This window comes from Hippopotamus amphibius, chromosome 3 (assembly GCF_030028045.1).
Source record: "Hippopotamus amphibius kiboko isolate mHipAmp2 chromosome 3, mHipAmp2.hap2, whole genome shotgun sequence".
Classification (NCBI taxonomy): Eukaryota; Metazoa; Chordata; class Mammalia; order Artiodactyla; family Hippopotamidae; genus Hippopotamus; species Hippopotamus amphibius.
Window position 1 is genome coordinate 156074282 of NC_080188.1, and position 72089 is coordinate 156146370.

General features: G+C 37.8%; 1 protein-coding gene across 1 annotated transcript; it reads left to right on the forward strand.

Annotated features, from left to right (window-relative positions):
• The first annotated feature begins 24617 nt into the window (after positions 1 to 24617).
• Positions 24618 to 32516, forward strand: LOC130849703 (C4b-binding protein alpha chain-like). Its single transcript, XM_057728831.1, has 4 exons — positions 24618 to 24776; positions 29733 to 29903; positions 30677 to 30852; positions 31408 to 32516. Exons 1-4 carry the CDS (start codon positions 24692 to 24694, stop codon positions 31561 to 31563), a joined length of 588 nt encoding a protein of 195 aa, XP_057584814.1. The 5' UTR covers positions 24618 to 24691; the 3' UTR covers positions 31564 to 32516.
• The last annotated feature ends 39573 nt before the right edge of the window (positions 32517 to 72089 follow it).

Consider the following 72089-nt stretch of genomic DNA (forward strand, 5'->3'; position numbering starts at 1 on the left):
TTATAGCTCTTTGATTCTATTGAGTATCTCTGACCACTACACACTGAAGGTAGAACTAACCTCTGTCATATACTGCACTGACCATTTCATTTGTGGGCTTTGTTCACAGTGAGTATTCAAAAATCATTTCATAAAATGATGTTTAAATTCCGTGAGCTATGATTTAGTACAAAAGATCAAATTTTAAAACTCTCTGATGAATGGAATTTCTTCTATGGTGCCAAAGACCAAAAACAAGTGATCTATTCATTTTCTGGGTTTATCAGAAGAGCCCAGGGACATAAAAAAGGCCAAGAATAGCCAAGATAGTCTTGAAACAGAACAAAGCTGGAGAACTAACATTACTAGATTTCAAGAAAGATAGATTATAAAGGTTTACTAATTAAGACAGTGGGTATTGGTGAAAATAGAATCAAGCTGACTATATCCAGAAAAAATATATATAAATACATATATATGTATAAAATTTATATTTACAGTAATATATTTATCTTAATAGTGAAAAATTTGACTCTTCAGTGTGGTGGGAAATACAGTAATGTCTTTTCAATGCATATTTCCTATGTTAATTGTACAGCTACATGGAAAAATTGTATCTTGACCCCTACCTTACATTTACCAAAAAGAAATCCAAAGTGGATTATAGATCTACATGTGAAGGTAAAAAAATAAATAACACATGTGAAAGAATATCTTCATGATCTTGAAGTAGGCAAATAACTTTATACACAACATAAAAAGCATTATGAAAAAAGTTGTAAATTGTCTAATATTAAAACAAGAATTTCTGTTTATTTAAAGATGCCATTAAGTTTCTCTAAAGAAGATGTACAAATTGCCAGTAGGCACATAAAAAGATACTCAGCATCATTACTCTTAGAGAAACAGAAATCAGAACTGCAATGGCATACCACTTCCCACCCACTGAGATGAGTATAAATTTTTGGTAGAAAATAGCAAGTGTTGGGAGGATGTGGAGAAATTGGAACACTCCTACATTGCTGATAGGAATGTTTCAGCCATATACTCAAGAGAATTCAAATAATATCTTCCTACAAACACATGCACATGAATGTGCATAACAACATTATTCATAATAACCCCAAAGTGAAAACAACTCAGCTGATGAATAAGCAAAATGTGGTCCATCCATAAATGGCATACTATTCACCCATAAAGAGGAATGAAGTACTGATTCATGCTGCAGTGTGAATGAACCTTGACAACACTGTGCTAAGGAAAAGAAGCCAGACACAAAAGATTACATCCTGAATGATTTAATTTATATGAAATGTCAACTCTATAGAGACAAAAAGTAGACTAACATTTGCCAGGGGGTAGGGGAGAGAGGGAATGAAGAGTGACTGCTAAAGGGTAGAGGGTTTCTTTTCCGGGTATGAAAATGTTCTTGAATTAGATAGTGATGGTGGCTGTACAACTTCATGAATTGTAGACTTTAAAGTGATAAATTTTGTGGTATGTCAATTACATCTCAAAAAAAGCTACTGAATTGAGCTGAATTGTGTCCCCCTCAAACTCATATGTTCAAATCTGAGGTACTCTAGTACTTCAAAATATAACTGTATTTGGAGATAAGATCTTTTTTCTCTTTTCTTCAGATCATTATTGGTGCATAATTGCTTTACAATGTTGTGCCAGTTTCCACTGTACAACAAAGTGAATCAGCTGTATTTATACATATATCCCCATATCCCCTCCCTCTTCAGCCTCCTTCCCACCCTCCCTATCCATCCCCTCCAGATCATCACTAAGCATTGAGTTGATTTCCCTGTGCTATGCAGCAGCTTCCCACTAGCTGTCAATTTTACATTTGGTAGTGTATATATGTCAATGCTACTCTCTTACTTCATCCCAGCTTCCCCTTCCTCTCTGTGTCCTCAAGTCCATTCTCTATGTCTGCGTCTTTACTCTTGCCCTCTCACTAGGTTCATCAGTACCTTTTTCTTAGATTCCATATGTATGCATTAGCATATGGTATTTGTTTTTCTCTTTCTGATGTACTTCACTCTGTATGACAGACTCTAGGTCCATCTACCTCACTACAAATAACTCAATTTCATTCCTTTTTATGGCTGAGAAAATTCCCTTGTATGTATGTGCCATGTCTTCCTTATCCATTCATCTGTTGATGGGCATTTAGGTGGCTTCCATGTCCTGGCTATTGTAAATAGTACTGCAATGAACATTGTGGTACATGTATCTTTTTTTTTTTTTTTTTTAAGATTTATTATTTATTTATTTTTGGTTGCATTGCGTCTTCATTGCTGCATGTGAGCTTTCTCTACTTGTGACGAGTGGGGCCTACTCTCCATTGCAGTACATGGGCTTCTCAGTGCGGTGGCTTCTCTTTTTGCGGAGCGTGGGCCCTAGGCATGCAGGCTTCAATAGTTGCGGCGCATGGGCTGAGTAGTTGTGGATCACGAGCTCTAGGGCACAGGCTCAGTAGATGTGGTGCAAGGGCTTATTTGCTCCACAGCATGTGGGATCTTCCTGGACCAGGGATAAAACATGTGTCCCCTGCACTGGCAGGCGGATTCCCAACAACTGTGCCACAAGGGAAGCCCCATATGCATCTTTTCAAATTATGATTTTCTCAGGGTATATGCCCAGTAGTGGGATTACTGAGTCATATAGTAGTTCTATTTTTAGTTTTTTAAGCAACCTCCATACTGCTTTCCATACTGGCTATATCAATTTACATTCCCACCAACAGTGCAAGATGGTTCCCTCTTCTCCATACCCTCTCCGGCATTTACTGCTTGCAGATTTTTTGATGATGGCCATTCTGACCGGTGTGAGGTGATACCTCATTGTGGTTTTGATTTGCATTTCTCCAGTGATTAGTGATATTGAGCATCTTTTCATGTGTTTGTTGGCCATCTGGATGTCCTCTTTGGAGAAATGTCTATTTAGGTCATCCGTCCATTTTTGGATTGGGTTGTCTATTTTTTTGATATTGAGCTCTGTGAACTGCTTGTATATTTTGGAAATTAATCCTTTGTCAGTTGCTTCATTTGCAAATATTTTCTCCCATTCTGAAGGTTGTCTTTTTGTCTTGTTTATGGTTTCTTTTGCTGTGCAAAAGCTTTTAAATTTCATTGTCTCATTTGTTTATTTTCATTTTTATTTACATTACTCTAGGAGGTGGGTCAAAAAGAATCTTGCTGGGACTTCCCTGGTGGCGCAGTGGTTAAGAATCTGCCTGCCAATGCAGGGGACACGGGTTCGAGCCCTGGTCCAGGAAGATCCCACATGCCTTGGAGCAACTAAGCCTGTGTGCCACAACTACTGAGCTTGTGCTCTAGAGCCCGTGAGCCACAGCTATTGAGCCCACATGCCACAACTACTGAAGCCCACATACCTAGAGCCTGTGCTCCATAACAAGAGAAGCCACCACAATGAGAAGCCCATGCACCACAATGAAGAGCAGCCCCCCACTCACCACAACTAGAGAAAGCCTATGAGCAGTAATGAAGACCCAACACAGCCAATTAATTAATTAATTAATTAATTATTTTAAAAAGGGGTCTTGCTGTGATTTGTGTCATGGAGTGTTCTGCCTATGTTTTCCTCTAAGAGTTTTACAGTGTCTGGCCTTACATTTAGCTCTTTAATCCACTTTGAGTTTAGTTTTGTGTACAGTGTTAGTTAATTTCATTCTTTTACATGTAGCTGTCCAGTTTTCCCAGCACGAGTTATTGAAGAGGCTCTCTTCTCTCCATTGTATATTCTTGCCTCCTTTGTCAAAGATAAGGTGACCACAGATGCATGGGTTTATCTCTGGGCTTTCTTTCCTGTTCCATTGATCTGTATTGCTGTTTTTGTGCCAATACCATACTGTCTTGATTATTGTAGCTTTGTAGGATAATCTGAAGTCAAGGAGCCTGATTCCTCCACCTCCATTTTTCTTTCTCAAGATTCCTTTGGCTATTTAGGGTCTTTTGTGTTTCCATACAAATAGTAAATTTTTTTGTTCTAATTCTGTTAAAAATGCCATTGGTAATTTGACAGGGATCACATTGAATCTATATATTGGGAAGTATAGTCATTTTCACCATATTGGTTCTTCCAACCCAAGATCATGGTATATCTCTCCATCTGTTTATATTGTCTTTGATTTCTTTCACTGGTGTCTTATAGTTTTCTGCATAGAGGTCTTTTGCCTCCTTAGGTAGGTTTATTCCTAGGTATTTTATTCTTTTTTGTTGCAATGGTAAATAGGGGTGTTTCCTTAATTTCTGTGAGAAACAAAATCCACTTGTCTGATTACCGAAGAAAGGACATGGAAGCCCAGAGTACAGTGAGACAAGACTTTAATAATGATCTTGCAAGAACGGGTGTCTGGTGGACCGACAGGCACACCCCAGGATGGCAAGGATTTTTCCCCTAGTTTGCAAATCCCTCCCCTGGTTCCTCATTGGCTGAGTACTACAGGGTTCACACACTTTCCCAAATGTCACCTACCAATGAGGTTACAATATATACTTTGTTACTATTTGATTGGAGAGCTTAGACTTGCCTCATGATGACGTGACTGTTATCATGCCTCCCTTTGTTCTGTTACTTTTGGTGTGAACTTTTGCCCATTACTTTCTGGTATGAGACTTTGATCACATCCAGAAACTTTACTCCATTCTTTGGAAATGAATCATCAGACATGTTATCTCTCACAATTTCTGTTTCTGATTTTTCATTGTTAGTGTATAGGAACGCAAGTGATTTCTGTGCATTAATTTTGTATATGGCTTCTTTACTAAATTCATCAATTAGCTCTAGTAGTTTTCTGGTGGCATCTTTAGGATTTTCTATGTATAGTATCATGTCATCTGCAAACAGTGACAGTTTTACTTCTTCTTTTCCAATTTGGATTCCTTTTTCTTCTCTGATTTCCATGGCTAAAACTTCCAAAACTATGTTGAATAATAGTGGTGAGAGTGAGCACCTTTGTCTTGTTCCTGATCTTAGAAGAAACGCTTTCAGTTTTTCTCCATTGAGACTGATGTTGGCTGTGGTTTGGCATATATGGCCTTTATTATGTTGAGGTAATTTCCTTCTATGCCCACTTTCTGGAGAGTTTTTATCATAAAGCATTGTTGAATTTTGTTGAAAACTTTTTCTGCATCTATTGAGATTATCATATGGTTTTTATCCTTTAATTTATTAATATGGTGTATGACATTGATTGATTTGCATATATTGAAGAAACCTTGCATTCCTGGGATAAAACCCACTTGATCATGGTGTATGATCATTTAATGTGCTGTTGGATTCTGTTTCCTAGTATTTTGTTGAGGATTTTTGCATCTATGGTCATCAGTGTTATTGGCCTGTAGTTTTCTTTTCTTGTGACATGTTTTTCTGGTTTTGGTATCAGGGTGATGGTGGCCTTATAGAATGAGTTTGGGAGTGTTTCTCCCTCTGCTATATTTTGGAAGAGTTTGAGAAGGATAGGTGTTAGCTTTTCTCTAAATGTTTGATAAAATTCACCTGTGAAGCCATCTGACCCTGGGCTTTTGTTTGTTGGAAGATTTTTAATCACAGTTTCAATTTCAGTGCTACTGATTGGTCTGTTCATATTTTCTATTTCTTCCTAGTTCAGTCTTGGACAGTTGTACTCTTCTAAGAATTTGTCCATTTCTTCCAGGTTGTCCATTTTATTGACATATAGTTGCTTGTAGTAGTCTCTCTTGATCCTTTGTATTTCTGAAGTGTCAGTTGTTACTTCTTTTTCATTTCTAATTCTGTCAATGTGAGTCTTGTCCCTTTTTCTCCTGATGAGTCTAGCTAATGGCTTATCAATTTTGTTTATCTTCTCAAAGAACCAGCTTTTAGTTTTATTGATCTTTGATATTATTTCCTTCATTTCTTTTTCATTCATTTCTGATCTGATCTTTATGATTTCTTTCCTTCTGGTAACTTTGTGTTTTTTTTTTTTTTGTTGTTGTTGTTGATGGTGGTGGTGGTGGTTGTCGCCTTCTTTTCTTCTTCTTCTTCTTCTTCTTCTTCTTCTTCTTCTTCTTCTTCTTCTTCTTCTTCTTCTTCTTCTTCTTCTTCTTCTTCTTCTTCTTCTGCTTCTTCTCCTTCTTCTTCTTCTCCTTCTCCTCCTCCTCCTCCTCCTCCACCTCCTCCTCCTCCTCCTTCTCCTTCTCCTTCTCCTTCTCCTTCTCCTTCTCCTCCTTCTCCTTCTTCTTCTTCTCCTTCTCCTCCTCCTCCTCCTCCTCCACCTCCTCCTCCTCCTCCTTCTCCTTCTCCTTCTCCTTCTCCTCCTTCTCCTTCTTCTTCTTCTTCTTTCTCTAATTGCTTTAGGTGTAAAGTTAGGTTGTTTATTTGAGATTTTTCCTGCTTCTTGAGATAGAATTGTATTGCTATAAACTTCCCTCTTAGAAGTACTTTTGCTGCATCCCATAGGTTTTGGGTTGTCATGTTTCATTGTCATTTTTTTCTGGGTATTTTTTGCTTTCCTCTTTGATTTCTTCAGTGATCTCTTGGTTGTTTAGTAGCATATTGTTTAGCCTTCATGTGTTTGTATTTTTTACAGATTTTCTTTTCTTCTTTTCTTTTCTTTTCTTTTCTTTCTTTCTTTCTTTCTTTCTTTCTTTCTTTCTTTCTTTTCTGTAATTGATATCTAGTCTCATAGTGTTGTGGTCAGAAAAGATGCTTGATACAATTTCAATTTTCTTAAATTTACTGAGGCTTGATTTATGACTCAAAATGTGATCTATCCTGGAGTGTTCTGTGTGCACTTGAGAAGAAAGCTTATTCTGTAATTTTGGGGTGGAATGTCCTATAAATATCAATTAAGTCCATCTGGTATAATGTGTCATTTAAAGCTTGTGATTTCTTACTTATTTTCTGTTTGGATGATCTGTCCATTGATGTAAGTGGGGTATTAAAGTCCCCTACCATTATTGTGCTACTGTCAATTTCCCCTTTTATTCCTGTTAGCATTTGTCTTATGTATTGAGGTGCTCCTATGTTAGGTGCGTAGATACTTACAATTGTTATATTTTCTTCTTGGATTGATCCCTTGATCATTATGTAGTGTCCTTCCTTATCTCTTGTAATATTCTTTATTTTAAAGTCTGTCTGATATAAGTATTGCTACTCCAGTTTTTTTTTTTTTTTTTTTTTGACTTCCATTTGCATGGAATATCTTTTTCCATCCCCTCACTTTCAGTCTGTATGTGTCCCTAGGTCTGAAGTGGGTTTCATGTAGACAGCATATATATGGGTCCTATTTTTGTATCTGTTCTGCCAGTCTGTGTCTTTTGATTAGAGCATTTAATCCATTTACATTTAAGGTAATTATTGACATGTACGTTTCTATTACCATTTTCTTAATTGTGTTTCCTACCTAGAGATGTTCCTTTAGCATTTGTTGTAAAGCGGGTTTGATGGTGCTGAATTCTTTTAACTTGTCCCTATCTGTAAAATCTTTTTATTTCTCTGTTGAATCTAAATGACATCCTTGCTGTGTAGGGTAATCTTGGTTGCAGGCTTTCCCCTTTCATCACTTTAAATATATCCTGCCACTCCCTTCTGGCCTGCCGAATTTCTGCTCAAAGATCAGTTGTTAACCTTCTTGGGGTTCCTTTGCATGTTATTTGTTGCTTTTCTCTTGTTGCTTTTAATATTTTTTTCTTTGTGTTTAATGTTTGTTAGTTTGATTAATATGTGTCTTGAAATTTTTCTCCTTGGGTTTATCCTGTATGGGACTCTGTACTTCCTGGACTTGATTGACTATTTCCTTTCCCATGTTGGGGAAGTTTTCCACTATAGCCTCTTCAAATATTTTTCAGACTCTTTCTTTTTTTCTCCTTCTTCTGTTGGTGTGCTTAATGTTGTCCCCAAGGTCTCTGAGACTTTTCTCCATTCTTCTCATTCTTTTTTCTTTATTCTGTAGGCAGGCGAGCAAGATAAAAACCCACAAAACCAAATAAATGAAGGAGAAATAGGCAAATTGCCTGAAAAAGTATTCAGAGTAATGACAGTAAAGATGATCCAAAATTTTGGAAACAGAATAGAGAAAATATAAGAAACATTTAACAAGGACCTAAAAGAACTAAAGAGCAAACAAATAGTAATGAACAACACAATAACTGAAGTCAAAAATACTCTAGATGGAATCAATAGCAGAATAGCTGAGGCAGAAGAACAATAAGTGAGCTGGGATTTAAGATCTTTTAAAAGGTGATTAAGTTAAAATTAGGTCTTTAGGATGAAAACTCTAATTCAAAAAGATACATGCACCCTAATGTTTTTAGCAGTACTATTTACAATAGCCAACAGATGGAAACAACCCAAATGCACATCAACAGATGACTGGTTTAAGAAGATGTGGTATATAAATATATATACAATGGAATATTACTTGGCAATAAAAGTGGATAAAATGTTGCCATTTGCAGTAACATGGATAGACCTACAGAATATCATACTAAGTAAAATAAGTCAGAAAGAGAAAGACAAATATTATATTATACCACTTATATATGGACTGTAAAATATAAAAAATAATCTTATATGCAAAACAGAAACAGACTCACAGACATAGAAAACAAATATGGTTACCAAAGGGAAAATGGAGTAGGGAAGAGATAAATTAAGGGTATGTGATTAACAGATACACATTACTATACAGAAAATAGATAATCAAGAAGGATTTACCATATAACATGAGGAACAATACTCAATAACTTGTAATAACCTATAACGGAAAAAAATCAGAAAAAATATAACTGAATCACTTTGCTGTACACCTGAAACTAACACAATATTGTAAATATACTATACTTCAATTTAGAAAATGAGGTCATTAGGGTGGGCCTTAATTCAATGTGACTAGGGTCCTTACAAGAAGAGGAGATCTGGACACACAGAGATATGTCTGATAGAGGGATGACCATGTTAAGACACAGCAAGAAGGAGGCTATCTGGAGGCCAAGGAGACACCTGGAACAGATTCCCCCTCGCAGGCCTCATAAGAAACCAAACCTGCTAACATTTTGATCTCAGACTTCCAGTCTCCAGGACTGTGAGAAAATAAATCTCTGTTGTTTAAGCCACTCAATCTCTGTATTTTGTTGTGGCAGCACTAGCACAATAATACAGACACAGTTAAGGGAATGAAAAGGCAGGCCTCAGTCTGGGAAGTGATATTTGCAATATCTATGTCCAACTGAGGGCTTATATCCAAAATATATAAAACACTCTTACAATCCAAATAAGAAAAATATAATCAGCCCAGGAAAAGAATGGACAAAAGACCTGAAAGAGCCTTCACAGAAGGGGATATCCAGCTGGCCAATGACATATTAAAAGATGATCAACTTCATTAATCATCAGGGTAATTAAAATTAAAACCACAGGATGGCAGTGGGGCATGAAGACTGATATAAAAAATATATATAGTTCAGTAAAAAAAATAAAGAACAGAAAAGAAAAGAAAGAAAGCCACAGTGCAATTTCACTACATACCAAGAATCCAAGCGTTAGCAAAAATGTATTGCAGCCATATCTCTGAAAAACTGCTGGTGAAAGTGTAAATTTGTCCAACTGCCTTGAAAATTTCTTTGGCATTAACTCCCAAAGCTGAACACTTGCCTGCTTTCATCCCTAGACATTAACCCTCAGAAATGCATACATCTGTTCAACAATGGACATATATTAGGATGTTTGTAGCGGCCCTATCTTTAATAGCCCCAAGCTGGAAACTACCAAAATGCTTATGTGTAGTAGAGGGGAATAAATTAATTTTGATATATCACATGATGAAATATACCACAACAAAGGAATGAATAATTATATGGATGAATTTCAAAACATAAAATATTTAGTGAAAGATGCCAGACAGAATAGTAGATACTGCTTCATTTCATTTATATAATACACAAAAACAAGCAAAAGAAATCCACCATGTTCAAAGTCAGAATTAGCAATTCCCCTTGGAAGGGGGCATGGGCAGGCCTATGAAGGTTCTGATAATGTTTTGTTTCCTCATCTGGATGGTGTGACATGGGTGTGATTCAATGTATGAAAAGTCAACTAGTTCTATACTTAACTGTACTTTTTGGGTATAATATATTTTAATATAAATTAAATTAAAAATTGGAGGAGAGAGAAAAGATGGCGGCGAAGTAGAGAGATGTGGAGTGCATCCCTCTCCACAGATGCATTGGGAATGCACGGAAGGACACAGTAATTCCCACAGAGAACCAGCTGAACAACAGCAGACGGCCTCGGACACCAGAAAGGGCTGCGGGGAGCTCGACATAGCCGGTAGGGAGGCATCTACGAGGGCTCAAAGAGGGTGAAGCGGCGGAGCTGTGGCAGACGGGAGGGAGTGAGAAACAAACGGAGGGTCTGCAGCGCAGCTCAGCGTTCCCGGACCAAGACATCGATCTGCGGCTGAACGGAGGGTCCAGGAGCGGGAGCGTGGGAACTGGAGAGCTGGTTCAGGGTGAGAAACATTGTTGCCGGTAGGGTGACGGACTGAGAGGACAGGAGGGAGGAGGTCCACGGAGAGGAGTGCCCGTCCCTGAGAGCTGCCCGGCCATGATGGCAGCTGGAAGCTGCAGGCTCACGGGTGGCGGGGAGGAGCCGCGCGCGTAGCCTCTCCCTCTCTTTCGTCGCCTCTGCAACAGGCAGTGGAGAGATGCCCTGCGGGCCACCTAAGGTGCTCAGGGATAACAGGCACCCTCAGGCACTCAGGCGGGGCTAGATTAAAACCCCTTGCAATGCCAGCAGCAGGGAGGCTGCCGAGAGAAAAAAAAAACAACAACAACAGCATCAAAAAGAAAAAAACCCCTGGAGAGGCCCAACTCTAAGACTTTCTGTTTACCCCTGAGCCACCAGCACCCTCTGCAACAGGCACCTCCAAGCCTGACTGAAACAACAGTGCGCCACTGCTCACTCACTCCCAGGAAAAGGAGCCACTATTGTACCCTCTCCCTCCCCACACACCGATGCTTACAGACGAACAATAAAGGAACCTTTGCTGGTCACAGAATAATGCAAAAAAAACCCAAGGCAAGGAGAAGGACACTTACAGCTGAGACGCTAAGGAAACAGAAATAGTAGTATCAGTACCTATTGAACTGGTCCATTCTGGGATCAGTTCTGGATTTTTTTTTTTTTTCTTTCTCTCTCTCTCTTTTTTTTTTTTTTTTTTTTTTTTATTTATTAAATATGATCTTAGCCCTAAGGGATCTACAAGTTTTATAACATAATTTTTTAATGATATTTTTTATTCTTTTTTTTTTTTTGCCTTTTTATATACTTCTATATCCAGCTAAGTTTTTGGTAGTACAGACAAAATATCTCTCATACTTTCCTTTCATCCCCATCTTTTATACATTTCTATTCCTTTCTTTTTATTTGCATATTTCCAACCACATTACGCTCTTCTGTTCCCCTTTCTTCCAGCCTTTTTAAGTTTATTTTATCTTAACATACTTATAAGCAACACTATCGGTCTGCTCAGACTCCTTGCTCTATTCTCCAGATGACGCACTGCCTTGGTATGTAATATTAGGCTTTTTCTTTATCTTAGTTCTTAGTACAGTTGTCTAATTACATTCTGAGAATCTCCATTCTCTCTGGTGGTACTCTGGCTCTTTTCTATATTTGATCCTAGCTTACAAAATCTCCCTGGATTGATGTTTGTATGTGTAGGGTGTTATTTGTTGTTTGTTTGCTTTTGCTTTTGTCTCTGATTTGTTCTGTTTCAGTTGTCAATTTCTGCTGGGTTTCTCTTTGAATATCTGATAGCACACTGGGGTTCTGTCAGGTCTTTCTAGAGCCTTATGTCCTAACGGATTCAGTAATTGTGTGTCTTATACATGTATGTGTTTTCTAGACTTAATATTCGTTTAATCCAATACTTGGACATTAGTCTGAGGCTTGGACAGTCTTCTATAAACACCTCTATTGCCAGGACAAGCAACCCCAAAAGTTTGGACAACCATGAGGAAACAAAGAAACACCATGCAGGCAAAGGAGCAGGAAAAAAAACCACAAGACCAAATAAATGAAGAGGAAATAGGAAAAATGCCTGAAAAAGAATTTAAAGTAATGATAGCAAAAATGATACAAAATCTCGATAACAAAATAGAGAAAGTACAAGAAACAGTTCATAAGAACTCACAAAAACAAACAGCAATGGATAACAAAATAACTGAAATTAAAAATACTCTAGATGCTCTAACCAGCAGAATGACTGAGGCAGAAGAACGAATAAGTGAGTTGGAAGATAGAATGGGGGAAATAACTGCCACAGAGCAGGAAAAAGAAAAAAGAATAAAAAGATTAGAAAACAGTCTCAGAGACCTCAGTGATAACCTTAAACGTACCAACATTCGAATTATAGGCATCCCAGAAGAAGAAGAAAACAAGAAAGGGTCTGAGAAAATATTTGAAGAGGTTATAGTGGAAAACTTCCCCAACATGGGAAAGGAAATAATTCACCAAGTTCAAGAAGCACAGAGAGTCCCATACAGAATAAACCCAAGGAGAAATACACCAAGACACATATTAATCAAACTAATGACAATTAAACACAAAGAAAAAATATTAAAAGCAGCAACAGAAAAGCAACAAACAACATATAAAGGAAAACCCATCAGGATAACAGCTGACCTTTCTACAGAAACTCTGCAGGCCAGAGGGAATGGCAGGATATCCTGAAAGTCCTGAAAGAGAGAAACCTACAGCCAAGAATACTCTACCCAGCAAGAATCTCATTCAGATTTGAGGGAGAAATCAAAAGCTTTACAGACAAGCAAAAGTTAAGAGAATTCAGCACCACCAAACCAGCCTTACAACAAGTGCTAAAGGAACTTCTCTAAGTAGGAAACACAAGAAAAGGAAAACACCTACAAATACAAACCCAAAACAATTAAGAAAATGGTCATTGGAACACACATGTCAATAATCACTTTAAATGTAAATGGATTAAGTGCTCCAACCAAAAGACACAGACTAGCTGAATGGATACAAAAACAAGACCCTTCTATAAGCTGCCTACAAGAAACCCACTTCAGACCAAGGGATACATATAGATTGAAAGTCAAGGGATGGAAAAAGATATTCCATGCAAATGGAAGTCAAAAGAAAGCTGGAGTAGCAATCCTCATATCAGACAAATTAGACTTGAAAGTAAAGACTATTACAAGAGACAGGGAAGGACACTACCTAATGATCAAGGGATCCATTCAAGAAGAACATATCACAATGGTAGATATCTATGCCCCCAATATAGGAGCACCTCAATACATAAGGCAAATGCTAATAGCTATAAAAGGGGACATCAACAGGAACACAATAATAGTGGGAGACTTGAACACCCCACTTACATCAATGGACAGATCATCCAAACAGAAAATAAATAAAGACACTCAAGCTTTAAATGACACATTAGACCATCTCAACTTAATTGATATTTATAGGACATTCCATCCAAAAACGACAGACTACACTTTCTTCTCAAGTGCACATGGAACATTTTCCAGGATAGATCACATCTTGGGTCACAAATCAAACCTCAGCAAATTCAAGAAAATTGAAATCATATCAAGCATCTTCTCAGACCACAACGCCATGAGACTAGATATCAATTACAGGAAAAAAACTGCCAAAAATACAAACACATGGAGGCTAAACAATTCACTCTTAAACAACCAAGGAATCACTAAAGAAATCAAAGAGGAAATCAAAAAATATCTAGAAACAAATGACAACGAAAACACAACAACCCAAAACCTATGGGATGCAGCAAAGGCAGTTCTAAGAGGGAAGTTTATAGCAATACAGTCCTACCTTAAGAAACAAGAAAATGGTCGAATAAACAACCTAACTTTACACCTAAAAGAACTAGAGAAAGAAGAACAAAGAAACCCCAAAGTGAGTAGAAGGAAAGAAATCATAAAGATCAGAGCAGAAATAAATGAAAAAGAAAGGAAAGAAACCATAAGAAAAATAAATAAAACTAAAAGCTGGTTCTTTGAGAAGATGAACAAAATTGATAAACCATTAGCCAGACTCATCAAGAAAAAAAGGGAGAAGATGCAAATCAACAGAATTAGAAATGAAAAAGGAGAAGTAACAACGGACACCTCATAAAAACAAAACATCATGAGAGACTACTACAAGCAACTATATGCCAACAAATTGGATAACCTGGAAGAAATGGATACATTCTTAGAAAAATACAATCTTCCAAGACTGAACCAGGAAGAAATAGAAACCATGAACAGACCAATCACAAGTACGGAAATTGAGGCAGTGATTAAAAATCTCCCAACACACAAAAGCCCAGGAGCAGATGGGTTCACTGGTGAATTCTATCAAACATTTCGAGAAGAGTTAACACCTATCCTTCTCAAACTCTTCCAAAATATTGCAGAAAGTGGAGCACTCCCAAACTCATTCTACGAGGCCACCATCACCCTGATACCAAAACCAGGCAAAGATGTCACAAGAAAAGAAAACTACAGACCAATATCACTGATGAATACAGATGCAATAATCCTCAACAAAATACTAGCTAACAGACTCCAACAGCACATTAAAAAAATCATACACCATGATCAAGTGGGGTTTATCCCTAGGATGCAAGGATTCTTCAATATATGCAAATCAATCAATGAGATACATCATATCAACAAATTGAAGGATAAAAACCATATGATCATTTCAATAGATGCAGAAAAAGCTTTTGACAAAGTTCAACATCCATTTATGATAAAAGCTCTCCAGAAAATGGGCATAGAAGGAAATTACCTCAACATAATAAAAGCCATATATGAAAAACCAAAAGCCAACATCGTTCTCAATGGGGAAAAACTGGAAGAATTCCCTCTAAGAACAGGAACAAGACAAGGGTGTACACTCTCACCACTATTATTCAACATAGTTTTGGAAGTTTTAGCCACAGCAATCAGAGAAGAAAAAGAAATAAAAGGAATCCAAATTGGAAAAGAAGAAGTAAAATTGTCACTCTTTGCAGATGACATGATATTATATATAGAAAACCCTAAAGACTCTACCAGAAAACTGCTAGCACTCATTGATGAGTTTAGTAAAGTAGCAGGATACAAAATTAATGCACAGAAATCTCTTGCATTCCTATACACTAACAACGGAAGAGCAGAAAGAGAAATTAAGGAAACTCTCCCATTCACCATTGCAACCAAAAGAATAAAATACCTAGGAATAAACCTGCCTAAGGAGGCAAAAGATCTGTATGCAGAAAACTTTAAGACATTGATGAAAGAAGTCAAAGACGACACAAACAGATGGAGAGACATACCATGTTCCTGGATTGGAAGAATCAACATCGTGAAAATGACTGTACTACCCAAAGCAATTTACAGATTCAATGCAATCCCGATCAAATTACCAATGTCATTTTTCACAGAACTAGAGCAAGAAATCTTACGATTTGTATGGAAACGCAAAAGACCCCGAATAGCCAAAGCAATCTTGAGAAGGAAAAATGGAGCTGGTGGAATCAGGCTTCCTGACTTCAAAGTATACTACAAGGCCATAGTGATCAAGACAGTATGGTACTGGCACAAAAATAGAAAGGATGATCAATGGAATAGAATAGAGAACTTAGAAGTAAGCCCAAACACATATGGGCACCTTATCTTTGACAAAGGAGGCACGAGTATACAATGGAAAAAAGACAGCCTCTTCAATAAGTGGTGCTGGGAAAATTGGACAGCAACATGTAAAAGAATGAAATTAGAACACTTCCTAACACCATACACAAAAATAAACTCCAAATGGATTAAAGACCTACATGTAAGGCCAGACACTATAAAACTCCTATAGGAAAACATAGGCAGAACACTCTATGACATCCATCAAAGCAAGATCCTTTTTGACCCACCTCCTAGAATCATGGAAATAAAATCAAGAATAAACGAATGGGACCTCATGAAACTTAAAAGCTTTTGCACAGCAAAAGAAACCATAAACAAGACTAAAAGGCAACCCTCAGAATGGGAAAAAATTATTGCCTATGAAACAACGGACAAAGGATTAACCTCCAAAATATACAAGCAGCTCATGCAGCTTCATACCAAAAAAGCAAATAACCCAATCCACAAATGGTTGGAAGACCTAAATAGACATTTCTCCAAAGAAGACATACAGATGGCCAACAAACACATGAAAAGATGCTCAACATCACTCATCATCAGAGAAATGCAAATCAAAGCCACAATGAGGTATTACCTCACACCAATCAGAATGGCCATCATCACAAAATCTGGAAACCAGAAATGTTGGAGAGGGTGTGGAGAAAAGAGAACTCTCCTGCACTGTTGGTGGGACTGTAAGTTGGTATAGCCACTATGAAAAACAATTTGGAGGTTCCTTCAAAAACTACAAATAGAACTACCATATGATCCAGTCATCCCACTCCTGGGCATATACCCAAAGAAAACCATAATCCCAAAAGAAACTTGTACCATAATGTTTATTGCAGCACTCTTTACAATAGCCAGGACATGGAAGCAACCTAAATGCCCATCAACAAATGAATGGGTAAAGAAGATGTGGCATATATATACAATGGAATATTACTCAGCTATAAAAAGGGATGAGATGGAGCTATATGTCATGAGGTGGATAGACCTAGAGTCTGTCATACAGAGTGAAGTAAGTCAGAAAGAGAAGGACAAATATTGTATGCTAACTCACATATACGGAATCTAAAAATGGTACTGATGAACTCAGTGACAAGAATAAGGATGCAGATACAGAGAATGGACTGGAGAACTCGAGGTATGGGGGGGGTGGGGGGTGAAGGGGAAACTGAGAAGAAGCGAGAGAGTAGCACAGACATATATATACTACCAACTGTAAAATAGTCAGTGGGAAGTTGTTGTATAACAAAGGGAGTCCAACTTGAGGATGGAAGATGCCTTAGAGGACTGGGGCAGGGAGGGTGGGGGGGACTCGGGGTGGGGAGTCAAGGAAGGGAGGGAATACGGGGATATGTGTATAAAAACAGATGATTGAACCTGGTGTACCCCCCCCAAAAAAAAAATTGGAAAAAGTGTCAATCTTCCATACCCTAGTGATTCGGGGGGAAGAGGATAATGGCAAGCTTTCCCATTTACTTAGAATGTTCTTATCAGTAATGCAGTCAGATACAGGAGATATTGCCATTTTTCTCACTGTAGAATTCATCTTTCCAATGTCTTTCTTGGCTGCCAGTTTTGGCTGTTTTACAGCTACACCTGACACCCCCAAGGTGGCTATGGCACCAGTTTTGTGGGATATGCTGAATAAGTCCCAGTAGCTGCATGTTTCATCGGTGTTGTTTTGGCTCCCTTTACTAGCTCACTGATTTTTACCAGGGCAGGAAATAATAACCAGGGTATCAGAGTTCATTTTTGTTGTTCTCCAGATTACTAGATCAGATTCTTAGGAGTTAAGGGCATAGTAATTATGCCTCACTAGTTAGTTCTACCTTCCACTATACATGTCAAGATTTTAGGTATCTCAAACTGTAGAAGGTCAATAACCTGGGCTTCACAATATCATACCTCTCCCCTTCATTGTCCCAACTTCTTCCTCACAGAGATTTAAAGATAATGTGTATGGACACTTGGCATCAACTCTGCTCTTATCATTAATCTACTCAGCGATAGTCCTTACAGTATTGACAAATGTCAAGAGGAAACTCAGGTTGATGAGATCAGTTGCTTGGATAAATCAAATCATTTGCTTGTATAAAATACACAGAAATACAGAAGGATGTCATCAAGATCTGGACATAGAGTGGAGAAGTCAGTCACATGTTCCAGGTTAGGCAGAGGTCACGTTTCCAAACTTCAAAATCATCAGAGTGGATGCACTGTTGAGATGATTTCATCTGAGTGAGTAGGAGCCTCATCAGAACATCTGGAAATTCAAATGTTCCCTTCTGAGCATTGCCTTATGACATTGAAGCAGTTCTCCACACTAGCTGCTTTTGATAAATGCTGAGCCCACTCATCTGGGCCAGGTGTACCTCATCAATATAGAAAATGACTACAGGTATAAAAACTCAGTCTCCCTGGCTAACACAGCCCACCCTCAATACATTCCTAAACTGGAACAAGGGTTAGTTATCGAGACATCTCTTGGAACAAAACTAATGGGCCATTAGGGCCTATCTTATAATTACTCTGTGCACCTGAGTCATTATGTATTTTTTTTCTTTGAATAGTACCATTCTCTCCAAGACTGAAGATCACTGGTTTCTTTACCTCTTCCCTTTCCCTTGTACTCTACATCTAATCAGTCAGGAAATTTGGTTGCTTCTTCCTTTGAAATGTTTTTGAGAGAATGGAAAAATATTCAAGTTAAGATTATGGGAATTTTTCTATAATATGGGCTAATTTTTATTTATTTACTCCAATTTCAACAATTATTTGACCTAAAATAGACCTTTGATCCTTTGCTTTTTTGTTTACCATTATTCTACATCTCTCTTTTGAAAGTCTTTTCAAACAAGTTGTGTTCAAGAAAGAGTAAAGAAAGAAGATTGAGGGTGTATAAAAAGAAATGATTATAGAGAGCAACAATGGAATCTAAATATATCTCAAATTCTGTCATTTCTAATAACATCTACCACTATCACCCTGGACTGAGACATCATCACTTATAGTCCAGATTACTCTTGTTCCTCCTGGTAGCCATGGAGAGCTTTTGGGGTTGTTCCTCTGCTCAAAATCCTTGATTAGTTTCCCTTCACAGACTAAGTCCCATCAGGGCCTAGAAAGCCCTAGATGATCTAATGTTCTGTGCTCCTTCTTCAGCACTTTAAAGTGGCTGGTATATCGTCCTCTGGCTTCTGTTATTTCTGGCAAGAAGTTAGCAATTATGGAAAGTATTCTATGTAAATGATGTTTTTCTCTAGATGCTTTCAAAAAATATTTTTATTTTTGGTTTGCAGTTGTTTGAATAGAATGTGCCCAGATATGGTTTTCCTCATCTTTATCCTGCTTGAGTTTCAGTGAACATCTTGAATCTGTAACTATACGTCTTCCCACCAATTTGAGAAATTTCTGATCATTATTTTTTCAAGTAATTTGCCCCATTTTTCTTTTCTTTCTTTATGAGAGTCTAATTACATGTATATTAGGTCTTGTTATTCCATAAGCCCTTGAAATTCTACTTTTTTACATATCAATGTTTTTTCTCTCTCTTCTTAAGACTGGATAATTTCTTTTAATGTATACTTAAGTTCAGTGAGTATTTCCTCTGTCATTTCCATTCTGTTATTAAATTCCTCCAGTAACATTTTTTTTTTAATTTTAAAGATTGTATTTTTGAGCTCTAGAATTTCTTTTGGTGGTTTCATATAATTTCTGTTTTTCTACTGAGATTCCTCATGTTTCCATTCATTAATAAGCTTATATTCCTTTACATCATTGAGCATAGTTAAAGTAGCTATTTAAAAATCTTTGTTTGCTAATTCCAATGTTTGGATAGTCTTGGAGGACAGTCTATTGACTTTTTTCTGCTTAAGAATGGTTCAGGTTTTCTGGTTTCTTCATATGTCAAGCAATTTTGGATTGTATCCTGGACATTGTGAATGGATTCTGTTATATTTCCTCCAAAAGAGGGGTTCTGTTTGTTTGTTTAAGCAGGCAATTAACTTAGTTGGACTCAAATTGAAAATTCTGTCTTGGATAGCAGTTCAAATCTTAGTTCAGTTCTTTTATCCTTAGCTGGGCTGTTTTCAGTCACTAATAAGTGATTCAGAGATCAGCCAGAGACTGGGGCAGGGTTTACAAGTAGTATAGTCTCCCCTTCTCTCTAGCACCTTAATTTTTAGCACTTCATTTTCCAGTGGCTCTTCTTGCCCCAAACTCTGTTTCTTCAGTCCAGAAAGTCTGATGGTTTTCTATTAAAATGTTAACCATCCCCACTCCATGCCAAATACAATCTTCTCTCAAATTAACAGCCTTAACAAGTGGAAAATTGCCCTATGCTGTTCTCTTCTTCTAACAGTTATTGCTCTCTAGAATGTGTCCAGTTTGATTCACTCTCTAGTCCCTTTAGGTAGGTACCCCCCCACATCCATATCTTGTCCAGAGTTCATAATAGTTATCTGTGAGAGAGTAGGACCATAGACGCTTACACAGCTATACTGAAAACAGAAATCTCTATACTCTTACACATATTCAGTCTTTTAAGTTTTCAGGACATATTGTTCTCTCTTTCAGGAAAATTTTCCCCTGGATATTTACATGGTTTACTACCATACTTAATTCAAGTCTTCACACTGGTGTCAATTATTTGGAAAGAATTTCCTTGGACATATTGTTTGATATATGCTGCCCATCCCACCTCACACATTACTGTCTACCACTTTATCCTGCGTTATTTTATTTTCACAGTACTTCTTTCTGACTTTATGTTATACACTAATTTTTTTGTTTATATTTATCTTTCTTACTAAATGATAAGCTCTATGAGTACTGGAATTTTTGTCTGCCTTGAGTAGAGCTGCACCCTTAGCACGCAGAAGAGTTCTTAACTCATTGTAGGGGTTCAATAAATATTTGCTGAATTAACAGCTCATGCTAGACAGTTAAAAATAAATCTACACACAAATGTGCTCAACTAATTTTTGATGAAAGCAAAAGCAAATCATGGAGATTTGGAGAATGATGGAGAAAAGGTAGACTTTTTGACAGGTATTACTAGAGCAACTGGACATATATTGGCAAAAAATGAACCTTGATCTAAACCTAAAACCTTTTATTAAAATGAACTCAAAAAGAATCCTGGACTTAAATGTGAAACATAAAATCAAAAAAAATTATGAAAAAGCACAGGAGAAATGTTATGGAATCTAAGACTTAAATGTAATGTGTAAAATTATAACACTTTTAGAAAAAAAGTAGGAGAAAATCTTGGGATATAAGGCTAGGCAGAAATTTTAGGCTTGACACCAAAAGTCATAAGAGGAAATTCATAAAAGGAATATTGATAAATCAGACCTCATTAAAATAGAAAACTTTTTATCTGCAAAATACCATGTGAAGGGGATGAGAGACAAGCTATAGTCTGGGAGAAAATCTTTCTAAGTCATATCTCTGACTAAAAACTAATATCTAGAATAAAGAACTCTCAAAACTCAACAGTAAAAAACAATCCAATTAGTAAATGGTCAGAAATCATGAACAAACATTTCACTGAAGAGCATATATAAATGGCAAATAAGCACATGAAAAGATTTTCAATATTATTAGCTATTAGGGAAATGCAAATTTAGAACACAAGCTATCACTACACTCCTATTAGAATAGCTAAAATAAAAAATGGTGACAACATCAAATGCTGGCAAGGATGTGGAGACCCTCATTAGGTGAATAGTTGAACACTGTGGTACATCCATACCACAGAATACTACTCAGCAGTTAAAAGGAACAGACTGTTAACACACACAAAAACTTGAATGGATGTCAAAGGAATTATACTGAATGAAAAAAAACAACAACCTAATATCCAAAGATTGCATACTGTGTCATTCTATTTATATAACACTTTTAAAATGCCAAAATTTTAGTAATGGAAACCAGATTAGTGGTTTCCAAGGGTGAGGGAGGAGGAGATAGCCATGAAGGATGTGGGTGTGGTTATAAAAATTCCTTGTAATGATGGAATTTTTCTGTATTTTGACTGTGGCAGTGGCTACATAAACCTATTTATGGGATAAAACTGTGTAGAACCAAGTACATTCACACGAGTATAAAAATTTCAATGAGTGGGTTGTATCAACATCAATATCATTCACATAGCAGCTCTTATGTCCTTTCTTGATTTGAGGAGAGAGCTAGTGCTTCTGTTTTCTAAATCTTAAACCCATTTCCTTACCTTCACCATGTCTACCTATTTATCTAGCTTACTTTGACAATTATTTAAATTGTTTAAAAAACACTAGGTTATAGTGGAAAGCACATATCTGGCTCAGATCTTGGTTCAGCCACTTATTGTTTGTAAATTTTTTGGCAAGAGTTAACATTTTTCAAGAAGGGGATAAAAAATTATAGGATCATTGTAAGATTAAATAGAATTGTTTATGGAAAGTGCTTAGAACATAATAGATGCTAAATGGATAGAAGGGATAATTCAAAATTGTCTTCTAGTGAAGGTTTTCAATTGCTTTTTTTCTAACTAATTATTCAGTAGTATCTTGGATTCTTTTTCTAAATTAAAGCAAATTCATGGTAGATTTATTTGCTTTCCTTCTTTTCTGGGAAGGTTGAAATTTGGTTGTTCTATGATCAATATTACACCATAAGTTACTCAGTTATCTCTGCTGACAGTCAGCACTTTGGATTTTGAACTCTTACAACATTCTGCAACTGAACTTGGTAGGAAGGTCGTTTTCAGGCATTTCCCAAAACTCATTGTCTTGTTTTAATAAACATCAGCATATTTTCAGTTATTACTTCCTATTAAATATAAAAATTATGCATGTAAGCATTTATCTTTTGCTGCTTTTGTGAGAAATATAACAAGACTGGATGTATCTTTTGGCTGATAGAATACATTCTGAATATTCTTAACTCTTTATTTATTTATTTATTTATTTTTTTTTGGGGGGTACATCAGGTTCAATCATCTGTTTTTATACACATATCCCCGTATTCCCTCCCTTCCTTGACTGAATATTCTTAACTCTTATGGAACCTTCCTCTCTTCATATTTAACCACTTCCAACCACTTCAAAGTCTGATGCATGCTTTTTCAGTGCTTCAGGCACCACTCTTCCCTCTTCTAACAGGTTAGAATGGCACCAAAGGGTGACTCACTAGGTGTCTTAAGTAAATCAAGAATAACAAGGAAAGTCCCACTCAAATATTGTCTAAGCAATTTTTTAAGCCCATTTATATTCCTGAGTCTTTTCATGCTTCTCTCTTCACACTAGGCTTTAGAACTTCAGGATGGAAATAACTTTCTCCATCAGTTTTTGTTTTGTTTGTTTTTTAATTTCATCCTGTTTCAGACCAAACTTATAACCAAAGTCAAAACTTTTCCTAATAGTTAGTGCTTCTCAGGAATGACTTCCTCTCACACAAATTTCCAGATTCCACTGGACTTAATGCTCAGCTTGACCTAACTCAAGTTTTGCTTTGCATTGCTGAGACCATCCACTCTTAACCAAAGTGCTTAAAAAAATCCCTTGTTTATCATTTTACTTAGAAATTAATTATTTACATTTCAAGATAGCAATTTCCCACTCCTGATATTAAGTAGGACCCTGTGGGGATCCTGGGCACAAAGCCTTTCTGTGTCCCCCATTTGCAGGAAATAGCCTTCATTCGGCCTCCATGACTTTCCCTGAGTTCCAATGGACAGATTCAAGCAGTTGTTAATTAGGGAAGGGAGGGGATGCACAAGACCTGGGAGAAACAGTCAAGAGAAACAATAGTTCAGGCTTGGGGCAAGGTCCAGGTTTCCCATCAAAGGATACACACGACAATATCTTTGAAGAGATTGGGAGAAGTTAACAATTAACGATGGTATCTGCCCACAAGACAGATCACTTGGAACTTAAAGGTTAATAATGCTGACTCCTACTTACCTTACCACCAACCCATCAGAAGAATGGCCACAAGCTGATCACGGCCTCTTTGAACTATTGCTATTAAATTTCTCACTATCCTCTCTAAGTTTGGACATATAATCTTTTGAGGAGGGAGCCTGCCATGTCCCCCTTTGCCTGGCAAAGTAATAAATCTATCCTTTTCTACTTCACCCAAAATTCTGTCTCCGAGATTTGATTCAGCACTGGTGTACAGAGAAGCTGAGTTTTTAGCTTCACACCTAGCCTGAAAAGAAAAGATTAGGGCTACACTTCTAAATACTCTCAGAGTTTCAAAAGTCTACTTGCTCCTGGCATTGGGTCTTGATGATAGCATTGTCAACTACAAATTGGCACTTGACATCTACCTTTACAAAGATTAAATCAGGTAACACTGCAGCTGCTGACTTTCAACACCCCCTGAAAGTTCAGTGTGGAGAGCAGAAATGAGGCACTCTGTGCTTTGGGAAAAACTGGCAGAACAGGTTTTCAGACAGTTAGATATTTTCAGGAGTTGATTTTATGAGCCCAATTCTTGTATCTCCTCATATGTAGAAATCACTGAATTCCTTCATGGTGACATCTGCTCCTCTTGGCTAGTAACTCTCACGAGACCCTCTGCAAAAATATGTGCTTGATTACAAGTACTCCCCCTTCACCAAAATCGCCTATTTACTGACCTTCCCCCCACCTCTTTGGAGCAGTTTCTCAGAGCTTTCTGAAATGCTGTCCCCTGGGTTATAGTCCTGATTTTGCCCCCAATAAAATTTAACTCACAGCTCTCATGTTGTGCTTTTTTTTTTTTAAAGTCAGCAGCACCAAGGTTTCTAGTGCCCTTAGTCTCAGTTAATTCTGGGAGTCCTAATTCTGCCCTCTTCTGCTTAGTTTCCTCCTAACTGAGAGTTCAGCACAGATCTCTATTTTACCCCAGGGTTTTGCTGACTGTTGTGCAGCTGAACTCCACTTTGGAGAGTGTTGCTGCTAGTTCACTCTTTCCCCTCCAGACATTTTCAGGTGAAATCTGAGATCTTTGAGCTTCTGTTGGTGCAGGACTGGTTTTCAACACTCACCATGAGGACTGTGTCAGGGAGCAAGTCTCCAGTTCTGTACCTGCTTGGGATTCTGACCTTACTCCTCTGCCCCACCAGCCTACATGGTGAGTAAAGTAGTTGTTGTTTCTCAGGGCCCCAGGAAAGCAGTTAGAGAAGTGCTCAATTAATGGAGAGAAGGTAGTTTAAACCAATCAATTGCAAATGTATTCTTTCCATATTAGGAATTTTGAAAGTATGATCAAATTGAAGTAATTTATACTACTTTGTGGGAGGTATAATAATTTGTTTTATTAATGTTAATTTCAAATAACAAATTGCCTTAACTTCCATTTTATTAATGGAATGATTGGATTTGAATATATTTTCAAAACATTTAAATAATTTTGGGTTTATACTATTATTATTACTAGAGAAAATAAACCCAACAGTTTTGCATGAATTCCTGGGGGTCTGCTCTAGTAAACAGATAATGAATTGTGGGGATGAAATGTACAGAATGGGGAATATAGTCAACAATATTGTAATAACCTTGTATGGTGACAGATGGTAGCTAGATTTATCGTGGTGAGCATTTTGTAATGTAAATATGTTGTGCACCTGGAACTAATATGATGTTGAGGTCAATTATGCTTCAATTAAAAAAAAATGAATTGCAAGTAACTTCACTTTCTTATATACAAATATGAACTCCCAAATGCTTATAATTTCTTAATTTTTAAATTAGTTTATTATCCTCAGTGATATTTTTATTTTTAATCATCATATTTTTACTATCTATTAAGCAAAAGTGAAATTGTAGCTGTTATCACTAATTCTGAGAAAGTTAACTAGAGTTTAAAGTCATAGGTTATATGTAAAAAAGCTCTCTGTAAATGATATTTTAGAAATGTAAAGTTTCATTTTTTGCAGTTGGGTAATGTTCATAAATTAATCAGCATTGAGAAGATTTGATGATGCCTGTAAGACTCCATGGGGAAATGGGACTAGAGCATTTTATTATGTTTTATATAAATGACTATTCATGCATTAAAGGTGATTTTTTATTAGAAAATATTTCTTTTTTTCCTATGGATAATTTAAAACATATACAAAATTCCGTATGCTTATTACCCAGCTTCAGCAATTATCAACTCATGGCCATTCTTGTTTTATCCATATTCACATCCATTTTGCCCACTTTAAGCTATTTGGAAGGAAATCCTTTTACTTCTGAATATTTTAGTATATATCTCTAAAAGCATTCTTTTTAAGAAACAACCTCAAGCCGTTATCATATGTAAAATTAAATAATAGTTCTATAGTATCAAGTATCTAGTTAGTGTTCAACTTTTCCTGATTGCTTTATTTATAAATGTTTTTGTAACTGTTTATTTGTTCAAATCAGAATCCAAATGAGGTCTACACATCACAATTGGTTGGTACATCTCTTAAGTCTCTTTCAATGTGTAGGTCCCTTCCTTTTTTTGTATGATTTTTTTATCTGAGTTAATTTCTAAGGAGGATATGGAGGTATCTTTAGTTTGAAGGCTTCTTCTGCAAAAAGATGAAAATAATTGAGAGAAGGCTGGAAATTAGGCAAAAGAATCAATATAGGATTATAAACTTCTTCAAGTGTTTGGCTGGGAATTGGACCTGATGATTTCTTTTTACTTATTTAGTAAGTAATCACATCTCCTTTCGTGTGTGTGTGTGTGTGTGTGTGTGTGTGTGTGTGTGATGTATTTATTCTACCAATTTTCCATGTTCATCTTTGAATTTCTTTTTCCATTTTGACTAAATCAATGAAGAAAGGCCACATATCATTGGTCAAGAAGTCTTGTGAGCTATTCAATTATTTTTTGGATAAACTCCTTCCTTTTCATTCCCTTAATAATTCCTCGATTGTTTATGGAATTATGTCTTTTACTCAGTCTGTTGTTTAAAACCGGTCATACTCTGATTCCAACTTTATAGCCTATCTCTCATACTTCTCCCTCATATGATTCTCAGGTCAAATTAGCCTACTAGTCAACCATAAATATTTCCATGTGTTTTGCTCCCTCTCACCCTTGCTAACATAATTCTCCCTCAAAATAAAATGCTTCCCACCAATGCAGCTACCTATCCAACTCCAATTCCTGTCCCTAGGAGGCATTTTCCTGGCACACTTAATCCATAGTATTCTTTCTCTCTCTTCCTATATTACATATTTTCTGCTTTCTTTTGACATTTGCCATACTCTGCCTGGTATTTTGACTTAGCTATTTATATGTTATGTATTAGTATCCTAATGAGATGCAAATATGCTCCTTAATATTCTCCATGGAGTTTAGTGCAACAACTTTATGTCTATTGTGTTAATAAAAATTGATTTCATATGAGGATCAGTAAAGGCCATACTTGAGCTCTAGACTTTCTGCATAAGTAACAACATCACCTTCACACAAATATGTATTTTGGAGCTACCCTTTTCAGAGGAACATGCTAAGTGTCTGTGGCATGTAGAGGTATGAAATGTACTCCTTGCTCTCAGGATGCAAAAGTTGGAATAAAGATATGTCCATCTACCTATCTGTCAACACAGATACAGACCTGTCCATCTATTTATCGATCTGTTGACACAGATACACACACACACACACACACCCCACCAATATAACTGACAAATCAGTGAGACAGAAAATAGAATGTCATTAAGAGCACAGATTTTGGAGGCAGACCTGAAGTACTTCATTCATTGAATGGCCTTGTGTGATTTATTTGCTGAGGCTTTCTACTTATACTTTATTGATTAGGTTAGTCTGTTTCTTCATCTGTACATGGGGGTGATAATGACACTTAAGTAAGGTTTTATTTTTTAATTAAATGGAATATTTTAAGTGAAGTGCTTAACACAGTACACAGATAGATACTCCTGTTATTACTAACAAGAGTTATATAGTTCAGAGAAAGCAAAGATTGTTGTGTGCCAGGGGTAGTCAGGGACATTCACAGATGTAATAGTGTGATTTATAAGAAAAAAATATTTTTTGGTCATTCAGAAAATATGTATTTGGTCTTTGTCCATGCTTCCTGGCTCACAGCTCCTAAAACCCTGATAATATCCTAAGTAATGAGGACAACAAAGGTGTCTTTTGTTATATTAATGAGCTAACTTTGGGACACCACCTAAAGATGGGGGCTGGTTGCCAGTCATATGATTAGAGGGTTGGAACTTTCAGTCCCACTCCCCTACCTCCAGTGAGGATGCAGGGGCTGGAGGTTGATCAATTGCTAATGGCCAATGATTTAAGTAATCATGCCTATGTAACAAAGCTTCCATAAAAACCCAAAAAGATGAGACTCAGAGAGCTTCTGGGTTGGTGCAGGGAGAGTGGTGCACCTGGAGAGGGCATGGAAGTTTTGTGCCCCTCCCACGCACCTTGCCCTCCGCATCGCTTCCATTTGGCTGTTCCTGAGTTATATCCTTTTACAATGAATCTAATAAGTAAAATATTTCTCTGATTTCTGTAAGCTGCTCTAGCAAATTAATTGAACCCAAGGAGGGGATTGTGGGAAATTCTGATTTATAGCCTGTTGGTTAGAAATTCAGGTAACACCCTAGACTTGAGACTGTCTTCTGAAGTCCAAGGAGGAGGTTGTTGGAAACCCAAATCTATAGCCCGTCAGTCAGAAGCACAGATAATACCTGGGCTTGTGACTGGCATCTGAAGTGGGTATCAGAGGAAAGAGTCTGGTAGGACTGAACCCTTAACTTGTGGGATCTGACACTATCTCTGGGTAGTGTCAGAACTGAGTTAAATTGTAAGACACCAGCTGATGTCTGAACAGTTGCTTGTTGGAGGCATGGGGACCCCCCCCCCCATTTAAATTGGGTCCAAGAACATCCCAAAGAACAAAGACAGAGGGAATTGAATTACATGGGGGGGAGGATCAAGGGAATGGTCAGGAGAAAAGACTGCATAAGTAAAGATACAGACTTGTGGACACAGGGCAGGATGGGAGAATGCTCACTGAGCATGAGTTTTCAATAAGAAAAGCCAGGAAAAAGTTTCAATGAGAAAACCCCAGGGTTACCATATGGCTTTAATCTTTTATTTATAGAAGATACAAAATTATGAAAGCTTTTCCAGTCCTAATAAGACATCTTCCCTGAAATCTCTTTCCCTAAAATTTTCTGTATTTACCAATGTATTACAATTTTTAATTAAATTCTCCAACAAGGTCTTACGAAATTTGACATAATGTCTTTAATATGGACTAATTCTTATTTCATCATCCAAGTAATTAAAAAATGTTTTCTAAGATTCTCTTCTATAAAAGATCCAAAAATGCAGAGTCCTCTTGGAATTGGTGGGTAAGGTGGTGGTTGGGGATTCTGGGTTTGCACAGTCCTTAGAAGGTTTCACAGAACAATGTCTTTTGATCACAAATGTTTCTTTAGTAACTTCAGTTAAAAAAAAAAAAAAAAAAGAGTCCTTTGTTGCTGACTCAAAGTTTTATCACTGGAGGTCCTCCATTGTCCCCAAGCAGCCCATTCTCCCAGCTGAGGCAGCATATTACCAAAAGCTTGGTCTGCGTGGAGCTGAACTGCAATGACTCAGCCCTTCTCTTATTGTATGACCTTGGGCAAGCTACTTTGCCCCTGTGTGTTTCCTCATGTATAAAACATGGATAATAATAATGCCTACCTCATAAGTTTGTTTGGGAGAATTGAATGAGTTAATATCTATTAAATGCTTCGAGTATTGCCTGGCACATTATAGTAAATGCTTATACACAGATTTGTTAAATATTGTTAAATATTTAAATTTATTGGAAAAAATTAGTTCTATACAAGGTAAGGAGTCAGTTCTCTTTCCCCCAGATACCCATATACATACCCACTTTCCATAATTTCCAGCCCCATGGTAATAGAGGTGCACACTCCTACTTTGCGAATTATTCCAATTTATCTTATGGGCAATAAAATTGACTGGGAAGGATAAAAGTCTTCCAATTGATCACCTTAGTTGAATGCTGTTTTGTTTAATGAGTCGAAAAAAACCTCTCTCTTTTCTCTCTCTCTTTCACCATTGAAGGTTGCAGTTCACCACCCAGAATTAAACATGGACACTTTAGATATACTAATACAGGACTATCATTAACTGATGTGGTCGAGTATGAATGTCAGGAGGGATATATCCTTGTGGGAGAGGCTAAAATCACCTGCACGTTTTTCAAATGGTCAGCACCGGCTCCTCAGTGTAAAGGTAATCCCAGTCCCCTGGGGGCAGAGTAGCACTGAGTGGATAGAACCACTGTGGAGAGGTTCAAAAGTGACTCTGAGAGGAAGCATCCTCCCAGCCAGAGGAAAATTTATCATGTGCATGTGCTTGAGCCTGAGTGAGGTCCACTGTGGTTTAATTCCAAATATCCAAGAAATATCTCCCTCAGATTCTAATACAGGCCAGAACATTTTATGAGACAGTTGACCGATGAGGTTGACCTCCTATTGGGAAAGCAGAATAAGAAAAATGTTCCTGAAGGTTATTTACATCATTTCACTCATAATAACTCCAGGAGTTGAGTTGCTGTCACTGTTTTCACTTTACACAGGGGAAAACTGAGGCAAGAAGAGAGGTCCTGTAGTGCAGAAGTAAAGAGCTCAGAACAACCCCTGGGTTCTCACTCTGGCTCTGCCATTTAAAAGTTGCTGTGTGACTTGGGGCAAGGCATTTAGCATTCCTGTGTCTTAGTTGCCTCATCTCTAAGATGGAAATAGCCATAGTGCCTTCCTCACAGAGTTGCTGAAAGCTTACATGAAATAATGTATGTAAAATGTTTGGCACATAGGTGATTCCAGCCAGAGCTCAGTAAATATTTGCCAGTGTTGGTAGAAGTAGTAGTAGGAGTGGATCAATAATGTAGAAAGAAAAAATAGAGTGCAGCAATATTTTTTATCCCTTTTTAATGATATTATCAGCATTAAAAAGTGTTTTCTCTGAGATACTTAAGATACTAAGAAAATGTATCTTGATTACAGCTCTGTGCCTAAAACCAGAAATAACAAATGGAAAACTGTCTGTGGAGAAGGCTCAGTATGTCAACCCTGAAGCTGTCACCATCAAATGTGACCCTGGCTTTAGGATAGTTGGTTCCCAGAATATCTCTTGCTCAGAGAACAAATCTTGGAGTCCGGATGTACCCAAGTGTGAGAAGGTGAGTAATAGTGAATTTTATGTCTTATGAAACCTCAGAGTAAATTATAGGAAAATGGGATGGCTCATAATATAGAAATAGTATGTCCTAAAGGTCTATCTCAGTTGTGGGGTTAATTTGTAAGGTGTTTACTGGCCCTTTCCACCTTATAACAGGTCATCCCAGGTATGTGAACATAAGTGTCTTATTGACCAGATATCTAGCCTTTGGTATTTTCTCTGATAAATGATGTGCTTTTGCTCCATTTCTAGTTAGGAGAACTAACATGCTTGTTGCTCTTTCAGATGTTTCCTGGGATTCACTCGCTGCTTACACTCCCTCTATGCTTGGCACTGATACTGATTACTACTTAAGAACAGATTATGGATTCAGCTCTCAGGGAAATATTTTGCTAGGATCCAAAGTATTTTTTCTAGAGTTTCTTGCCCGTCAATCACTCCTAGGGTTATCCTTCATCTTCCAGTCTTCCTTCTGCCAGAAGACTTTCTGAAGAAGCACACCCTTTACAAGGATAGGGAAACTTTCTGAAATCACCCTTTTGGTTTCCTCTTTCAGGTAGGCACTAAAGGTTGTAAGAAAGTCTTCGAAGGCCAAAATCTCTTACAGTGTCTCCCAAATCCCTTGAACTCAAAAGTGGCCCTGGAGTTATATAAATTGTCTCTGGAGATTGAAAAACTGGAGGGAGAAATAAACAAAGAGGAAATTGCTTGAGGCTTCTCTTGGATACATGCTCAAGAAAGAAGTTACAGTATCCATATACTTCGCTATGCAGGAGAGTTCTTGCCCAATACACAGTATCTTTTACTTTACTAATTTTTGTTATGTCTTTCTAATTATCCTTTGAATAGCTGTGATTCCTGATGCTCATAATTCACATCTTCTCTCTTTTTGGTCCCTGGGGTTGGATTTATCAACTTTATTGATACATGTTTTATGGCTTAGAATGTAGCGCTTGCTAAATGTTCCATGTGTTCTTGTAAAGACTGTGTATTTTGCTGCTGAGAGGCACTTCCTATAAAGGTCAATTAGGTAAAGTTGGTTGCTAATATGGTTCCAGTCTTCTCTATCCTTGCCGATTTGCTGTCTACTTGTTTTAGCAATTATTGGGAGAAGGGGTATCAAAATTCTCCTTGTAGGTTTGTCTGTCATTCCTTGCAGCTGTTAGTTTTTGCTTCATGTATTTTTAAGTACTATCATTAGAGGCATAAATGTTTAGAATTTGTATGTCTTCATGATAAATTGATTCTTTTATTATTGTTTAATAAACTTCTTTATCTTTCATAATGTTCTTTGTTCTCAAATACACTCAAACATATGTCTGATATTAATATAACCACTTAACCTTTATTTTTCTGTAAATTTCTGGAATTCTGAGAGCCAAAAGTGTGTAATTTTCAGTAGCTACATTTCAAAAGTAGAAATAAACATTTGAAATTAATTTCAATAATATATTTTATTTTACCCAAGTTTGCAAAATATTCTCATTTTGACAAGTAATCAATGTAAAAGTTATTAGTGTTGTATTTAACATTCTTTTCCCCATACCATATCTCCAAAATGTAAATGTATATATTTACAGGATATCTAAATTTAAACTCACCATGTTTGAAATGCTCAGTAACCACATATGGTTAATGACTATCATATTATATAATGTAATTCCAGATTTTCCACAATATAGATGTTAACACATATTAAAATAAAATTTGTGTTTGTGTTTTCATAATTCTGGTGATTATATTTGAGTTTGTAAGTATACCATAGAATCTGGAAGCCATAAAGAAGAAAACTACAAGAATGAAATGCCAGATACAAGAGAGGAGGATGTTTATCTAGGAGTAGATTATGAAATATTACAGGAATGCTAGTACTTAGAGTTAAGGAGTAATTGAGGTTAAAATAACTCAATGCTCTAATTCCTTCAGCTCTTGAAAATTCACACAATAATGGTATGTTACCCAAATTTTAAATATTGAGTTCCTGATTCAGAGACCATTTCTATAATTGTGTACAAACGTGACAGAATTTTATTCCAAGCCATACAGAGCAGCTGTTTTGTGCTATAGACACCAGTGCAGATTTGGGGAACTGGAGATGATGCAGTGCTTCTAAAGTGTCCTGGTGGGAGTGGGATGAGTATATTGAGTGAATAAACCACCTACGATCAGAAAGCTATTTAGAGGAAGCATCTTGTGGCAGATGACAAAGAATGGCCACAGATGCTTCCTGTTCTTGTATCTACATCCTTAATAATACCTCCCATTGGAGGTAGAGGCTGTCTTCATCCCTTGAGTTTGGGCTGATTTGTCATTTGCTTTGGCCAATGGAACAAAAAATAGCAAATATGATGTAAGCAGAGCCTTGCAAATCACTTTGTGCATTAGGATTCCCCCTATTGCTGCCCTTGGAACCCTGTGTCCACCACCATGTGAATAAGTCCAGGCTAACTTGCTGGCTGATGAAAGATATATGCCCCTTCCTTGCCTCAGCTGATAGCAGACATGTGAGGCAATGGCAACTAGCCAGTCTCCAGCCAACTCACCAACTGACCACAGGCACTTGGGAGCTAGTCTAACTGAGATCAGCTGAGCTTGAGCCATACCAGAAAGACTGCCCAGAAGAATCCTTGCTCATAAATAGTTTTAGGCAACTACCTTTTGGGGTTGTTTTGCAGTAAAAGCCAATCAAAATACTTTTCTAATATGTTTGCAGTTTGCTAACTTAAGCCACAGAAAAGATTGAAATTGTCAACTTGGCAGTTATATCAAGTTATCATCCCCAGGCACCTTGCAGGGCTTATTATATGTGGGACAGATTCAGCAGCAAAGGGCTGATCTAGGCTTTGACACATGAAATAATTCACTTTTTGTTGTTTTGTAGAGGTGGCCATTGGTCTGGCCTTTGTAGTGGACTACTCGAGCAAAAATGACAGAGACCTTGAAGGAAGAGGTCAAAGTGCTCACCTGATACATTGTTTCCAACACATGGGAGTAAACCCCAACTCAGGACTTGAGTAGGGGTGGAAAGGAAGTGTGACAGAAGGCTTGTTCTCTTACTACTGCTATAGACTGTCTGATACCAAGAGTTTCTCTCTGTAACAGTGTGAGAGAAATGTGACAAGTGAGAGTACAGACTTCTCCATGGTCCTAACAAGTCAGGCTAAGCAAGGAAGCAGGAAACAACAAGGGTTTCAGAGATGCTACATGCAATGCCCTGGGAGAGCAGTGGTTCAGGGTGAGGGGAATGAGGGAGATAAGGCTATGTCTCAAAATAACACTTATAGAGAGATTAGCTCAAGAAGGCAGAGTAGAAGGGTGTGTGCTCACCTCTTCTTGTGAGAGGACCATAATCACAACTCACTGCTGAATAACTATCAACAGAAAAATGCTGGAACCTATCAATAAAGATACTCTACACTTAAAGACAAAGGAGAGGCCACAGTGAGATGGTAGGAGGATCACAATCATGATATAATCAAATCCCATACCCACTGGGAGGGTGACTAACAAACTGGGAAAGAATTATACCACTGAAGTTCTCCCACTGGATTGAATGTTCTGAGCCCTGTGTTGGGCTGCCCAGCTGAGGTGGTCTGTCAATGGGAGGAGGAGTCCCCAGAGAGTCTGGCTTTGAAGGCCAGTGGGGTTTAATTGCAGGACTTCCACAGGACTGTGAGAAACAAAAACTGCACTCTTGGAGGTCACACGCAAAGAATGATGTGTACCAGGACCCTGGGGAAAAAAGTGGTGACCCTATAGGAAACTGGGCCAGACCTACCTGCTAGTATTGGAGGGTCTCCTGCAGAGGTGGGGGGCAGCTATGGCTCATTGCAGAAACAAAGACACTGGCAGCAGCAGTTCTGGGAAGTACTCATTGGCATGAACCCTCACAGAGCCTACCATTAGGCTCATCAAACAGCCTGTAGGTTCCAGTGCAGATCATCTCAGGCCAAACAACAAACAAGGAGGGAATACAGCCCCACCCATCAGCAGACAAGTGGATTAAAATTTTACTGAACATGCCCCTACCCGTAAGAGGGACAAGACCCAGCTCTATTCACCACCAATCTCTTCCATCAGGAAGCTTGCACAAGCCTCTTAGATAGCCTCATCCACCAGAGGGCAGACAGCAGAAGTAAAAAACAAAACAAAACAAAACAAAACAAAACAAAAAACTACAATTCTGCAGCCTGTGGAATGAATACCACAATCACAGAAAATTAGACAAAATGAAATGGCAGAAGATTATATCCCAGATGAAGGAACAAGATGAAACCCAAGAAAAACAACTAAGTGAAGTGGAGATAAGCAATCTTCCAGAAAAAGAATTCAGAATAATGGCAGTGAAAATGATCCAGGACCTCAAAGAAAGAATGGAGACAAGGATTGGGAAGATGCAAGAAACATTTAACAAAGAACCAGAAGAACAAAAAAAAATAATCAGTGACGAGCAACACAATAATTGAAAAGAAAAATACACTAGAAGGACTCAATAGCAGAAAACTGAGGCAGAAGAACTAATAAGTAATGTGGAAGACAGAATGGTGGAAATCACTGCCACAGAACAGAATAAAGAAAAGAGAATGGAAAGAAATGAAGAGAGTCTAAGAGACCTCTGGGACAACATTAAACATACCAACAATTCACATTATAGGGGTCCTAGAAGGGAAACAGAGAGTGAAAGGACCTGAGAAAGCATTTGAAGAGATAATAGCTGAAAAATTCCCCAATATGGAAAAGGAAAGAGTCACCCAAGGCCAGGAAGCACAGAGAGTCCCAGGCAGGATAAACCCAAGGAGGAACACACTGAGACACATAATAATCAAATTGACAACAATTAAAGACAAAGAAAAAATATTAAAAGCAACAAGGGAAAAATAATAAATAATATATGAGGGTATTTCCATTGGGCTATCAGCTGATTTCTCAGCAGAAACTCTGCAGGCCAGAAGGGAGCAGCAGAATATATTTAAAGTAATGGAAGGGAAGAACCTACAACCAGGAATACTCTACTCAGTGAGGCTCTCATTGAGATTTGACAGAGAAATCAAAAGTTTTATAGACAAGCAAAAGCTAAGGGAATTCAGCACCACCAGATCAGCTTTGCAACAAATGCTAAAGGAACTCCTTTAGGCAGGGAAGACACCAGCAACTTAAAACAGCCTTGTACACATATAGACTGCTATATCAAAACCTCTTGGGAACAACAAACCCCAAAACTACAATTGATACACACACACACACACACACACACACACACACACAAGGCAACCCAAACACAACACCAAATATGGTCATCAACCACAAGAGAACAAAAGAGGAAGAAAAGAAGAAAAACCTACAAAAACAAACCCAAAACAATTAAGATAATGTGAATAGGAATATACACATTGATAATTACCTTAAATATAAATGGATGAAATGCTCCAAGCAAGATATAGACTGACTGAATGGATACAAAAGCAAGACTCATATATATGCTGTCTACAAGAGACCCACTTCAGACCTAGGGACACATACATTGAAAATGAGGGGCTGGAAAAAGGTATTCCATGAAAATGGAAATCAAAAGAAAGCTGGAGTAGCAATACTCATATCAAACAAAATAGACTTTAAAATAAAGAATTTTTTAAGAGACAAAGAAGGACACTACACAATCAAAGGATCAATCCAAGAAGAAGACATAACAATTATAAATATATATGTGCCCAACATAGGGGTGCCTCAATATATAAGACAAATACTAGCAGCCATAAAGGAAGAAACTTACAGTAACACAATAATAGTGGGGGATTTTAACACCCCACTCTCATCAATGGACAGATCATCCAGACAGAAAATCAAGAAGGAAACACAGACCTTAAATGACACATTAGACAAGAGGGACTTAATTGATATTTACATAGAATTCCATCCAAAAACAGCAGAATACACATTCTTCTCAAGTGCATAAGGAACATTCTCCAGGATTGACCACATGCTGGCTCACAAAGCAAGCACTGGTAAATTTAAGAAAATTTAAACCATATCAAGCATCTTTTCCAAACACATGCTATGAGTTTAGAAATCAACTACAAGCAAAAAAACTGTAAAAAACACAAACACATGGATCCTAAACAATATGCTACTAAACAACCAATTGATCCCTGAAGAAATCAAAAAGGAAATAAAAAAAATACCTAGAGACAAATGAAAGTGAAAGTACAATGATCCCAAACCTATGGGATGCAGCAAAAGCAGCTCTAAGAAGGAAGTTTATAGCAAGAAAATATTACCTCAGGGAAAAAGAAAAATCTCAAAAAAAATAATAATCTAACCTTACATCTAAAGCAACTAGATAAAGAAGAACAAACAAAATCTAAAGCTAATAGAAGTAAATAAATCATAAAGATCAGAGCAGAAATAAATGAAATAGAGACAAAGAAAACAATAGCAAAGATCAATGAAACTAAAAGCTGGTTCTTTGAAAAGATAAAATTGATAAACTTTTAGCAGAGTCATCAAGAAAAAAAAGAAGAGGACTCAAATTAGTAAAATTAGAAATGAAAAAGAAGTTACAACTGACATCACAGAAATACAAAGGATCATAAAAGACTACTACAAACAACTGTATGCCAATAAAGAGGACAACCTGGAAGAAATGGACAAATTCTTAGAAAGGTACAATCTCCCAAGACTGAAACAGGAAGAAATACAAAATATGAACAGACAAATTATAAATATTGAAATTGAAACTGTGATTTAGAAACTCCCAACAAACAGAAGTCCAGGACATGATGGCTTCACAGGCAAATACTATCAACATTTAGAGAAGAGCTAACATCTATCCTTCTGAAACTGATCCAAAGAAATTGCAGAGGAAAGAAAACTCCTAAATTCTTTCTTTGAGGCCACCATCACCTTGATACCAAAACCAGATGAAGAAAGAAAAGAAAATTACAAGCTAATATCACTGATGAACATAGGTGCAAAAATCCTCAACAAAATACTAGAAAACCAAATTCAACAATACATTAAAAGGATCATACACCATGATCAAGTGGAATTTATTTCAGGGACACAGGAATTTTCAATATTTGCCAATCAATCAGTGTGATATATCACATCAATGAATTGAAGAATAAAAAACATGTGATTATCTCAATAGATGCAGAAAAAGCTTTGACAAAATTCAGCACCCATTTATGATTAAAAACTCCCCAGAAAGTGGGCATAGAGGGAATATATCTCAACATATCTGACAAACCTACAGCAAAAATCATATTCAACAGTGAAAAGCTGAAAGCATTTCCTCTAAGATCAGGAATAAGACAAGGATACCCACTCTCACCACTTTTATTCAACATAGTTTTGAAAGTCCCAGCTATGGCAATCAGAGAAGAAAAAGAAATAAAAGGAATCCAAGTTGGAAAAGAAGTAAAGCTGTCACTATTTGCAGATGACATGATACTGTACACAGAAAACTACCAGAACTCATCAATGAATTTGGAAAATTTGCAAAATTAACACACAAAACTCTGTTGCATTTCTATACACTAACAATGAAAGATCCGAAAGAGAAATTCAAGAAAAAACCTCATTTACCATCACATCAAAAAGAATAAAATAGAAAAAAGACAGTCTCTTCAATAAGTGGTGCTGGGAAAATTGGACAGCAATATGGAAAAGAATGAAATTAGAACACTTCCTAACACCCTACACAAAAATAAACTCCAAATGGATTAAAGACCTACATGTAAGGTCAGACACTATTAAACTCCTAGAGGAAAACATAGGCAGAACACTCTATGACATCCATCAAAGCAAGATCCTTTTTGACCCACCTCCTAGAATCATGGAAATAAAATCAAGAATAAACAAATGGGACCTCATGAAACTTAAAAGCTTTTGCACAGCAAAAGAAACCATAAACAAGACTAGAAGGTAACCCTCAGAATGGGAAAAAATAGCTGCCTATGAAACAACAGACAAAGGATTAGCCTCCAAAATATACAAGCAGCTCATGCAGCTTCATACCAAAAAAGCAAATAACCCAATCCACAAATGGGTGGAAGACCTAAATAGACATTTCTCCAAAGAAGACATACAGATGGCCAACAAACACATGAAAAGATGCTCAACATCACTAATCATCAGAGAAATGCAAGTCAAAGCCACAATGAGGTATAACTTCACACCGATCAGAATGGCCATCATCACAAAATCTGGAAACCAGAAATGTTGGAGAGGGGGTGGAGAAAAGGGAACTCTCCTGCACTGTTGGTGGGAATGTAATTTGGTACAGCCACTATGGAAAACAATTTGGAGGTTCCTTCAAAAACTACAAATAGAACTACCATATGATCCAGTAATCCCACTCCTGGGCATATACCCAAAGAAAGCCATAATCCCAAAAGAAACATGTACCATAATGTTTATTGCAGCACTATTTACAATAGCCAGGACATGGAAGCAACCTAAATGCCCATCAACAAATGAATGGCTAAAGAAGATGTGGCATATATATACAATGGAATATTACTCAGCTATAAAAAGGGATGAGATGGAGCTATATGTCATGAGGTGGATAGACCTAGAGTCTGTCATACAGAGTGAAGTAAGTCAGAAAGAGAAAGACAAATATTGTATGCTAACTCACATATACGGAATCTAAAAATGGTACTGATGAACTCAGTGAGAAGAACAAGGACTCAGATGCAGAGAATGGACTGGAGAACTCGAGGTTTGGGAGGGGGTGGGGAGTGAAGGGGAAGCTGAGACGAAGTGAGATAGTAGCACAGACATATATATACTACCAACTGTAAAATAAATAGCCAGTGGGAAGTTGTTGTATAACAAAGGGAGTTCAACTCGAGGATGGAGGATGCCTTGGAGGACTGGGATGGGGAGGGTGTGGGGGACTCGAGGGAGAGTGGGGGGGAGTCAAGGGAGGTGGGGAATGCGGGGATGTGTGTATGGAAACAGATGATTGGACTTGGTGTACCCCCCAAAAATAATAAATAAATAAATAAAATTAAAAAAAAAAAAGCAAAAAACTAGAAACAACAACCACCTGAGAAATGGCTGCCTGGACAATGGTGGCCTAAAATAAATAAATAAATAAATAAATAAATAAATAAATAAATAAAATAACTAGGAATAAACCTACCTAAGGAGACAAAAGATCTGTACTCCAAAATCTATAAGATGCTGATGAAAGAAACTGAAGATGATACAAACTGATGAAAGATATATTATGTTCTTAGATTGGAAGACTCAATATTATCAAAATGACTATATTTCCCAAGGCAATCTACAGATTCAGTGCGATCCCTATCAAATTACCAATGGCATTTTTCACAGAACTAGAGCAAAAAATCTTAAAATTTGTATGGAGACACAAAAGACCCTGAATAGCCAAAGCAATCTTGAGAAAGAAAAATGGAGGAATCAGGCTACCTTGTATCAGACTATATTACAAAGCTATAGTCATCAAGATAGTATGGTACTGGCATAAAAACAGAAATATAGATCAATGGAACAGGATTGAAAGCCCAGAAATAAACCCCCACACCTCTGGTCAATTAATCTATGGCAAAGGAGGCAAGATACAATGGTGCAAAGACAGTCACTTCAACAAATGGTGCTGGGAAAAGTGGAAAGTTACATGTAAAAAAAAAGAAATTAGAAAATTCTTTAACACCATACACAAAAATAAGCTCACAATATACTAAAATCCTAAATGTGAGACTGGACACTATAAAACTATTAGAAGAAAATAGGCAGAACACTTTCTGACATAAATCACAGCAATACCTTTTACAATCCAGCTCCTAGAATAATGGAAATAAGAACAAAAATAAACAAATGGGGCCTAATTAAACTCAAAACTTTTGCACAGGAAAAAACCCCATAAATGAAACAAAAATATAACTCATAGATTGGGAGAAAATATTTGCAAATGATGTGACCAACACGGGATTAGTCTCCAGAATTTACAAAGAGCTCATGTGGCTTAATATCATCAAAACAAACAACCCAATAACAAAATAGGCAGAAGACCTAAATAGATATTTATCCAAACAAGACATACAGATGGCCAAGAGGCACATGAAAATGTGTTGAACATCACTAATTATTAGAGAAATGCAAGTCAAAATTACAATGAGGCAACCTCACACCAGTCAGAATGGCTATCATCAAAAAATCCACAGACAATAAATGCTGGAGAGGCTGTAGAGAGAAGGGAACCCTCCTGCACTGTTGGAGGGAATATAAACTGGTACAGCCTCTATGGAGAACAGTACGGAGGTTGCTTAAAAAAACAAAAAATAAAGCTACCATATATCCTGCAATCCCACTCCTGGACATATATCTGGAGAAAAACATCATCTAAAAGGATAAATGCACTCCAATGTTCATTGCTGCACTGTTTACAATAGCCAAGACATGGAAGCAACCTAAATGTCCAATGACAGAGGAATGGATAAAGAAGATGTGGCACATATATACAATGGAATATTACTCAGCCATTAAAAGGAATGAAATAATGCCACTTACGGCATGTGGACCGACCTAGAGATTGTCATACTCAGTGAAGTAAGTCAGATAGAGAAAGAAAAATATAGTATGATATCACTTATAAGCAGAATCTAAAAAGAAATCATGAAAATAAACTTACTTACCAAATACAAATAGACTCAGAGACTTAGAGAACAAACTTATGGTTACCAGGGGGAAAATGTGGGGTAAGAGATAGTTAGGGAGTTTGGGATTGACATGTATACACTGCTATATTTAAAATGGATAACCAACAAGGACCTACTGTATAGCACAGGGAACTCTACTCAATATTATGTAACAACCTAAATGGGAAAAGAATTTGAAAAAGAATAGATACATGTATATACATAACTGAATCACTTTGCTGTACACCTGAACAGTAGAATATTTATACTCCAACATAAAATAAAAAGTAGAAAAAAAAGCCATAGCCCTATTTTTTAAAAAAATTGCAAAAATAAACCATTCAGTTATAAGGCAAAAGAAAAAAAATCCCAAAACCCACAATTATACTTTGTCTTCTTCCAATTTCTCTGAGAGAGAATTGTGTAATAGGTTTGTTGAATAATGAATAATTTTGAGAGGGAGGTAGGCATGAATAGAAAAAAAATTTATTAGAAAAAGTCAGAGAAGATGTGAACTGCACTTACAAGGGCCATATATCTGAAGCACGGGTCTTTGGAAGGGGCTTAGAATGCCCAGCCTAGCCTTGGGGGAGGAAATGGACCAGGGAGCCCACATGATGCCTTCGAAAGCTGTGCAGCCTAGGAATAAATTTAACCAAAGAGGTAAAAAACATGTACTCTGAAAACTATAAGACTCTGGAGGAAAGAAATATAAAACAACACAAATAAATGGAAAGATATATTGTGCTCATGGAGTAGAAGAATCAGTATCCTTAAAATATCCATACTACCCAAAGCAACCTACAGATTCAATGCAATCCTTATCAAAATACCCATGGCATTTTCACAGAACTAGAACAAATAATTTTAAAATTTGTATGCAATCACAAAGGACCCTGAATAGCCAAAGTAATTTTGAGAAAGAACAAAACTGGAGGTATCATGCTGCCAGACTTGGAACAATACTACAAAACTATAGTAATCAAAACAGTATGATTCTGACACAAAAACAGACCCATGGGTCAATGGAACAGAATAGAGGCCAGAAATAAAACCATGTTCATATGCTCAATTAATCTATGACAAAGGAGGCAAGACTACACAATGGGGAGAAGACAGTCTTTTTAAACAATGGTTTTGGGAAAACTGAACAGTGACATGCAAAAGAATGAAACTGGACCATTTTCTTATACCGTATACCAAAATAAATTCAAAATGGATTAAGGACTGAAATATAAGTCATGAAAGCATAAAATTCCTAGAAGAAAATATAGGCAGTAACCTCTTTGACAACAGTTTTAACATTTTTTTTTTTTGTATATATCTCCTTAAGTAAGGATAACAAAAGCAAAAATAAACAAATGGGATTACATCAAACTAAAAAGGTTTTGCACAGCAAAGAAAACCACTAACAAAATTAAAAGACAACCTACTGGGGCTTCCCAGGTGGTGCAGTGGTTAAGAATCCTCCTGCCAATGCAGGAGACACAGGTTTGATTCCTGCTCCAGGATGATCCCACATGCCACAGAGCAACTAAGCCTGTGAGCCACAATTATTGAGCCCATGTGCTGCAACTACTGAAGCCCACGCACCTAGAGCCCGTGCTCTGCAACAAGAGAAGCCACAGCAATGAGGAGCCTGCACACCACAATGAAGAGGAACCCCCACTCACCAAAACTAAAAGAAAGCCCGTGCACAGCAAAAAAAGACCCAACACAGCCAATAAAATAAATAAACAAATAAATAAATTTAAAAAAAGACACACAAAAAAAGACAACCTACTGAATGGTAGGAGATATTTGCAAATGATATATTTGATAAGGGGTTGATATCCAAAGTATATAAATAACTCATATAACTCAATTTCAAAACAAAACAAAACAAAACAAAAACCCCAATCCGATTAAAAAATGGGCAGAGGACTTGAATAGACATTTTTCCAAAGAAGACATACAAATGGCCAACAGGTACTTGAAAATGTGCTCAACATCACTAATCACCAAGCAAATGTAAATCAAAACCACTATGAGATACCACCTCACACCTCTCAGAATGGCTACTTTAAAAAGAGAAGAAACAAGTATTGGCAAGGATGTGGAGAAAAGGGAACCCTCATATGCTGTTGGTGATAATGTAAATTGGTTCAGCCATTATAAAAAACAGTATAGAGTTTCCTTGAAAAAATAAAAATAGAAATACCATACGATTCAGCAATTTCACTTCTGGATATTTACCCAAAGAAAACGAAAACACTAATTAGAAAAAGATATATGTACCCCCACGTTCATTGCAGAACTATTTACAATTGCCAAGATATGGAAGCAACCTAAGTGTCCATCCATGATGAATGGATAAGGAAGATGTGAGATATATATATATATATATATATATATATATATAAAGTTCAGCTGTAAAAAAGAATGAAATCTTCCCATTCTAGCCACAGGAATGGAACTGCAGGGTACCGTGCTAAGTGAAATAAGTCAGACAGAGAAAAACAAATACCATATGATTTCACTTATACATGAAATCTAAAAAACAAGACAAATATAGTCAATAACACTAATAACTTTGTATGATGACAGACAGTAACTGGTCTTATTGATCATTTCATATGTATAAAAATATTAAATCACTATGTTGCACATATGAAACTAATACTGTATGTTAATTATAACCCAATTTAAAAAATCATCTTTAAAAAAAGGAGCAGCAGCAACAGCTGCAAGAACTTGATGTGATCCTTCCCTGGACCACAGGGAAGTTGGTAAGAAATAGGTTGGCTTTTATAGCAAACAATCCCCAAATTTCAAGGGCTTTACAAACAAGATTTATTTCTTGCTATCGCTGCATATCCTTCTTGGGTTGGCAGGGGGAGCTCTGCTCTGGGACCTATGCAAAAGAAGCCTCTGCTGTAGGGTGAAGGAACAGGACAATCAGGCGGGCTTAAGACTGCACATTTTACTGGCAGAAGCAGATCACTTTAAGGGACCTTTAAAGGGAACAAAGAACTATCCTACTCTGTGTCTGGAAGCAGAAGAATCAGAATCATTGGTGAACCACACTAATGACTACGTTACTAGGACTACTGAAATTTCCAGCAAATTCTATAAATCACAAATGCTCATTCTTTTTGGGTTTCTTGTGCATGCCAATCAAGGGCAATTTCTTAGCTGGTCACACATGAAGCAGAGATTATTTTAACAAAAATAGATGGAAAAGCACAAGCAGGGAAGTCAGGAGGATGTATGGACCACAAGATTCAACAGGAGGGGTATGAACTGTTGTTCAGGCCAAGGTTATCTGTAAAAGTAATAAACTGATTATCAAATGTTTATCAATAGAGGACTGATTTCACATATAGTGCACTTATAAACAGTGTAATTTATTTATTCACTTACCAAATATTCATAGAGTGCCTACCATGTGCCAGGCACTGTTCTAGGCACAGAAGATAGAGCAGTGAATGTTAAAAAGCCATTAAAATTAAATGTAGGTATTAAAAAGAATGAGGTGTACTTATATGCACTGATGTGGAAAGATATCTAAAATGTATTAAATGAAAAAAGCATGTTTCAGGACAGCATGTATCACAGGATTCCGTTTGTATAAGAAATTCTTATACATCTCTATATATCACATACATGTATACATAACCTTATAGTGATTATCTCAGGGGTATGTATTTGAGAGATGGTTAGGAAGAGAAAGCATTTATCTGACATTTTGTATTTATGTAAGTGAGTGGTTTATATATATATAATATATAACAATAATCATAATTTTTATGTAAACTAATAATAGTAGAAAACTGCATAATTTTGAAGACCAACAAAAATTACATTTGGCTGCTAAAGAAAGTAAAGACAAAGAGAAGACAGTAGCTGAAGCAGGATGTCAGGTTAAGGAATAAACTGCTATGCTAGACAAGAGGTGGCATGGAGGAGACGGATAGGAGACCAGCCCAAGTTTCTTGATAAAGCCACAGAGGACGAAATTCAGAGCTCAGCTGGAGAAAGTGACCTCATAAAAGAGGATGGACATCTCCATTTTATAGGGGGAAAGAGGAAAGAATGGGTGGGGGATGCTGCTTATTTGTATATGAAACATTATTTATTATAGCTCTGCTTTCCTACTGAAGTAAGAAGTAAGTCCACCTTCTCAAAGAGAGGGAAGAAGTAGGGAGGTCTGCACTTCAAGAAAGGCAGACAAGGATTAAAAATGTTGTAGAACAAAAATGACAAAGACAGAGAGACAAAGAGATTTCCATGAAGGATATATGCATTTTCAAATTTCTAATCAATGCCAAGTCTATTTACCTGCCCTGTCATCACAAGCAGAAAGTCCCCAAGCAGAAGGCTCAAAGGGCCTCAGAGGGCATTCTGTTTCCCATTCCAAGTCTTTGACCGTGGCAGTGATAGCTTGGTCCTGACTGGATCTCAGTGGGACCTCCAAATCTGTCAAAAGCTGGCTCCACAAATATCACCAACACAACCTATTGATATGTCAAAGCTGTTTATTGCTTACTGCATTAAGAGAATGATGCCTCGCAAAGCTTTGGCAGTGTCTCAAAGAGGGAAAGGTAAGGGCAGAATTTATTGAGGTTTGAACATTTAATTCAAGGCAGGTCTTTCAAATCCTCAGTTAGGATTGGGTGAAGATCATGATACAACAGTTTAGGATTGGTAGAAGTAAAAAAGGTGAGGATTTAAAGGTGAAGGATTCAAGGAATCCTAGGATGACTTCTTAAGGAAGTTCTTGTAATGAACAATCCAACCATTTGCTTGGACAGTAAACTCCTATAAGAATCAGGTCATGCTAATGAAGACAGATGAACAGTACTGAGTCCCATTCCTATAGACAGTGACCTGTGGCTTTGGTTTTCAGTGTCCAATTTCATTATAAGGGTAGAGAGTTTGTGTGTGCCCATCTTTTCTGTTACTCTCATTTAATTAGAGTTAAATAAAATATTTGTCTTGCATTTATTTTAAAAAAGTGTTGTAGAACATGTAAGAGCAACCTTATTGAAGAGGAAATTTTCAGAGGGTCAGAGTTGAAGGGCCAGGTGAAGTTGGTGACATAAATTTATAGTGGCATCAATCTGCTTAACTTTATGTTTTTGTTTTTCCCCAGAGCTCTATTGGCATAGAACAACTGAGCCCTGATGCATTTAAGCTTGGGATTTTGTTAGATGCATGTGATGAAAGGACAAAGGGGCAAACAGTTTAAGATACTGATAAAAGATTGAAATGTGCGCCACTGACTCAGTCTGAAGAGGGGCTGATGAAGTTGGGGGAAAACGATCTGGATAGCTGGAAACTATTCAGAATGAACAAACTGGAAACACGAAAGATTGTGGTCACAGAATGGCATATCTGATTTCTTCATTCTTTAGGTGAAACAGTTCTGGATAATGACCAAGTCTAGGATGGCCATTGGAGAGGGTGCTGAATGTCACTGAGTGAGGAGAATGTCACTGCAGACACAGAGCTTGAGGAACTGAGAGGCCAGGCCCTCACTTGAGTCATTCCCTGACCTTACATCTCTCAATTTTGTAGCCAGGGACAGGGAGCAGAGATGGGGATAGAGTGATGTCAGGGAAGGTGAGAAGTATTTGGCAAGGTATAATTTAGGTATTCCTGAGTCCTCTAGTCTTACTGCTGTTTATTGCCACTCAAATCTCTAGGTGGTCTCTAATAATGAGATCCCTGGTCCCTGGAGATCAGGGTTCTCTGCCTTAGCTCCTGCCTCCTGGGACCTGAAATTCCATCACTGGCCTCATTGATCACTGCTCCAGGTCCTCCAAAGGGCAGGGCTTGGATATTTTGCTATAACTCTGTTTCCTTTGTCATGCCATTTACTAGGTCTAGCTTGTGGCCATAGTGTATTCACAGTGGGGTACCAAGAGAGGATCAAGCCTACTCCCTCCAGGAGGTAGCAACCCTTGAGGGCCAATTAGTAGAGGTTCTGCTGAAGATGTTTTCCTTCTCTCACAGGTTCTGCTTTTCACAGCCCTCCCAACCCTCCCAGGGCTGCGCCTATTCAGAATTTGTATGAGAGAGTAACCTAAAGTCATTTTAAGGCTTACTATGGAATTTCTATCTTTTGTGAGCAATATGGGCTTTTGGGATGATTAGAAGACATGGTATTTTTAGTGTCCATCCTGGTGGGGAAGGTGGGAGAAATTCGTGGTTATCCATGTGGAACCTAACATTCTTGATGTTGAAGATCACAGGATGGTTCTGAACACTATTTGGAGGCACATCTCACAGGGCATTTTAGCTAATGCTATTATTGTTTTTTTCTACCAAACTAAAGAGGATCATGGAAAGCCATGTTTGATGACTGCTTGCCCAGACCCCATCTAGGGATAATCCGAGCAATTAGGGTACTCTCTGGAAATGTTGAGCAGGGTCCAGTGTGTCTCTGGTGATGCACCTACAACTGACATCCTTCAATTCACCATCACTTGTGACGTGTGCACCCAGGCCAGGAATGCATATGCCTACCCCTCCCCATGTGTCCCAGGAAAACCATCACATTGTATTTCACAATAGAACAACTCACCCCTCCAGCCTACAGTACCATTTTAGTGATGTAGCTACCAGGGATGCACCCAGTAGTCTCAGTACTTGACCACAATTTGCTATTCAGCTTTGTAATGTGGAAGGCCAAATAACTGAATGTCTCTTGCAACGTAATTCCTGGCATCCCTGAAGACCATACCAAACACATCTAATCAGAATAATAGTGGTGGTAATGTCTAAAAGAATGTCATTCAGATTTATAATCAGTACCAAACATTCTCTCTTAAGCGTAGGTAGGTATTCTAAATGTAACTTAGGGTAAAAGTACTTTATACTAAGATTCTATCAGTCAGTTGAAGGATATATCTATATATCTATATCTATATACAGATAGATATATATATACACCATACAAGTATTATCAAGATAGATAGATATATATACCATACAAGTATTATCACAAATATACCCTGTGATTAATGATGACCATTAAAGCTGTTGATTGTATATTATTTTTTAATATTTAAATAAGTAGAGAAATAGTTTGATAGTTAATATAAATACTGGCAGTACATAATATAGATAACTTTAGGGAAAACATAATTTTTCATCCAACAAACATCTCATATATTACACAAGGCAGAATAATAGATTAGATTGTATCGGAGTGATCATTTTTATAACATTGCTTGGTATAGTGGCACTTGGGTTAAACAAAATGACTGTTAATGTTACTGTGTGAGCTAAATCGGACTCCATGTTAAATCTGTTTCTTTGACTTAACCTTTGCTTTTTGTTGCTTTTGTTATTGTAATCATACATGTTAGCCTGCCTCTGGGAACACTGCCCCTCTGCCTGAATGTGGAACTAAAGTGCCTCTATTCAGCCCGCCAGTGGACAATCTGCTCTGCCCATCTGTGTGAATGGCTGAAATTAACATATCCCCTCACCAAGGCTGGTCATTCCCGGAGATCTTTTGTAAGACTGATGGCCCTTTAATTTTACTTCCCCACAGCCCCTCCCTCTCTGGTTCTATAAAACAAACTAGCATCCAGACCCCAATAAGATGATTTTTTGAGGAGACATTAGTCTGCCATCTTCTCAGTTTGCTGACTTTCTGAATAAAGTCGTATTCCTTGCCTCAACACCTCGTCTCCGATGCATTGGCCTGCCGTGCGGCCAGCAGAGCAAGCTTGGACTCGGTAACGTTAATAGATGAACTAAATTATTTTATTTCATTTAGGCCACTGCATTTTTAAGAGCAAATGCTATAAGGAACTCAATGAAGCAGAAAGGAGAGGAGAATGTCAATGGTGGCCACTTCAAATGTGACAAAAAAGAAGACTTCTAAATCATAGTTAACATTCATTATATATTATCATCAATCTGATATAATCACTTATTACAAGACATATGAAAGGGAAAAGAAATTGTTAAGGAAAAATGAAGTAGCCCCAAATATCTTGCTCTTCTTCTGATGTCAGTTGAAAGCGAAGACCTCCAAAGTGTCACAAAGAAGTGGTTCAGTAACCTTAGGAAAAATTGAGCAGCTGGCAGTGCTGATAAATTCTTGTTCCTGCATGAGAATATCAAGCTTAACAATTTTGACTATTAAATATTTATAGTATATTTGAAATAATTGTTCAACTGATTGGGGTGAGAAGTCTAATTTTTTCCTGCAGCATCCAAATGCATTCCATGATATCGATATCAAGTGTTTGTCTCCATTTGTTCAACTATTATACTTTAATACTTGGCCATTTGGCATTAGAGCAAAATGTATATTTGATGTACCCTTAGAAATGCACTTTGCAAAGTGGCACACTTCTAACTTAAAACTAAACTTCCAGCTTTTCCAGGCATAGTTCATTCTGCTTCCAGGGGCCGCCTTGTCATTTGCATAGCTTTAGCATCCTCTGCTCAAAATTTACATTAAAATTCATTCTAAAATGTGCTCTCCACATCTGTGTTTACTAAACAGAGTCAGATAAAATGTAGTAACTGTTCTGGAATAGTTTCTTACAGTTACTCACCATGCAGGCAAAGATAATTGGGTATCAATTTGCCAGTACAGTGTTTTTTTTCTACTTCGCCTTTATCCTCTTATTCAAAACACATCCATTTTATATAAAGTATCATCTTCATCATTTACACTTGACCAAACCAAGGAACACCACCAAAACCTCAGCTTCTTTTTAATACCTGATAAGATCTTTCTGGAAGGCCTTCAGAGATTCTCCAAAAGGCCAAAGAAAAGTACAAAACATATTCAGTCACTCAGAACCTGAAGGGGAGGAACCAAGTCACTAAACTCATTTACCCCCTTTTTGTGCATATGTAGAATGCCACTGTGATGAGTCCAAAATAATTGATTCAACTACTTCTCAGCTACTTCTGTTCCCAGAGCTATATAGCCTGGGCCAAGGTGAGGCAAGTGAACCACTCATCTTTGGCATAAAATTTAAGGTGGCATCAAAAACTCGATAATTAAGACAAATAACTTTTTAGTGCAATGTTTCTAAAAGTCAAAATTATTGCATAAAACCTCATAATGAACAGCTCTGTAGAAAAATGAAAATTGGTCTCATCCCTGCTCAAATATATGGCATCATCATGATATTATGATTTATAGCAAATATATATTTTGGTCTTTGACTACAGTTCCTGGCTCACAGCTCCCCAAACCCTTGGAACTTCCCTAGCGATAAGAGCAATGGGAGCATCTTTTGCTTTACTATTTGGTCTGCTGCCCTCCGCTCCTGAAATGGCTACAGAGCTATGAAGGTGAAATGACTGTCTTGCTATTCATAATAAGCACCTTTCTGTCACACCTGAATTTATGTTAGTGAAGTGACTTTTGGAAAGTCTCTAAGGATGGGGGCTTATTGCAAGGGGAACTGAACTTGTGATTACAAGATTTGAACTTTTAGCCCCATCCCTCAACCTCAGGCGAGCGGAAGGAGATTGGAGACTGAGTTCAGTCACATTGGCCAATCAATTAATCAATCATGCATATGTAATGAAGCCACCATAAAACCCCAAAAGGATGAGTGGGGTTCAGAGAGCTTCTGTATTGGTGAACACAGACAGATTTAGGGAGAGGGCACAGAAGCTCTGTACTCCTTCCCATGTACCTTGCACTATACATCTTTTCCATCTGGCTATTCCTGAGTTATATCCTTTCATAAAAAAAAACAGTAATCTAGTAAGTAAAATGTTTTCCCAAATTCTGTACGCTACTCTAGCAAATTATTGAACTTGAGGAGCAGGTCATGGGAACCTTAGGTTTATGGCCAGTTGGTCTGAAGCACTGGATTTATGATTGGTGTCTAAGGAAAGGAGGAAGTCTAGTAGGACTGAGTCCTTAACCTAAGGGATCTGATACTATCTTCAGGTGGACAGAGTCAGAACTGAGTTGAGTTGTAGGATATCCAGTTGGTATTGAAAATTTTTTGATGTGTAGAAGTATCAGAAGCTAATTAGTGTTGTAATGAAGATACTGAGAGTCGGGGAGATGGAGGAGGTGTGTTTTTCCTTAGTAGAAAAAATGCAGATTAGTTTAATTTCTGCTCATCTATATGCTGATATCATCTAGAAAAAAACTCACCAGCCCTTTCTGGTTTTGTCATATATCTGTACAAAACTTTGTGAAATGTGAATGCAAGCTACACAAAGCAGTGATACCAACCATCAGAAAGAACCAGTTGGCTGACAATTCCTTGTCAGTTAGAATTCTGAAACCATAAAAAGCGTGATGTAACACTGTTACCTGAAATGAGTGATTTAATTTATTTTCTAAATTTAAATACCTTAAATATATCTCCAAAGAAGTTTCCTGGTTTGAAAAGCAACAACAATAATACATAGATAATAAATAAAACTGAAGAAAGAATATGAACAGTGCTAAAGAAGAAAACACTTTTGGAACATGAAAGCCAGAAATAAAAAGTCTCCTAAAAATATTTCAAACAATAGTTGATGACTATATCCACAAAAGTGACCACTAGCCTTTGTAAGCATGACTGATAATTTTTAAATAAATAATACCATAATTTCAAATAAATTGCTGTGCCACATTCAGTGTAATGTTAAGAATACAAAATCTGGAATCCACTGTCAATTCAAGCTATAGGTCCTCCATCTACCTTCTGTGTGTCCTAACCTTTCTGTGTCTCAGTTTCCTTATTCATAAAATGAGGATTTAAAACTTATTTACCTTACAGAGCTGTGGCTACTAAAGAAACAGATATTTATAGACCACCTACTCTGTGCTTTTATAATGAGGTGAAAAAAGCAGACAAAGGTTGCTGCCTTGTGGAATTTATATTCTGGAAAGAAAAGACAGAGAATGAACATTAGCACAATAAGGAAGTAAACAGCAAAAAAAAATAGGATGACAGATGAGGGGGCACCAGGGTCAAACAAAATTGATTGCAGGTCATCGAGCATTTTAAAGTTAAGAAAAGGCCATTAGTGAAAGGTTATAATGGAGGGGTGAGGTCCAAGAGGAAGACAAAGAAGGGAAATAAAAGAAATATGTCCACAAGAGCAAAGAGTGCCATATGAGAGTGTGGTTATAGACAGGAATAATCTGAGGAAGAAATACATTGGGGTTACACTGAATGCTTCCACCTCAGTCAAGTGGGATGGGAGGTTGTCCAAGGGTGGGTCAGGTGACAGATGACTGGTAACAGATGTGGAGCTATGCAATTTACATTCTACAAGAAGTCATGCCATGGCTGCTGTGGACACAACCTTAGAAACCGAGCGGATGACTCAAGAAAATGCATGAACTTTGTCTCTAAAAATAGATGACCTACGGGGGAAAAAGAGGAAGGAAAAACAGAGGATTTATATTACAATTCTAGAAAAAACACAGCCACCTATTTTTAGTTTTTTGCTCCATAAAAGTGGTTTTCCTCCTAACCCTTTCTCTCTCTCTTCCGTTGGCTCCGACTGTCTCTTGCAAGGAACTGTATGATGGTAGTCAGAACAGAGGGGAGAATACACCCAGGGTGACCTTCCTTGTGTTGCTGTTTTCCTTGGCCTTACTTTCCTGTTGTTACACACAGACCACTACCCACCAGTGCTAGCTCCGATTTCCCTCTTGGGTGGTCACCGCTGTGTTGATTCTACTACAGTACTGCTCTGGTCACAGCTCCCACAGTTTCCATCCTGCTAGAGGCTGCTGCTCCCTACACTTTCTCATCAATAACCCCTCCACTGAGACCTGCAGTTCTCTCCACTCCAAGTGGATGAACATTTCCACAGGCTGTGTCACATCTTTCAGTCCAATTTAGATAATCCAGCCTCTAAGCAATCATATTTCTTTTGATCCCTAAAAAGCAGCCTTGCTTTTTAAAAAACATCTTGCCCCTTCTGTCTATGACCAAATTCTCCTACAGACTGAGTCTGAGTGAGGGATATTTGTGTTATATCCTCCTGTGATAGAACTTGAAATTTCCTCCTACCTGTGAGCAATGTTCCAGGCAATGTTAAATCTTTTTTTAATGTAGCTATTAAACCTAGGTATCCAGGAACCTTACTCTAAGTTTCCATCAATCCTTATGGCATTTACCTAAGGGACTAAATGATCTGTCTTGATGTCCCAGAGTTCTTACAAAAATATATAAATCAAGACTTCCCTGGCGGGGCAGTGGTTAAGAATCCACCTGCCAATACAGGGGGTATGGGTTCAAGCCCTAATCCAGGAAGATCCCACATGCCACAGAGCAACTAAGCCCATGTGCCACAACTACTGAAGCCTGTGTGCCTAGAGCCTGTGCTCCGCAATGAGAGAAGCCACTGCAATGAGAAGCCTGCACACCGCCTCGAAGTGTAGCCCCCGCTGGCTGCAACTAGAGAAAAGCCTGCACGTAGTGACAAACACCCAACACAGCCAATAATTAATTAATTAATTAATTTAAAAAAAATCTTATGACTCAGAAATGTTTAAATATGTATATATGTATATATATAAATCAGATCCCACTATAACTCCAGATACAAAAGATATTTAAGCAACAAAGTCCAATGGGAAACGGATGTTGGTTAAGTATGTTAAGGGGTACTAATGGCTAAGACAAATAAGCTCTTACATTTCAGTGGTTTAATAAGTTGAAGCTTCTTTCTTCATGTTGTAAATTCCAAGAAGGTCATTCCTGGTCAGCTTTCCTCCAGGCAGTGATCTGGGGACTTGGGCTCATGCTCTTGGGTCTCCATCATTTTAAACAGGTGGTTTACAAAGTCACTCTATTTATCTGCATTTATCTCTTTTTCAGGAGGGAAAAGAGAATATAAAGAAAATAGACTTATGTCTCAACCACCTCTTCCTGGAAGAATTATACCTCATCTATGCTAATATTCCCTTGTCTTTAAAGCTGTCTGAGCAGCTTCTTCACAGCTAAAACTGTTTTCTAAGGAAGAGGATTGCAGATCTTTGGTGGGCAGCTAGCCATTTCTGCCACACTTCCAGTGAGTCAGATTTTCATGGTTCTGGATCTTTCCTCAGGAGTACTGTAGCCTGGGCCCAAGTGCAAAGTATGCAGACAATACTAAAAGTATTCCAGAGTTGGAAAATGGCAGGGCAGTTATGGCAGAGGGTGGGCAGGACTGCCTACTTGACATCTCCACTTGGAAATCCCATAGGCATCTCAAATTTAATGTGTACCAAGAGGAGTTCTTAACCTACTCTGTCTGCCATATTTGACCCATAGATACTGTTAAAAAGAAATAACAGGCCCCAAATGGAGTCACTTGTTGTAAGCCCTATGTCTGCAAACCAAGTCTTAATACTTAACCTAACTGCATTATCAGCCAGTCCCAGGAATGTGACTTTTAACCAGTTAGTCTTGAATTTCCTGGTCAGTACTAGTGAGTAATCTGCCTTCCCCCAAAGGAAATTGACCTTGCCAGAAATAGTCCTTTCTTTTCTTTATGATGTTCTTGTGTCATGACCCTTCTGACTATAAAAGCCTTCCATTTTGTACAGCTCCTCAGAGTATCTTTTTATTTACTAGATGGGATGCTGCTCGATTCATGAATTGTTGAATAAAGCTAATTAGATCTACAGATGTACTTGGTTGAATTTTGTTAACATTACAGAACCTCTCCTCTCCCCGTCATGACCATGTTAGTGTGTAATATTATCACCCACCCAGGGCCCAAGTAAGAATCTTGGGAATAATCCTTGATTTCTTCCCTGCTTTCAGATTCTCTATTTAATCTTGTCTCACTTTCTGTTGATTCTACTTCCAAAGTACATTTCTATCTCTTCTGCCATTTCTCTAGTCCAAACCATCATTATCTCTGATTTATAATAACTACAATAGCCTCCTAACTGTTCTCCCTACTTCTACTTTTGCTCTCTTTAACTCATTTTCCACTGACAAACCCAGAGATCTTTTTAAAATGCAAATTTTATTATATTAATCTGCTTAAAACTCCTAATGACTTTCCATTACACCTAGAACATATTTCAAACACCGTAACACGGTCTACAAAATCTTGCATAATTAGAATCCTATCTAACCCTCCAACCTCATTTGGAGCCACTTTCTTGCTTGCTCCTGACACACTGGCCTTTTCCCAAATACACCCGACACTTTCCTATCTCAGGCCCTACATTCATGTTATTTCTCCTCATTCATCATACCTTAACGTAAATGCCACTTCCTCAGAGAGCACTTTCATGACCCTCCCAATCTAAAGTGGTCCCCCCCCATTATTTTCTTTCAGTACTTTTCATAAGTCTTAATTTGTTATTTTGTAATTACATATTTGTTCGTGCACTTATTAATATGTCTCTCCTGTTAGACTGCAAATTCCATGAAGGCCGAGGTCATGTGTATTTTCTTCCTCAATCATATTTCAGCCCTTAGTGCATAGAGCATGTTTAAAACATATTTGTTGGAAGAATGAATGAATAGGTGGATTATGGGAAACTACTGAAATACCTGGATTCAGGGTTAAATTGGGAATTGTGTAATTATAACAGACTGAGTGAAGAAAATTTTGATCGAAAGATTCTGGTGAGAGTCAAAAGTTGGTCTAGTGGTTATAGGACAATGGAACATGTGTGGGTAAAGATAGAAGAAAGCAAGGGAATGGTTCATAGGAGAGTATGGGGATGGAGTTCAGGGGTTTTGAGATAATTAGGGTCAGAGTGGGGACATGCTAGTGGGAAGTGCAGAGCTGATAAAGATCGGCAGAGCAGGAGAAACAGGAACTGAGGCACAAAGATGTCAAAGAGGCCAAAACAGTGGATACATATAGACCTGACACATACATGTTTTTAAAAGGTTGGTTCATTGGATAAAGAAGATGTGGCACATAAATACAATGGAATATTACTCATCCATAAAAAGGAATAAAATGGAGTTATTTGTAGTGAGATGGATGGACCTAGAGCCTGTTATACAGAGCAAAGTAAGCCAGAAAGTGACAAACAAATACCATATACTAACTCATATATATGGAATCTAAAAAAATGGTACTGATGAACCCCACTGACAAGGCAAGAATAGAGATGCGGATGTAGAAAACGGACTTGAGGACATAGGGTGGGGGGTGAAGGGGAAACTGAGACGAAGTGAGAGAGTAGCATTGACATATATACACCACCAAATGAAAGCAGATAGCTAGTGGTAAGCTGCTGCATAACACAGGGAGATCAACTCGATGATGGGTGGTGATTTAGAGGGCTGGGATAGAGAGGGTGGGAAGCAGTCGTGGGAGGGAGGGGATATGGGGATATATGTATAAATACAACTGATTCACTTTCTTGTACAGCAAAAACTGGCACAACAGTGTAAAGCAATTATATTCCAATAAAGAGCTTAAAAAAATGGTTAGTTCACAAAATGAATGATAGTATCAGGAATTTGGATGGAGAACAAAAATGGGAGAGCAAATGTCATCAATAAAAGCCATTTTGGGGAATTTCCTGGTGGTCCAGTGGTTAAGACTCTATGCTTCAACTGCAGGGGGCACAGGTTCCATCCCTGGTAGAGGAACTAAGATCCTGCATCCCACATGCTGCACAGGGTTGTGGCCAAAAAAACAAACCAAACCAAAACAAAAAAGCCATGTGAACAGTGGGTTAACATTCTGGAAGTAAGTAAATATAATGATAAATGGTTGGAAAGACTTTTAATAAAAATAGATTAATGGGTTGAAAGGCACAAGAGGATAGAAATTTCTCTTCCATCAAAAAACAAATGGGAGTGGAAGATGGGGATTTCACAAGGAAAGGCAAGCTGGGTATGAAGTAACATCAAGATAGCTAGGTTTCTGTTAAGAGGCAATCGAGGTGAGCCTGTCTAACAGGCCTGCTGTGGGTGTAGGCCTAGTAGGAAAGTCTGACAATGGAGAGGAGGGTTGGATTATTTTGACGGGAAAGCAGGGGTGATGGTTTTGGTTTGTTTGATTTTGGTTTTTTTTTTAGGTTGGGTAGAAGAAGTAAAGAGCAAGGATGAAGGAAATTAAAGGCTTAAGTAGTAGGCTGGGAACAAAATTTGGCAAAAGGGCAGAGAGGAACAAGCTAGAGCACATCCTATTGGCTAAGGAGGTTGAGGTAGGTGGCAGGAAGGTTCGAAGTTGATAGCTTTATTCATGTAAGCATAGTGTATTCCAAATAAACACTCCTGAATTTAATGAGACATTCGAGAGCTGAGCAACAAATGTTTTCTAGACTCGTTTCCTTTTCCAATAAATAGAAACCATTTTGTTGTTGTCTGAATTCATGTTTATGAACTTGGTGGAATCAATAGGTCAGAAGTCCATATCCTGCTTTTCTCAGGCTTCAGAGGCCAAGCGATGGAAGTGGAGCCTTTTGTTTCAGTTTATTCACCATTGTTTTTAAAGAAGGGGAAGTTCTGGCCATAAGTCAGCAGATTCCTTTTTCTACTCATTGGCTTCTTGACATTCATCATGCAGTTAGAATAACTGAACTTACAATGAGAAATATTAATGACCAAATATCTAATTGTTTATTTTGGGAACTTGAGTTTGTCCATTGCAAGCCCAGTTTCTCCCAACTGACAACACATACCTTGTCCTTGCAAAGACTCATGCAACCTTATCAAATATATTCAGGGTCCTGTGTACATTTGGGCAAGCTGATCTCATGAGACCAGAGTAAAGGAAATATTTTATTGATGGAAATCTTATACAAATAAATCAGTAGTTGTCATTTTATATAAACAGTATAGTAGTGGAAAAGTCATCAAGCCTCTTTGCTTCAATAAACACTCTAATGATATGAACCCAATGACAAGCTACTGGGAAGGAAAAAACTTAGTAGTTTTCAATGTTAATTCAGGGGTGGGGGATAGCTTATATGATTTTTATAGGGGAAGTATAGATTTTGAACTGCCCCTGTCTCTTCACCCACTCTCATTTTATGGATGGGGAATGCTATATTAATTAATCATTTATAGTATTTTATACTATTGGACCTCTACGGGAGGAAGGCATCTTCTGGTGTGTGGGAGTAGGAGACTCACCTAAGGAATGGAGTTGTTCATGGCATCAATCACGACTAAGGTATGTGTTTCTCTGGTATAGGGATGGAAAGATTTTCCCCTACCCTTCTATGGTTTTTTTGGCTGGCCTGAGAATTAAATTGACATGAGACAGATTAATAAGAGAAAAGTAAACAAAAGTTTAATAACATATATACATGGAAGAGACCCGGGAAAACTAACTTGTCAAAATGGCCTAAGCCCTCAATTTAGATACCGTCTTCAGCTAAAGACAAAAGAGGATGTTGGAGGTGGTGGTTTGGGACTTCAAAGGGGACAAAGGCAATTCATATGGAGATGGAAAATCAGTTGTTCGATAAACAAATGTTTGCTGGGCTTTTCAGAGACAATGGGACACAGAGTGGACTCTGATCTCTCCCATCACACCTAGCCCATATTCTTTACAGATATCTCTGGTAATAGCTCTATTCCAAGAACAGGTCCTTTATCAAAACTGAAATTTGTTTAGGCAGTTAAAGGGGAAGAGATAACAAGAGAAACTTCCTGAATCTTCTATTTCCTAAAAATAATTAGGCTAAATTAATCCTCATGCCAAAGAGACCATTTTGTGGTGGCAAATTTTGCTGCCTACACTGATCAGAACCTAGAAGGAGGCCCTGTTGGTGCTGGTAGAGAGGGGAGGAAGAAGCCCTGGGGATGGAGTAGAAACCCATCTCTCTTGATCTTGACCACAATATAGTCAGGATATCTAGAAGGAGATCAGCATGTAAAATGATTTCCTCCATTGGCAGCTGAGCCAGAGCTTTGTAAGTCAGAACACAGGCAGAAGGCTATAAATTTGTGTCAGCCATTTAGGGTTAAGTAAAACCATCTCAAATAGGATGTAAAATAGGACACGTTTTATAATTCCTGGCTGCACACTGGCACACACAAAAGTAGAAAATTGTAGTTTACATGCCACAGAGTTTTCGTGCATTTTAGGTTCCTGTACTTTTTGGTTTTAACTGGCATTTAGAAAAGCTTTTGTGAAAGTTCCAAGTTCCACTCTGTCTTAGCTATGCTAAGGGGGAAACAGAGAAAGGAGTTTGTGTCCACACTTTGGCCAAAATGAAATGGCACGGAGTTCAAGCAGGGGTCAGTATAGGGTGGTAGAAACAACCAAAAGGTGAGACCCTGGAGCAGAAGGTGGATTGGAGGAGCAGAACCACTTGGCTAGCTATTGGACTCATTTGAAAATTCTCTTATAAAATGAAAGCTTAGAAGCACTTCATTTCCTTTTACTAATGGATTTGGCAGTTCCTTTCCAAGCAAACCCAGACCTCTAAAGTGAAAATATCATCATAGTCTTGGGAAAGATTTATTACTGACCTTTCACTGTTTTCATTCCAGGATAGTAGATCATCAAACAGCTGGGTGAGATGATCTCTCCCTTTAAATATTAAACAATCTTAAGTGATTTGTGCAGAAATATTTGACCTCTTAGATATGCAGGAGACATTTATTACAGTTAGAGCTTGTCTCATTAATACTTAAGGTCAGTAGTTGCTTACTCTTAAATTTAAAAAAATATTTTATTTTTCACCTGGACTGGGCTAATGCTGGAACTTCTGTCATTAACAATGCATTTGTGTTAATCATCACTATTTTCTGCATCTTCTTAAAAGGATTTTGTCTCAGTGAAAAGTTACCAGGCTCCATTTGTTTGTAACATGTTTTTTGAAATCTGGAATAATAGTAAAAAACTGGCCAATTTGTGGTGGAGAATGCAATGGAATCTATCAGGGCAAGGGCTGAGGAGGGGGTAGATATGGAACCACGAGCACAGGAGGCACACTTAGGACAAATGACCTATGTCTGATCTACTTAGAATTGGTCATAACTGTCTTTTTCTGGCCAGATTTCCTTTCAGTTTAAAAATGGGCATGACCTTTAGGATTGCAATCAAAACGTCATTAGGATAAATATCATTTAACAAACTTTTAATCCCAATTTTCATCATAATTTATGTAACTTCACTATATTATCTGTTTTACTTTGTTTTCAATGTCACTGTAGCCGGAAAATATGTTCTGTCCCCTCCCTTCCTCATCATAATTTATGTAACTTCACTATATTATCTGTTTTACTTTGTTTTCAATGTCACTGTAGCCGGAAAATATGTTCTGTTGCCAGGCTGAAGGATGAGAATGGCGAGAGCAAACTGAGTGCCTCATGTTAAGAATATTACCGGCCAGCACTTCCCAGATGATGCCTGTTTGATTTTACTGCCGTGAGTCTCTTGAAGATTAATAGCCAGGACCACGAGAACAGTTTACTAGTGCTGCACTTGTTAAAAAACAAAATTCAACTGAGTAAACCTGAAGATCTAATTGACTTTATTAGGTGACTCATAAATCAGGCAGCATCCTTTCCAGCAACTAGAAGGGTGCTCCGAGGGGCTGTACAAGATGGAAGGTTTTTAAGGAAAAAAGATGGGGCAAGGGAGCTATTAGCAAAAGAAAAGAATTATTTTTATTCCAGGATGTCTTTTTGGGGGGAAGAGATGGGAGGGGTTTTATCATGTAGATTGCGTCTTCCTGGGTGGGGTGGGGGGTGGGAATGGAGAGGGCCCAGGCAAGAGATTACCCTATTGGTGGACCAGAAAATTTCATAATGGCTGATCAAGATTATATTTCTGGGGAAGGTTGAAACTGCAATTAAGTCAGGTACTAAGTCTAGGTTTGGAATCATGGGTTTTAGCACCATTGACACTACTTTGGACCTGTGATTTTTCTTTTTAACAGACTTTAGAGTGTAAAACATTGGGGGAATCAATTTAGCCTGATGGGACTGCTGCAAAAGGAGAAGGGAGGAAGAATTCTTTATTCATCAAGCAAATATTTAATGAGTGCTTAATACAGGGTTATTGGAACATGTGTTACTAGGAAATAAAGGGAAAGTTAAAACAAGGCCTCCTCCCTGTAACAATCCAAAATCCACCTGGAGAGGTAAGACATCAGTAGCAGAATAATCAAGTGGAAGGTCAGAGCTGTTTTGGTTAAATGTCAGTGCCATGTATAGGAATTCAGGGCTGAGAGAGAGAGACCATTTTAGCTGGAAGGTTTTAGGGAGGACATGGAATTTTAGCCATGAAATTTACACTTAGTAATTTCCTCTGTCCATTGAGCATGCCTAAGCATTTTGAATATTGCAATTTTTCAAGACCCATATTAGTGAAGTTCAGGATGGAACAGAAAAGCCACACGGTACTCCCACAGGTCCATAGGATTGGCAGAAGAAAATTATGCAGAACTGACACAAATATTTTATACTTACTGAGTTCTGTTGAGGCTCAAATCTCAGGAGAAAAAATGGTTTTTTCTTCTGAGAGGATTCAGAACAGAGCAAAAACCTGTCTTTGTGACTCTGGGAATGTAACACAGCTGAAGTTTTTCCATCTCTGCTTTATCCAGCCATGCCTGGAGCTCAGCCAAAGTGACTACTGCCATAGTTGGGAATTAAGTTCAGACATTTCTCTCCATTCTTTTCAGGATCCTGCCTCATGTGAAGCTGTGGCAGGGTCAAGCCTGCTAACAACAGCAAAAGTCAGACTATTCAGATGTTGAAAAGAAATATGCAGAACATTTCTACCACACAAGATTTCAAAATGTGGTGAACACAAGGAATAGGAATTCTAAGGATGTAGAACATGGGAGGACTTTGAAAAACCAGAATGATGACTATTTCAACAGGGAATGCCTATGGACTCTCTCTTACTCCTAGAACAATGATTACAGGTAAGGACCTCATTGGTATCTTAGTTCTTTTCTGTGTACATGTCTTTTATCTTCCCCCTTAACTTTCTCTTAGCTTTGATAAAGAAGCCACATAAAGGTTTGAGTTATTCAGATGGGTGTGATATGTACCCAGCATGGTACATTTTATAATCACGTTCCCGTAAGCAACAGGTGTCTCCCTCCCCACTTCCACCAGCAGCTCATATTTCTTTCCTGTAATATTACTGGCACCACCCAGAGTGTGCCCAGAACTCATCAGCTTTAGCATCGACTGAGCCACGGTGAGATGCCTGGTTTAAAGAGCTGTCTCTAGCCAGAATCCACCCTCCCTAGAGCTTTGCATTTTAAATATTGTGGTAAGGGATTTCCCAGACACACAGTAAAATGTTTCCAGTTGAGAGAAAAATGTTGACTGAATCAGTGAAATGGAAGGATGTGGCACTCTGTTAGTAGTGTTTTTGTAGCTCAGAGTCAATAGTGAGCAGTTTTCAGCTCTCTAGCAATAAGACTGCTGATTCCAAAATACAACTTCATAAAGCATTTATACACACACAGCAGGGGTGTGCATCTCTTTCTTTAAATTCCCTCCTACAGAGTGCTCATTTTTCCTTACTCATTCTCTTTTGGATACAGAGGATCAAAATTTGCCACCCTAAAATGTGTCTCTTTGGCATGAGGATTATTTTAGGCTGATTCTTTTTTAAGAAACAGAAGAAAGAGAAGTGGTTTGTTTGTTTTACCTCCACCTTAACTGCCTAAAAGAATTTAGATGAGGAGACTGAATGAGAAGAGAGCTGTCGCCAAAGATAACTTTGTTGTACCTAAGAAAGACTTCTCCAAGTGGCATGGCAAACATTTGCTTACCAAACAGCATGCTCTTCCCATCTCCCTGTGAACTGTCTTCTTCCCTTTTGAAGTGCCAGATCCCTACCTCCATCTCCTTAGCTCAAAATAGCACATAAGCCTCAATTGCCTCACTATCCTTTGGGGCCTCATATTCTTAAGAAGCCCCTTCCGTACAAGATTAAATTTGATTTTCTCCTGTTATTCTCTTTTAATTATTATACCAGCCAGAAGAACCAGGAAGGGTAGAGGGAAATGTTTCCTCCATGAATATTGGTGTAGCTGTTTTTTGTTTGTTTGTTTGTTTTGTTTTTAATTTGTCTCTGCTGGGACTTAGTTGCAGCACATGGGATCTTTGTTGCGGCATGCATGCTTTTCGTTGCAGCATGCGGCATCTAATTCCCTGACTAGGAATCAAATCTCGGCCCCCTGCATTGGGAGCACCGAGTCTTAACCACTGGACCACCAGGGAAGTCCCTGGTGCATATATTTTAAAGAACTATAAATTAAAAATCAAACCCTCCCCATGAATTAAACATAAAATTCACAGATTTAAAAAAAAAAAAAATTTTTTTTTTTATGGGAACGATTTTTTCCCAAAGATTTTCATCTGGTTTACAAATGACAAAGGACTTGCTCAGCATAATTGTTGTCTCTGGGTGGGCTGGTCACATTCAGGGATGCCAGAGACAGGAAGAGGATACTATTTATGCTCTGAAATATTTTGTATTTTGACTCTTAAATTAACAGGAAAATAAATGCTTTAGTGTCTTTAGCATGTGTAACTTTCTTCCTGCTCTAAATAAATAACGCCTCCAGATTTTGCAAAAAAATTCATCTGCAAGGCAGACGAATTGGGGAGAGATTCCAAAGTCATTTGGTGCCAATAGTATGGATGATAGCACAGGTGCTGTCACCTGGTGTTTGTCTAAATTGCTTTTCTCTCCTTGGTAAGGACTAGATGGATTTGGGCATTACAAGATAATCTCATGGTCGCATTATACCATACTGTGGTCCCAGAGTAATTGCTATGTTCCTTCTCTCTAGAAAACATCCCCTCCCAAGAAAAAAATAAGATCCCTGCCAACTTTCCAATATTTCCAGAAATCTAGGGGAAGGGAGGATTCTATAAACCACAGAACAGTGTATATATAGGCTTTGATGTATCCGAGGACTTTTTTAGAAACTGTTAGCTAATGCTAGCCTTATATCTTCTGTGGTCTGGAGTAGAGGTCTGTGGTCATCAACTAAATGCCATGATGCTGATGACTCAGGGGATTTTCAAATTTGTGATGTCAGTAGTTGTATTGACATTGATGCTTCAGTCCCCTTGGACAGTTACACAGACACAGTGCATTTGAGTCCATGGCAAGAATTAGAATCCATGTATCAGACTCAGGTTAATTGAAGACAAAAAACTTCTCTCCTGCTCAGGCTGCTGCTGAGCAACCTTGGAGCATCCCAAGGTCTGAGACGGCCAGCTGGGTTAGGCGCGCCATTTTGCACATGCACCACAGGGACTCTGCAGAGCAGCACTGCCTGTAATTCCCAAAGTGAGAGTCCAAGAGAGAAAGGGGGAATAAATAGATCTCACCTGAAGTACGTCCTAACCAGTCACAGCTCCCTTTGGAAGAAACCAGCTCAAAATGTCCCTGGGAGTTACTGAAGTTAAAAAGAGTCCAGTGATTACCCCATGAGGGTGTGGCAAACATAAAGGGGAGTTAAAATTTGGGTGAAATGCTCTTAACATGGCCAAGGTCATTGACAAATATGCAATTATCTGGAGGAAAGTTTTACAAGTGTGGTCTGGGTGTAAATGGGAGATTTAAAGTTTAGCCTTTTAAAAAATTGTTCCCAGCGGTGACCATCTCATGAGCCAGAATGAGCGTTGCCAAGCAACAAGAGAAACAAATGCAAGTTCCAAGAAGTTCATTAAAATCCACAGCTGCAGGGCTTTGCTCTACTGTTCTCCGCTCTAGTGGAAGGGACAGACCTAGACAGAACCCATCCACTTCTCTCTCTCTCTTCTTTCCCCAACCCCTCCCCTGAGCTCCCACAGCACTCTGTTTTCACTATTTTAGCATTGAATACATTTTGCCTTGTGCCATGGCTTTTAGTATGTCTACATGTTTTCCAGTTAGATCACTGGCTTTTTTCAGGCAGGACCCTTGTCCTATTTGTCTGCTTGCTAACTTAATGCCAAAAACTATCTCCCTGTACATAATAAGTTTAGAGTAAATTGAATGTTAACTGCATATAATTATCTCTGCCTATTGAATTTCTAGCTTTCTTTTAAGGCCTATCACAAATGTTCCCTTTCTCAAGAAGCATTTTCTTAACTCTGATGTGCTGTCATTATTTCCCTCTGACTTCCTATAAAGTCTTTTTTGTAGCTCTTCTATGAAACTTATTTTGCTTTGTATTAAAGTCATTCTAGTTTGGCTTTAACTGTGTGCTCCTTCAGTGTAGGAACCATGTCTTCCTTGGCTCTGTATCCTTGGATATGAAGACTTGCACACAGCCTTGCTCATTCATTTATTCATTCGTTGCGCAAACATAACTGAGCATCAACTACGTGGAGTCTATTCTAGGGCAGGGGGTATAAAGCAAATTAAATAGAAGTGGTTTTTCTCATAGCGCTTAAGGTCTCAAAGGAAGAATTTTGACAAGTTAATAGGAAATTAAACTTCAGTGCTTTGATGAGGTTTAGAAACCGTGAGATCACTTGGTAGGATTCATGGGATCAGAAAAATTTTCATGAGGAAGTGATATACTGAGAATTCAAGAATAAAGAAACTGCATGTGCAAAGATTAGAAAGTGAGAGAGAGAGACTGGTATATTTAAGGAGATGAAAGAAGTTCAAAAGTTCAGACTGGCTCAAAGGAAGAATGCTTTACATTTACATCATGTTTTTTCCCTCTGGATAAGTGAAATCTACAGGGACAAGACATAAAAAGGGGGAAACCAGGTTCATATATATAGCTAAACTAGCAAAAACTCACATAATCTGACTCCCAGATCAGTTCTCTTTCCATTAAATATTTCTTTCTATTTCTACATTTCTCTTTCCTTATCACACTCATGGAAACCTGTTGATCAGAAGATAAATACATACAAGCACTTGATGTAGTTTATGTCTCCTTGAGTCATTCATATATTTCTGCATTCTAGTTAAAGTGTTCTCTCTTGATTGTTCCTCCTTAAGAGAATAACTTAAGTCCAAGATTACATGTGGAAATTTGTCACAAGTAAGTAAATATATGGGGAACAATTTTTTTAAAATTTATTTTTGGGTCTTCGTCAATGTGCGGGCTTTCTCTGGTTGCCACGAGTGGGGGCTACTCTTCATTGCGGTGCGTGCGCTTCTCGTTGCAGTGGCTTCTCTGGTTGTGAAGCACAGCCTCTAGGCAAGTGGGCTTCAGTAGTTGTGGCATGCAGGCTCAGTAGTTATGGCTTGTAGGCTCTAGAGCGCAGGCTTAGTAGTTATGGTGCACCTGCTTAGTTGCTCTGCGGCATGTGGGATCTTCCAGCACCAGGGATCGAACCTGTGTCCCCCACAATGGCAGGCGGATTCTTAGCCACTGTGCCACCAGAGAAGTCCCTGTGGGGAATAATTTTATTGTCTTTGAAAACATAGACCTGAATGGGACCTGGGCAAAGCTGATTTCAGGAAATCCACATTTAGAAGGCTTTCGTTTCACCGATCTACAGAGTTTCAGCAGGGAAGGAGGAAATGAGACTGTAGGCAGTGATAACAAAAATTTGAGCAATTTAGACTTGATTGAAAGAAAAAATTGTTGATTTGAAGTTTGTTAGGACTGTAGCTGGGAGACAGATTCAAGACACACTTGCATTGTGTTCCGCCAGACTACAAAGCGGGGGAGGCTTATAAAAGGCAAAAAACTTCAAAGTTACTGTTAGTTGTATGGTTTGCTTATCAAAAAGTATAAATGGAGTTGGCCAGAATTAATGGTACTTATTAAGTAAGTATCGGTTGGCATCCAACACGGTTCTGTAGTTACAAGGGAAGACTGAAATCATAATGTTGCAGCTGGCAGGTGTTGTTCTGAATAGAGCTGGTGGTGTCCTTGGGTTTGGTACAGTTCAAAGAAAGTTCAGGTTCTCAGTGGCGCAGAGATTTGTCTGAGACCAGATCTCCAATGGTCTTCCAGACTCCATTTTTGTATGCCTGAAGTGTACTTACTCCATTATAATTTCAATTTGTCATCAGTAACATGACCATATAATTTATCATCCCAACTGTGACACTTTGAGAGTAAAATAGAGAACTCATAATGCCAATAACCATGCACCAAGAAAACAGGTGCAAAATTTGGGACATATAACTGTTCCATCTATAACCAAAAGTATTCATAGATTTAGATATCTTAATGTTCAGAATATTCCTTTTCTTTACCCTATTCTAGATCACATTTTACAGAAAATGCTCTGAAAATAGTTGATGTTCAAAGAATGTTAACTATAACCTAGAAAATGTCCCCTTTCCTTATGCCTAGCAAATTGGATTTCTCACCTCTAATGACAAAATCTCTAAATATTGGCCAGTGCACAGCCAGTTTTCATGAGTATGAAATAATAAGCAATACATATATTGGTTTCTGCTACTGGTCCCTGCTAACACTTGGTCTTTGACTCCAGTTCCTGACATAGAGCTTGTAAAACTCTTGTAATTTCCTGAGGCATGGGAGCACCTGACACAGAGGTCCTGACTCCTTTGGATTGCCTGAGTGATAGGAGCAACTTTTGTTCTAATAAGATAACTCTTGGTGGGCTCCTGAATGGGGGCTTGTCACCAGAAAGACCAAGCCATGATTAGAAACTAGAAACTTTTATCTCCACCCCCCCCCCCGCCCCCGCCACCATTCTCCAGAGAGTGAAGGGGACTGGAAATTGAGTTAATAATCAATCATGCCTACCTGATGAAGTCTCCATAAAAATCTAAATTATGGGGTTCAGGGAGCTTCCAGGTTGGTGAACATATCTATGTATCAGGAGGGTGGCCCACCCCAGCTCTACAGGGACAGAAATTCCTATGCTTGGGCCCTTACAAACCTTGCCTTAGGTATCTCTTCTGTCTGTTCATTTGTATCCTTTAAACTATCTTTTGTAGTAAATCAGCAATAGTAAATAAATTATTTTCCTGGGTTCTTTGAGCCACTCTAGCAAATTATTGAACCCACAGAGAGGGTCATGGGAACCTTAGATTTGTAGCTAAGTCAGAAGTTGTGGGTAACCACTACTTGAAATTGGCATCTGAAGGGGTAGGGACAATCTTTTGTAAGTGAGCCCTTGACTTGTGGGTTCTGCATTAACTCCAGGCAGTGTCAGAATTTCTTGGTGTGGAAAACCCACCTATCTGGTGTCAGAAGTGTTGTATGGGTAGAGGAAAACAGTGAGTTTTTCCCAGAGAGTGAGCCGACTGATCTACCTAATACTCTAGAACAACATTGTCCAACAGATCTTCGGTAATGATGGAATGTTCTATAGGTGCATAATCCAGTATAGTAGCTACTAGCTATGTGGACTATCTATTGAGGAGTTGAAGTGCGGCCAGTGTGACTAAGAAACTAAACATTAAATTTTATTTAATTTTTAAGTTAATTTAAAGGTGAATTTAAACAACTACATGTGGCCAGCAGGTACCATATTGCATAATGCATCTCTGGATCACTGGGAATAAAAAGGGTGACAAGTGAATGGTACTAAGATAAAACCAGAATATCTTCCTTCCTCCCTCCCTCCTTCCCTCCCTCCTCCCTCCCCCTCTCTCCCCCGCTTTCTCTCCTTCTTTCTTTCTTTCCTTCTTTCTTTCTTTCCTTCTTTCTTTCCAGTGCACATACACATAGCCTGGATCCTAGTAGGCCAAGGTCTCAGCCTTTCCTTTTCTTTGACTCCACCACAAGAATCAATTTCATCTCTATTAAATATAGGTAAAGCAAAAACCTCAAAATATATAGAAATCAAGAGTATTTGCAATACAGAGCATTGATTTGTATATCCATTCTACTTGAAACACTATGGAAGATATTTAAACTAGTGGAAATAATGATGAACATACTCACAGGACTTCTTCATTCCATCACATAAAATACTTTAAGGAAATCCAAAATTTCTAAATAAAGTCCTACCTCTGCTGGAACAGATCCTTTTATCCGTCTATAAAAGGATCTTAGCCCCAAAGCGCTATCTCTAGTATTTTATTCCTCTTAATACAAAAAGGACGAAGCCCAAAGCAATTGATTTTAGATCTGCCCAACTCACCAAATGTTTCTCTGTTCTATCTATCTTCTCCTTAAATTATCTGTATCTCTTCTATGTCTCTTATTACTTTCTGTTTTGTATTAGCTGTGTAACAGCAAGAAGTGGATGCCCTGGAAGACAGACATCATAATTTTACCTCTCCTAGCAGAGAGTAAGGGCTTTGAGGGCAAGGACTGTATTTTCCATAGCTCTAGGCACAGTTCTTCACACAGAATAGGTACTCAGGAAATGTTTGTTAGTTCATTTAGAAATGTTTTGTGTAGATAAATCAGATTCTGTAAAAAGTGTTTCTGCAACATGAAATGGGATAAGGCAAAATCTTAACTTTGACAGAAAACCTATTGTTAGAGTCATGGGAACGCAATACCTCCAAGTTATTAATGCAGATATCATAATGGAATATAAATTTTAGAGTGTGGTAAAAAGATTTTTTTTTTCCTCTTAGGATTGTAAGTTGGTATAATTCTTTTGGAAAGCAACATGGAACTTTCTATTAGAAGACTTTGATGTAATAATGTTGTATTTGAGACTCATTCCCAAAATAAATCATTTTAAAACCACTTTATTGAGGTGTGTTTGACATACAAAAAGCTGTACATGTTTAATGTATACAACTTGATGATTTTGGAGATAGAATGGTATACACCCATGAAAATCACCAAGGCAAGCTATGCCATAAACACAGCCATCACCTCCAAAAGCTTTCTCCTGTCTTCTTTATTTGTTATTATTTTTTGTGTGATAAGATCACTTAACATAAGATCTACTCCCTTAGCAAAGTTTTAAGTATATAATACAGTATTGTTTACAATAGGCACTATACTATACAGTACATCTCTAGAAATTATTCATCTTGTAAAACTGACACTTTGTACCCTTTGACTAATACCTTCCTGTTTTCCCCTCCCCCAGCCCCTGGCAACTACCATTCTACTCTCTGCTTTTAAGAGTTTGACTATTTTAGATCCCTCTTATAGGTGGTATCATGTAGTATTTTTTCTTCTGTGTCTGGCTTATTTCACTTAGCATAACGTTCTCAAGGTTCATCCTTGGCAAATGGCAGGATTTCCTTTTTTAAAGCTGAATAACATTCCATTGCATGTACAGACATATAGATTGCTTCCATATCCTGGCTATTGTGTATAATGCTTCAATGAACATGGAGAACAGATATCTCTTCAAGGTAATGATTTCATTTCCTTTGGATAGATACCTAGAAGCAGGTTTGCTGGATCAAACAGTAACTCTATTTTATAATTTCTGAGGAAAGTTCATACTGTTTTCCAAAGTGGCTACACCAATTTACATTCCCAACAAGAGTATACAAAGCTTCCTTTTTCTCACTGTCCTCACCAATAAGTTATTTTTCATTTTGTTGATAATAGTCATTCTAGGAGGTGTGAGGTAATAGCTCATTGTGGTTTTGATTTGCATTTCTTTGATAATTAGTGATATTGAGCACCTTTTCATATACCTGTTGCCCATTTGTATGGTTTCTTTAAAGAAATTTCTATTCAATTCCTTTGCCCATTTTTTAACTGAGTTATTTGATTTTTTGCTATTGAGTTCAGGGGATCCTTATTTATTTGGGATATTAACCCCTTATCAGATATATGGTTTGCAAATATTTTCTCCCATTTCATAGGGAATATTTCTCCCTTTCATTTTGTTAATGGTTTCCTTTGCTGTGCAGAAGCTTTTTAGTCTGATGTAGTACTGCATGTCTATTTTTGCTTTTGATGCTTTTTGCTTTTGGTGTCATATCCAAAATCTTTGCCAAGACCAATGTCAGGAAGCTTTTACCTATATTTTCTTCTAGGAGCTTCATGGTTTCAATTTTGAATTGATTTTTTGTATGGTATAAGGTAAATTGTCCACCACTAAAATAATTAAAATAGTGGGAAAGTGTACATAAAGAATGTTTTACCTCTGCCTTATTTACAGCAGTGAAAAACTGAAAACAATCTAAGCATTCAACAATAGGAGAATGATTAATAACTTACTGAGAAATTAGAAATGTACTATATTTTAAAAGTTTTTATTCATATAAGAATGTTCACAACATAATATTAAGTAAAAATAATATGAGAAAAAAGTTGAGAGGGAATACACCAAGATACTGAGTAGTGAGTTTCATGTTATTGACATTGCATACAATATATGAGGGTGAGTCAAAAATTATCCACACTCTGGCTGTAGAATTTACAGAAGTTTTAATATAACTGCAGTGTGGGTAATCTTTGACTCACCCTCATATATTGTACTCCATGTCAGTAATATGAAATCTATATTAGTATGTAATATGTGATTTGACACTATTTTCTCTTTATTTAGAGGTTATTCTGAAGAATAGGACAACTGTCAAACTTCTAGAAAGTTAAACACTGATAGATTATGTTTTGTATGAGGCTTCATATTTTTTTATAACAAAACTTTGACTGCTTTCTGCCCAGCAGATTAAAAAATAAGTGGTCAGTATTTGTGTAGGATGTAGAGCAGAAGAAAAAGAAAATAGCAAGTGGGAGAAAGGCAAGTTTGGGGAAGTCCAGATGTTGTTGTGCAGGTGATGTTATAGCTCTGGCGATCTATTTGGGAACCTGAATTCCCATCAATTCAAAGCTCACTGCACAAAGCTTTGCACATAGTAGACAATCAAC

Coding starts and splice junctions, on each gene's coding strand:
- LOC130849703 (XM_057728831.1), top strand. CDS start 24,692: ATGAGGACTGTGTCAGGGAGCAAGTCTCCAGTTCTGTACCTGCTTGGG. Junction 24,777..29,732: donor CTGCCCCACCAGCCTACATG/GTGAGTAAAGTA, acceptor TCACCATTGAAG/GTTGCAGTTCACCACCCAGA. Junction 30,853..31,407: donor ATGTACCCAAGTGTGAGAAG/GTGAGTAATAGT, acceptor TTCCTCTTTCAG/GTAGGCACTAAAGGTTGTAA.